This window comes from Python bivittatus, unplaced genomic scaffold, assembly GCF_059951505.1.
Source record: "Python bivittatus isolate LINGU-HERP-01145 unplaced genomic scaffold, Pbiv_v1 ctg000480_np1212, whole genome shotgun sequence".
NCBI classification, from domain to species: domain Eukaryota; kingdom Metazoa; phylum Chordata; class Lepidosauria; order Squamata; family Pythonidae; genus Python; species Python bivittatus.
The window spans coordinates 56,360,176-56,421,123 of record NW_028277075.1 but is presented as its reverse complement, the minus strand read 5'-3'; the positions used below and the strand labels follow the sequence as shown (position 1 = coordinate 56,421,123).

The following is a 60,948-nucleotide window of genomic DNA, read 5'->3' as shown; positions in this document are numbered from 1 at the left end:
CTAGATGGATAATTTAGGGTGGGCTGAGTGACTGGTATCTTTCCATATGAACAAAAAAAAGAGTTTAAGATGGCCAGGAAACATTCATAATTTTTAATTCACACCTGTAATAAAATTGCATTACATTTTTCATAAAATAAATGTTCCAGTTTATATACAGAAAAACAGACTGTACAGAGCTTTTCCCCAACTCCCCCCCCCCCAACTCACAAACATACAGGCAATGCAGTGCTCAGCTAAGCAGGCACAACTGTACATCTAAAATTGTAACTGCTTTGTGTTGTATATGTGTGTGTGTGTGTGAGGGTGTATGTGTGTGAAGAAATACTACAATGTAGACCGTCCTTTGGGGACCAAGGTTTAAAAAAATATTGCAGGCAAGCTGAGAGACGCCCTTCACTGCTAGTGTGGCTGAACGTCCATTCCAGTGTTTCAGCCAAGCAGGGTTTGCTATTGAACCTGGGGCTCAAAGCTTCCATTCAGTTGCCCCTCCTCATAGTCCATCTGACACAAGATCATGTTGTTCTTCAGGAAAAACTTGTCCCCCACGCAAAATCTAAAACACAATAAATAAACAAACCATTAGAAGCTACTTTTATTAATTCCAGAGCAAGGGAATGAAAGCATCCTTTGTATTTCCACAAAGACGTTTATTTCCCCTTCCTATTTGTGGAAAAAGAGAGAGGCATTTACATCATGTGCATTTTTCTTGCCAAATTTGTTGCTTAATGACAGATTCAGATGATTCTCCTTCACCTTCAACGAATCAATTATTTTTTCAATCATTTAAGAAGTCTGTGTAAAACATAACCACATTTGATCTACTATTAGGCTGAGTGAGGCAGTTTGGCTCCAGTGGGAAAAAGTGTCAGTTATTTAACTAATTGATATGTATTTATCTCCCTAGAAGTGTGTGCTTGTGTGCATTGCACTATTTAGAGTTTCTACCCTAGGCATCAAAGGATCCTGCTTCTTGATAAATAATGAGAGAGAGCACATTTACCCTGGAATTTTCAGATCTCAACATCAGGCTTGTTTAATTTATTTTCCCCTAAAATGTCAGTGTTTCAGATACTTCTGAAAAAATATCTTGAGCTTCCAATCTAATGAACGTTATCTCACATAATCTTGCTAGTTCCAGCTGAAATCTAATGAAGAGAATTCAGCACGAACTCTACAGAGTAACAGGACCATGGACAGCTCATCATGGAGCAGGAAAGATTCTCGCTACAAAGGACTCAGGCCAGAATAAGGAGCCATCTAGACCAGTGTTTCTCAACCTTGGCAACTTTAAGATATGTGGACTTCAACTTCCAGAATTTCCCAGCAAGCCATGCTGGCTGGGGAATTCTGGAAGTTGAAGTCCACATATCTTAAAGTTGCCAAGGTTGAGAAAACTGATCTAGATGTTCAAGGAGGAGTGTGATGTATCTGCCAAGTTCAGTTCTTATTTTCCCAATTATAACTTCATTTCTGGCCTGCTCTCACCTTAATTTGGGAGTTCAGGAGAGAGAAAACATCATGTAAAAATTGTATAAAACATCATGTGCATCTTCATGTGCAATTATCAAAATAAAATATTTCTGTATTTTTTTCCAGTTGCACTCATCTGTCACTAATTTCTCCTTAACATTATGGGTCATTGTGCATACTATTTATAAATACATTTGTGCAGTGTAGAAGTTGGTGTATTCCAGTATACAAAAAGATCAGAGAGATGCAGATTAGGTACATCCAGATAAGGTATTAAGTAGTCCTGCTGTCAGATTTAATGTACCTGGCTTTGTCCCATCTGAAAAACCTGCTGGTGCTTAAAATGGATGGACACCTCCTAGAAGGGCTATTTGCAATGCTGAGAGTTAAAAGTCAGGAAAGCAAAGCGGGCAGGGCAACTTTCTCAAATTATGCAAAGCAAAGGCTATACTGACATTTCTTTTCTCATGAAAGTCATTCACAGGGTGGTATCTTCTGCAATGATTTGTGAACCTGATTCCTGCCCCTTGCATTGTCTGAACAGTATTCTATAATCACACACTTGGAAGAGGAGACTTAGGGCATTGAATTCAAATCTTTGCTCATTGCAAGAATCCAAATTAACATTTGACATTTCTTCATAACACCCCTCAGACATCTTTTATCAAGACTAAGCAGAGTCAGGTTTTTTTTCAAATGCTCCTTGTAAATCTTATTTTCCAGTCCCATGATCAACCTTATTGCCTTGTATTGTTTATGTTCTAGGTTCTCTGAATCTTTCCTAAAGCATGATTTCCAGAACTGGGCACAGCTCTTGAGATATGGTCTGACAAATGCAGAATAAAATGCAGAATGTTGCTTCCTATTCTTCAGAAGCCACACTTCTACTGATGCGTGTGCTCTTTTTAGCAGCCATATTACACGGTTGCTCATATTCGGGCTTTTATTCTTTTCGCATGCATTAGTATCATGCCTGGTATTTCCTCATTCTATTCTTGTACATTTGATTTCTTTTTTCCTAAATCAAGAACTTTGGGTTTGTCTCTACTAAAATTCCATTCTGTTAGTTTCACCCCAGTTCACTAACCCATCAAGCACATTTTGAATTGTATTTGTTTTTCTATAGTATCATCTCTCCTATGCTATTGTCTGTCATCCGCAAATCTAATCGTGGTCTGATTAATAGACAATGACATGCTCTCTCAGTGGATAAAGAACAACCTGTGAATCCATCTTAAGTCTTCAAGTTCTTGTTAGTATTTAAACTCTTGTTTAAAACTATAATATCTTTACAATACCATCCAATATGACCTAAAAAGCATGATATAGTATTATCTGAGCAATGCAAGAGATTTTGTTCAAAGCTGTCTTCTGTCTTGGCTCACCCCTTCTTTAAATTTTAATCTATGTCTATATAAATTCTTATGAATAGAGGCTGTTTCACATTACATATTCATTGAATGCTGCACAAACATAAGCACCCTGTCTTGGTTGCCTTCTCTAATTACTTCCTCTGACATCCAGATGTCCATTTAAATGAATGATGGGTTGGAATTAGAGCCCTCTACACTGGCTTCCTCCACTCTGGCACTTCTAGATGTGTTGAAACTGCAACTCCTAAATCTGGAAGGCACCAGATGGGGGAAGAATGCTCGATATACAGTCTCTCATCACTTTAAATAAAGATACTGGGGGGGGGGGTTATTAGGAGGATCACCCTTGTTCATCCCATTCCCAAACTCAGTGCATCTCAATCCAATCACCGTATATTTGGGGTGACGTCTAGAAAGGGAATGGCTATGTGTGCATTCCATGGGACCAGTGCCATAAATGTTTAATATTTTAAATCTTTTCCGGTATTATACAAACCTGCGGCTATTTGGGGAACTACTGCTGAGATATGCAATGGCATTTAAGTATCCCTTCTAATATTAGGGTAACTTTCACAAGTCCAAAGAAAATTGTATTGAACTACATAGACCAAGTGAGCAACATAGCACTACTTCTACTTCGTATCTTGCTACTCATGATTTGAATGCCTAAGCTTGTCAGCACAAATGGAACCTCTGCCCTCAAACCACACAGTTCATTCAAACTAGACTCCCAGAGAATTACTGCCTACCCAATGATGGCCTGATCTTTCCACAGCTCTGTGACTCACTGGATTTATGCCTTTTGTCAGTTATGAAGCCCATTTTTGCAACTTTATTTGTAATATTGAAGGATACATAGACTTTTCTTTGGAATTGTGCCAGCCTTTGACAGAAGTGCAAAAAGTTTGATATATCATGTAAACCGAAGGGAAGATTATATTATTCAACTAATTTTATCTGAATTTCATTTAGGTCCAAGAATATTCCAAATATCATTTGAAAGAAAAAGTCAGAGACATCAAGGGGGTCCTCCCACATTGTCTTTTGAATTTAGGACAAATGATCTTTTGTGGAGAAATGTGTGTGTGCACAGAGAGGGAGTTGGGGATCCTAATTCCCTTCCAAAATAACTCATACTGTGCAAGAATACATAATACATGTCAGCTGTATGGATTGAATGCATCCATTTTTGTACTTTGATAGATAAGTAATATATTTCTTCTCAGCAAGAGATCAGGAACAGCCATATATGCCATGAGGCAACATGTTTGCTGGCAGCAGGAAACAGTAACCAAGGAGTTTGAGACCTAACAAAATGCTTTGGAAAATGCATTACATTTCACTAGCTTGCATACTGAAAGGGATTGTATGTTATTTCCATCTTAGAAATGTTGAGAAGGACTAAAATATTCCTATACTATCAAGGAAATGGACTATTCATAAAATAACTTCAGGAAATGCATTGTCTTTTCTCTCTTAATCCCAATTCATAACTGCTGCTGCTGCTGCTGCTGCTGCTAACTGGGAGCTACAGTCCCCACTACTTTGAGTTGATTGAAAAACCATTATTGAGGAAGTAGGAGATATGGTTCCTTCTCACCTGAATGTCCAGAAAGGCTAATGCTGTCATAAAGAATGTTTTCCAGATGGGGAGATGGGAAAAGTACTGACAGTAAACGTTTTGTTAAAAAAAAAAAAACTATGTTTGCCAATGCTACGACATTATTTAGAGCGAAGGACAGTAAAGATGCAACGAACGAGGTAGGAAGGGTAGAAAGGTTCATTCCAAGGTAATCAAGAGAATGGGTGAATATCTGTTGGCTTGGAAAGGCAAAAAGAAAAAGCATAGAATTTAAACTCTGGAATAGTGACTTCCTATAGAAACTTTGTGTACTGCAGTAAGAAAATCTTTCTTGTGATATGGTTTCATTCTTATGCATAATTATTTATTACTATTATTTTGTGCCTTTGGGTCAGTTTTTTTGAACCTGGCGACCACCTGGACAAGCCTCTGCAGTTTTCTTGGCAAGGTTTTTTGGGAGTGGTTTGTTATTGCCTCCTTCCTAGGGCTGAGAGAGAGTGACTGGCCCAAGGTCACCCGGCTGGCTTTGTGCCTAAGGCAGGACTAGAACTCACGGTCTGCCAGTTTCTAGCCTGGTGCCTTCACCACTACACTAAACTGGCTCTCTTTATGGACAATAAAAATATTAATTTAGCCAAGTTGTATCTGTGAGTTTCTGCAGGGTAAGCCAATACCTGAATAAGGGGTTAAGTGTCTGAGAACCAGAAAGTACAACTGTGTTTGATATGAAACTTGACAGAAGAGTTCCTAAAGCTGAGACAGTCTATCAACCTGCTCCTTCTCCATTGCTAAGAGCAGCGGGGAAACAGTGTGTTCTCTGCCAGTCAGCTAATGGCTCCTCAGCAGTAAAAGTGGATGGGCTCCCCAAAACTCCACAGGTACCAGCTGATCAACAGTGCTCTCAGGAACAGTTGAGAAGATTAAGAGCATCTTATGCTACTGTTCTGGTATATGTGCTTTTCTCTACACCAACATGCCGGAATATGCCTATTATGTAGCCTGTAAAGAACACACAATGCAATAGGAATCACGCAGAAAAAAGCATGGATGTCTTAGAATAAGCAAGGAAACCCCACCCCACTAACTTGTAAACTGAAGAATTATCAGAATATCTTGATTCTGCCATGTACCCTCTATCTAAGCTACTGATGACTGTGTCAGAAGTTCTTTCAGTTTTGATTTTACATTAGAGAGACCTCCACAACAGTGATGTCACTCTAGTTTGAATCTGCACCTTGAAATTTGATGTGCAAGGCCTGTCCAAGCATTTTGCTGAAACAGAAAGGTTTCCCTTGCTGATTGAAAAACAGACAGATGCTGACTCACTACTTATTTTTGCTTTAAACCAAGAAGGCAAGAAACCCTGAAGGATAGTAATGCAAAATGAAGATTGAAGTCTTGCTACTGACAGAAAGGCAGTGTGCATGACACCTGCCTCTAGCCAAATCAGCTGAGCTTTAGAGTAGCAGATTTGTCAAGTTTTGCAGTGCATTAGGAAGAAATATTTTAAATATTAGGAATGACATTTTGGACACTTTCAAGGTAAAGTTTTCAAGTGGGGTCACAATAGGCACCTCAAGGCCATTTCACACATTATTGAAAGCAAACCTAGGTTTGTCACCAAATCCATATAACCAGCCTAGGCCCTGATGAGCTTCCTGAACAATAGAAATATTGTAAAAAATCATTCCTATGCTAGGTTTCTAATGACGTTTTGGTTAAGTCATGAAGAACCAAGCAATTTCCTAGTTGAACAAAAGTAAATTCATATTAATTTATTCCCCCCCCCCAGCAAATTTGGGTTACACTGAGAAATGTTTTATAACTATAGCATGACAGTCCATCTTCATTATCATCTGATTAAGAGTAATAATCTCAACTTCAACCATTTTAAAAGTATTATCAGGCATTTTAAAATAGGAATTACTCCAAAACATTAATTTCTCATGAGAACTAAAATCACACTTTAACTCTTTTCCCAAAGAAGGGCCAAATAACCCTGACCACTTTCAATGCTGGAAAAGTAACCAAATTCCTACTGTAGTAAGAACTAAACACTTGTGAGGAACTCAAGGGTTTGTCGTTGTTCACAATAAAAAAGAATGAATGAAAGAATGAATTACCTTCTTTGAACTAACTATTATAGTATGGCTCTTTGAATCTTGCTCTTTGACTGATACCGCCAAAAATATTATATATTTGAGAATATGTAATAGGTTTTCATTTATCAAAGCTCATGATGCCATTCTGCACATTGTTAGAGCACGAGATCTTCATGAGTATCTGATGTGAACAGCAACACAGAAGATGACATAATGCCCAGTAGACCACATCTACCTCTTTGGTGCATCTCCTCCATCCTCACCATGCATTCATTCCTCTAGTGATATTGCACTGTGGCTGCCATCAACCTTAGCAAGTAGGGCCACGCTAGTAGCAGGGAATTTGGGCAATCACAACCTACCACATACAGGTGGGGGAGGCTGCTGAATAGAAGGAAAGTTAGTCACCTCTGCAGCATGAATATGTGATGAGAGGAGAGACTGGATGAGAGCATAGGAGATGAGTAAAAAGTAGAGCTTTCATTTCACAGAATAGTTCATTACTCAGTCTGAGCTTGGTTTGTGGAGACAACTCCACTGCTGGCATTCAGCAAGTCTGACCTACATCAGGTGCAGGGGAAGGAACATACAGTAGCTGAGAGGTAGAGCACATATAGTATTTTGTAAACAGAAGGTCTTGCATCTCCAACTACAGGACTGAATACCAGGGAAAAGAAAGGGCTCCCCTTGAGACCCAGAAGAGCTACCACCTCACAGTGCTAGGCTGGATGAACAATTAATCTGACCTGAAAGCTATCAGAAAGCCACTGTGAAGGGAGAACATTCATCATCACCATCATCATTATTATTATCATCATTATCCTCTACCCCTGGAATGGCTGCATCCTGTATTTCATAGCAAGAAGTTCCCTTTACTACCATTTTGAGATGCTTTACATGCTAGGTAACATGCTCATAATTCAAAGCCAGGTACCTTTAACAACTCTTAAAATAGGATTAAATTACAGCATGCAGAGTGCCATAATGAAACATACATTTACATGTCACCCACTAGCAGAGAAGGAATAAGGAAACTACCCCCAGTGTTCTAACCCTCTGGGACAGATGCTCAGGGAGACAGAACAGGCAAAAATTATATATTTTTCTTTCAACCAACAAGAGCATCTCGTGACTGGAGTTATGCTCATGGGGACTTACGATCCAAGCCCATATGTTTCAATGAGTAACATTTCATGTGCATTTTTTAAAAAAAAACAGCAGGTAAATTGCCTTTAAGATTCTTTTAAATGCTGCCTATAAATCTTGAAATGGTTGAGCATTTAAAAGAAAGAAAGGTGGTGGTGGGGGGAGAAGAACCCAAACCCAGTTCTCCTTTAACAAATTGCAAAAGAATTATTGCCAGGAAATATTTTAGAAGTAACAGTTAACGCTGACAGTAACACTAACAGCACACTGCAGCAGATAATTAATGGAAACAGAGTGCTGAAGTAGTTTTGAATTTGTGCATGCACATGTGTTTTTTAAAAAGCAGTGTGCTAACAGCTCAGACAAGTATCTGGAATGGGTTTAATTTCTGGCTGCACATCTGGGTGACATATTAGAGGAATATACAAACCATTCAAAGGAGCGCCTTTGGACAGGGGTGGGTGATGGTGAAATCTCAGTCTAAAGACTAAGTCTTAAAAGTTGGTAAGTTAAATTTAGCTCAGGGTAAAGAGTAATTGAGTTTGGTTTTTTAACCTTTCTCCTGTCAGGTATAAGAAACATATTTATAATGTGGTTGTAAACACATTTCAGGCTAATGCAATATAACATGTATATACTGGTACATACAGTTCATTCTTCTTCCATTTCTGGAAACCAAATTCTACAGATAAATCTAGATATTGTTCATTTAGTATATTGAAAGACTGAAAGATTCTCTGTGTGCTTGGGTTAAGGAGAGTTCTGTTCAAACCCATATGATGTGCAGGTGAAATGCAATGCAATTATAATCAGAAAAATGCTAAAAAAAATATATCTGGCTTTACTTTGTTTTGCTTGATATCTTCTCCACCCAATACACCCAGAGACAATTTTGTCTTTATTGTCAGATCTTAGAAACTTGAGATCTCATGGGCAAAGTGCAAGGACAAAGAGAAAAGAGAATCATTATTTTCTCTTTTATCCCCATCAACTATCTTTGATTCCTTTTTTCCACATGACCCTGTCAAAGGCACTACAGATATACAGGTAGTCCCCAGTTTAAGAATGATTTCCATTCCCAAGGTCTGTCCTTAAATCGAATTTGTATGTAAGCCAGGACAGTATTATTCCATAATACTGTATAAGTAGTATTGTGTAATTAACTCGAACCATTGTGTATTTAACTCGAATCACTGTACATTTAACTCACATTTTGCTACAATAGGCTCTGTTCCTAATTATGGGTTGTCCTTAAAGTGGGTGTTCTTAACCCAGGGACTACCTGTATTTAAAATCAAAGCTACTAATAAGCTCTTAAAATATTTCTAGTATTTTCCAAGAAAGGTACTTACCAAAAAAAAAAAAAAAACCCACTCTATTTGACCCACTAGATGTCACTATAGCCTCAATAGAATAGCCTATCAAATTGGACAACTTGATTGATTGTACCTGCCTCTTTCAAACAGAAAGGCAGCCTACTCTAAACAAATAATGCCAGCTTTGTGCTTGTTACAGTCCCTTCAATAAAAGCCACCCAAAATGACAGCATATCCTCGCTCATGCTCTAACTTCTGATGTATCTTTAGTCAGGAGAAATGAGTCTGATTACATCAAAAAGCTAAATCATTCCACAAGAGGTGGCCAGAAGAAAATAGACACAGAAGATCCATGACTTCTGAAGAGCAGATATCTAATCCTAATGCTCCTTGCAACCAAACTATTGTCTATGGATTTAGCAGTAAACATCCTTCCTGCAATGCTTGCATAATAGGGCTATCTAAACAAGAAGAAAAGAGTTCTTCATTGGCCCCAGACTTGATGTCTCGCACTGATATCAGGACTGTCCAGGCTTACAGATGAACAACTCGGTTTCCATGTGATCAGGAGTCCCAGTTGTGTGGAGGGATGGGTATAAGCAGTGACTTGGACACAACAGAGGTCTCTGCCAATATGTAGACAGGGAGGTATAGGATCAACAGTATGGACCTATTTCCAGTGATTACACAGAGACCCTTCAGCTGATTAGTGTGCAAAGTAGTCAATACATTGAATTATTTAGCCCAGTCATGACTTGTTTTAACTTACTAAATCCAACTTTTCCTACTTTAAGTAAGCAACAGCATTCCAAATCACCATCCATGTTTGAGATACTAGAAGCATATATTGTTTGTCTGGATTGAAACATAAATAAATAAATAACCCCTCAGAATTATGGTATTTCAACAGAAGACTTTGGGAATCCCCAAAGGATGACATGAATCTGAAATACTCCTGCTTGGATTCCCAGAAATGGCAGTCGAGAAGCTGACTGCATGTGGGACGTACAGTTAGTCCTTGGTTAACGATGGTAATTGGGAGTGGGAACTTTATTGCTAAGCAATGTGGTCATAAAGCATGATGTCATGTGACTGTGCTGACTTATGACAGCAGTTTCAGTTGTTCCAGTTGTGGTTGTTAGGTGAATCCTGCATGGTCATTAGGCGCAATGTCATGTGATCGCCATTTACAACCGGCTTCCCCATTGACTTTGCTTGTTGGAAGCCAGCAGGGAAGGTTGCAAATGGTGATCACATGATTACGGGACATTGTGACTGTTGTAATTGCAAGCCAGTTGAAAAATGCCTGAATCGCAATCATGGGACTGCAGGGACACTGCGATGGCTGCAACTTCGAGGACTGGCCATAAGTCTCCTTGTTCAGCGCTGTCGTAACTTCAAACAGTCACTGAACGAATGGTCATTTACCAAGGACTACCTGTAGTTTGTAACCATCCTAACAGCCATCATTATCCCACATGAGTTTATTTAGGTTGTCCAAGTTTGTGACCACCTCTGCATTGTTTGTTAATGAATTCCATAGTTTAACTATAGATGGTATTCTGATGTGTTTCCTTGTAGCTGTCCTGATTTTTCCAGCATTCAGCTTCACTAGAGGACCCTTATTCTACCATTATGAGACCGGGAGAACAAGCTCCCTCAATTATCTTTCTATACATTATGCATAGTCCCTTATTCACCTTGATTCTAGGCTGATAAGCCCCCAAAATTGTAACTTTTACTCTTTGGTGAGCTGTTTCAGATTGGTTGTCATTTTGTTTTTTTCCAGGGCTATAGTATCCTTTCCGAGGTGTGGTGACCAGAGCCATATTTAATATTTATGCATGATTCCACCATTATTTGTATAATGATATTACATTATTATTAGAAGTTTCCCCTTCTCTGCCCCCTTCTTGTTCTACCTATCCCACACATAGAATTTGCCTTTTTCCAGCTGTATAATTGTATAGTTGTTCAGTTGCTTCTACAGGGGGTTGAGATGGGAAACGGTCAAAAAAAGTCAAGATAGTGGTTGCAACCGCAGAATCAAAGCCCTTTTGAAAGGGCTTGCAATACCCACACACGTACAAAAGGGACAGGACTTCAATTGTGCTTTTGCAACCACTAGCGTCACTTCTTTTACTCTCCCCTGTGGACACCCCTGTAGATGTTCTTCATCTGGAATGCTCACACAGCATCAAATGCTGCAGATGCTCATTAATGTCCACAGTGAAGTCTTGCTGGCTTCCATATAAGCTAGAATCCTGCTGGTTCTGGGTCCTGCCTCCTATGGAAGGGGTCTGCTGCAGGATCTGGCATTTAATGCACAGGAGGATCCAACAGCTAATCTCCTTAAATGATATTGGTGAGAGGTGGGGGAATTATCCAGAGGGCTCACATGTTGAGGGCTCCAGATGAGAAATGCATGAAGGAGGGTTGTTGTCATAATTTAGGATTAACTCTAGGGTCACGACCCTTGTCTGTTCCAGAAAGATGCAGTATCTCTAAATTTTATTGATACGTTATGATTAGGACAGACTTTTAGCCAGTCTATGATTTTATCGTCCATTCCAGTGTCTCTCCAAACCTTTTGGCTAAATGGCCAATAGCATGTCACATGCATCAATTTCTTTTTGAAGGCTAGTATAGACACTCATAAAAATGCTAGAATCTGAATCAAGTAGTTCTTGTTGGCTTTTCCACATAGCTCAGTTTAAAAGCTGCTCTCCCATCTTTTTGTTCTTGAATGACTATGCTGATCCCTGAGGCATTGCCAAAAAAGAAGAAATGCATCAATTAAAAAAAGAGAGAAAATATGGTAGAAGGCAATGCAGAGTTCTAGGAAATTTGCATATACAATATATCGTTCCAAATTTAATTAATTCAGTTTATAGCTACTCCCCATAGACCATAAGTACATGTCCAGGTGACCCCTTAACTTCCTATAGCAGTGTATCTCAACCTTGGCAACTTTCAGATGTATGGACTTCAAATCCCAGAATTAATTTAATTAAAACCCAGCAAGGCTGGCTGGGGAATTCTGGGATTTGAAGTCCACACATCTGAAAACTGCCAAGGTTGAGAAACACTATTCTATAGTCTGTTGTCCAAGTGGTAAGTGTTGACAGACAATTCCAAGGCTCCTGAGATTTGGACTGCTTAGTTCTTTCAATACAGGACAACTTCTAAGAGAGGACTGTCCTCTGTTCAGTCTGAAGTATGCATTCCTTTGAAACAGGCCTGCTTCATCCACAACCTTCCCTACTGCATAACAAATTGCAACTTTTCTATCCCTGTGTCTGCATATTCAGATCCCTCAACTTTAACTTCCTCTACCCAAGAAAGAATGATCTTTAAAAACATCCTCTAAATTGGTTTGAAAACTATCGTATAATTAGGGTTATCATCTCTGAAGCGCCAAAATCCAGGTAATCCCTGTATGAGGACAAAGAGCTCTCTTTGCTATCATCTAGTAGTTATCTGGAGTTTTGAACTCCACTACAAGGAAAGAAACTCAGATGCTGGCACGTCTTGCATTTCTTCTCTCAGTTGCTTGAAAACTCAACAATATTTTTCTTGGTGTGATGTTGTAAATTAAGAACCCCCTGCCCCAAGTTAGTATTATTTGCAACTCTGGCTGCAAATCAAAGGTACAAAAGTTACCTTTGGTTTTATGTATACATAAAGATGAAGAAACATAAATTGATGGCACTTCTTTTTCTCCCCGCATTGTGTTAATCCTTCCAGTAGAGGGCTGCCATTCTGAGGGTACAATTTTGCATTTCTCTTCAAAGGTACTGAATGGGACTTCCTCCCAGATGATTGGATACAGGATCGTAGTCTTAATCTGGCTCTCAATCCTCAATGCATTTATACAAATTGGGTTTGGTCCTGATTCCAATCATTTTTTTGGATTGTGGCCCCTGGCATGACATTCAAAGGCCAACAGTCATGCTTGGCAGGAAGAAAGGTCATAACTTTGTTCTACAGAAACCATTTTTTCCTCCTCTTTGAATTGTGAGTGATAGGGAATTCTACCCAGGCTAAAGAAAAGTGAAACACAATTTTGATCTCAACTTGTACACAGGTTTAAGAACCTTTATTAGGGATTACCTTGTGGTGATAAGTGTGGTAAAATGCATTTATTTTTCTGTTCTTATTGCATCCACAGATAGCTGGCTGGTGACCATATTTTGGGTGACTTGGTCCCTCCTGGACAAGGAAGGACCAGGGGAAGCCCTGCAAGATTGTTGGTGTAAGAAGTATGAGGCATCTGTCAGATAAATTCACTTGGATTGTGGCTGGGGCATGATCTTGTTCAACCAGCTGGGGAAACTTTGAGTCTGTTAGTTCTGAGGAAGTGGACAGGTCCTTAGGCCTTTGTGTCTCTGTGACATTTGTGTTTCAAATGTCCCTTCTGGTTCATTAGGGGCTCCTGGGATGTAGTTGGATCCAGATGGTGGTCAATGCTTCTTTTTGGGAGGGGATGACTTTGCTTGTCCTCATGCTTTACACTGAAATCCTATATGAGTTCATAGTAGGCTTCCAGGTGCAATTCAAAGTCCTGGTTGTCACCTTTAAAGGCCTGCACAGCACAGGGTCAGGTTACTTGCAAGACCACCTGTCTTCAATAGTTTCTGCCCATCCCATCAAATCTGACAGAGTGGGCATGCTGTGGGTCTCTTCTGTGAAAAAATATCACCTGGTAGGACTCAGAGATATGCCTTATTTATCATGGCACCTGTCTATGGAACAGCCTTCTTGCTGAGATTCGGATGGCTCTGCTGGCCTTCCAGAAGTCCTTGAAGACCTGACTGAAGACCAGGAGCCTGGTATGTGAGTTCTGTTCTGTGAGATGATTTTGTGAAGAGCCTTGGTTATTGCTTTATTTATACATTTATATTGCCTTATGGCTTTCATCCACATGCTCTTTTTAGCCCAGAGTTACCTGTTTAAGATGCATGGGCATACAAATTTGTTATATAAATAAATATTAACAGCAATCCTTCAGAATTATGGAATTTCTTGAGTCTGAAAGCCAAGCAAAGGATTTTGATGTGGGTTGGGCTTTGGCAGCTAGATGTGGACATACTGCTGTTTGACATGTGATGTTCCATCATTCCTACACTTTATGTTTATATGCAGTGTTTTTGTAGATATGAGAGGTATAGAAGTCAAAATATCACAGTTTTTCAATCTACACATTAGGCCTTGAAAGCTTCTACTGGTATCTGTGCAAAACAGAGAAGCCAAGTAGATATATGAAAATTTGTGAGGCACCTACCTCAATGTTATGGTGATAGAAACATGTCAGAATACCTACTTCATTCTGCCTATGATATCTGCCTTTTAGACACATACTATATGTTCTACTTAAAGTTATGCTGTGAGCGGACATTACTGGGGGCAGTCAGCAGGTTGATGGGTGAAGGTTCCCTACTGAGGCTTTGTCAGAGCTTATTTAGAAAAGGGCATTTCCTTTGCTTCATCTTGATCTAACATCTGCGCCTGCCCAGTTGCGTGACTTAAGCAACTTTGATTTTAAAAGTATTTATGCCAATGATCTTTCTATCAATGGATGTTCAGTAGACCGACGAGAAGCTTGGCTTTGAAGCTGCTCATTCAGTTGCCTCGGCTCTACTTAACACCACCTGCTGGCCTATTTCACAGCAACCCCATTTTTGGTGGGGGGAGTCCCTTCAACAATCCAGCCTACCAGCAATTCCACACATTAGTCAGAGAGCTGCAGAGAAAAGGCTCCAGCATTCAATTAGCAGGTAAAATGATTTCGCCCAGCAGTAGCAATTTGAGAGCCTGGGAGAAGGTGATGGAGATCAAACGGTGAAACAGACTTGACTGTTTCATAGAAGTGAAAATAACTTGCATTTTAAAAAACAATCCATGTAAACCCCTGTGTCCTCACCTCTGGTTGCAAAGCTGGCAGGCAAAGCAGTCCAAATGGTAAACGTTATCTCGGGCCCTCATCACCATCTCAAAGGCAGGGATCAGCTTACTGCAGGCAGCACAATTCCCAGTGGTCCCGAAGAGCCTGCCAAGGAAGCAGAATCATTAGAAGCCAGTTTAATTAAATGGTGGAAGGACTAATTAAGTGTAATTAGTAGTATCAAATACTATATTGCACCAATAAAGAGAAGTTGCCATCCCCATTTCTCTGACCAGCCAGCATGTGGGAATGGAGGCTGATCCTGCATGGAGAGAGAAGTTCTGAGTCCTTTGAAGTTTCGGAGCTGCCAGCTAATTGACTGTCTAATGAAGAAATCCATTCCACATGCAGACAAAGTGCTATTTTGAGGCTCACAACGCTTCCATCAAAAACAATACCATCTTTTCAACGCAAATTAACAGTGTCTTAGCAGTACATTTTTACAGGATTCTAGCAGCCCCTCTATTTTCTAATTTGCTATTCCTTCATTTCCTACTGATTAGTTCGCTCTCTGGAGAAAATATGCAAGGTTCATTTTTGGGTTTACACATGACTCCTGCAGACGACTTTCCATACATGCTGCTTAGTTATGCTGTAGTTCTTGGATTTGTACTACAACAAATCAAAATAGAAATGGTATCAGAATTTTATTTTTCAGAGACATCTTAAATCATTTCCAACAGTAGTAGACTGTAAGACGATCCTATGTGGCAGAACTACTATGTGTGCGGATTTGGCCATAATATGAATTAACTCCTGATTCAGTGACACAATATTAGCCTGGAAATGCAACCTTTTTTAAAAAAATGCTAACAAACCACTTTCTCCCATCTTATTTTCATACAGTGTTTTAAAGATTTACCAGGGCATGGCTGAACTGCAATCTTGAAATATTTTGAGAAATATCCCAAAGCTACTTAACGCAACATACGCTGAAGAAATCCATCTGTGCTGACTTCATGTAAACCACGTGCCACATAAACAGGCACAAATATTTCATTGGCAATTCATAATCCAATCTATAATTGCTAAAATATTATGAATTTCAATTTGGAACTGCCTTTTGGTAAAAAGAAATGCAAAGGAAACATCTCCTCTCTTTCCTCTAGATGAATCTAGATGAAGAGGTAGGTGTCTAAAGCGTACACGATTTTTCAAATTGCGTTCCATAAAGCCTAGGGTTCCATGAGAATTTGATGGCGTTCCACAAGGAACTAAGGACAAAAGAAAAAACAAGAAAAGTTCATTCAAATGCAGACTATCTTCTCCCATGATAGCTTTTTTCTCTTGATCAAGCATTCTGGGATTTTAAAAAAAAAACTTTTGATTGCAGGGCCTTATAAAGTTTGAAAACTCCTGCTCTACTACATCTTTATGCAGTATGTGGGTTGTAGGCATATATGCCTTATCTCCAGTTAAAAGAACCACAAATAATTAGGCCGGCCAAGATTACTGCAGTTGCCAATCAAGGTAGCCGATATTGGCCATGAAGATTAATTTTAATTTTATATCAACAGTACAGTACATCCATATGATTCATTACTTTACTGAAAAGACAATGGATGAGATGGATCCAAGATAATTATTTGAACTTAGTTTCTAGTGCAGTCAATGAAATTTCACTTAGTAACATTTGCATTTCACAGTATATCAATGGGATCTAAGTATAACTAACTTAGTTCTAATCCAGTATGAAGCAATGCATTATTTTCACAGCTGTGTGAAGGCAATAGTTTGCTACTGTGGGCCACACACATGTAGTCTCTTACCTTTACTCATTATGCAGATTAACATCACAACTTCAAACTTTTTGAGATCTTGCTGCTACTTTTAAAGCAAGGTATGGAGTCAGAATTATGGTAAACACAATTTTATGATACAGCAAATATTATAAACTTCAATAATTACCCTGAGATAAGATTATGCTAAGTTGTTTGTTCAGAGTACCCAGCAAACAAAGTTAGCTGGGCATTAGAAGTAGGATGCCCACACCATGCTTTTTTTTTTAAAGAACCTGCCATTCTTCATCAGAAAGGCTGCTCAGTTTGAATCTTGTTCAGAAAAATAGAGCTCTAGGAAGGAGGAGCAAGATCTTGAAGGTGCCTTTGGATGGACACAGTCTTCTCCATTACACAGAGATATATTGGACTTCTATCTAAACTACAGTAATTAAATAAAATCACAAATATGATACAATCGCAGACCTGAAGTCATGACATGGGATTTTCCCTTCTTCTCTCAGGCAAGCCCTCAGGTCTGCTCATCTTCAGCCTGGATAGGAAGTTACCAAGCAGAGGGGGAATCCATTCCATTGTGAGAAGTATTATCCACATAAATGTGCACAAGGATATGCAAATCTGTCCCCCACTCCTTTTATCATTTTATTTCATGATGCATTTTCTCTTTTGCAGTGCCTTTGCTTTTGAGGTGATGCTTATGTGACCCTTTTAGGAGACCAAGATACTTGTAAGAACTTTTGCTTCTAAAATTGTCAAGTTGTCGCCAGGTGCACTTAAGTTGCCATCTTCTAATTGGTAAGGTGTCTCTGAGATACTTGGCATCTCTTTCTGCTCTTGTGAAAATGAATGCAACTGGCTGTGAAAAAAAGCAGAGGGATCTGAAGGCTGGGATCTTAAACCTTCTTAACTGGAAAAGAAGTCTCCTCACCAGCATCAATTAAACATCCCTGACTCTAGATTGGATCAACAGATACCTAGGTATTCTTGGACTGAAAGAGAATTAGATCTAAAGACATATAGTCTCCCTTGAGTTAATTCCTGGTGACATCAGAGATATTGGCTGTCAAATGGAAATGGTTTGCCATTACCTGCTTCCAGGACTTCCCAATCCAGCCTAGAGCCCTGGCATTCTGTTTTCCATCCAAGGACTAACCAGGCCTGATCCTACTTAGCTTCCAAGCCCAGACCAGACTGTTCTGCTGAAGCCACCCATTGAGAACTGAATTTGATAGAAACTTCTATTTGCATATATTGGTTGCAATTGTTTTACATAATCTTATATGTTAACTTAGCATTTTTATTACTCAGCTACATCCAAAACTATATTTTCCTGACACGGGAAAACTGTGTGCAAAGCATGCAAGAACCATTTCATACCATACCTTCTCATTGTATGGTCTGATATCCCCACAGTTGGATTTCTCAGAAGGCACCCTGCGCCAGACTATAGAAATAAAAAGTACCTATGGGAATGTCAGTGATTTGCCACTACAGCAGCAAAAAAGACTATCTTCTCAGAATATCAGAATTAAAACTAACGTATCAGGAGGAGACAAAACCAGAGCTAACTGCAAAATGCTTTGGAAAAGAACAGAACGTTGCTCTGCATTTGGAAAATAAATATTATAAAATAGGGATTTCTCAGTTATGTCCTGTCTCCCCCCACCTTCTGCAACTTGCACAGCTGCTTCCCTAAAAATGTTTGGCTGTTTTCTCTCCCTTATGGATTTCAGGTACATGATGATATTACAACAACCCCCCCCTCAAACTTTGAAGTTGGTTTGTCTTGAACTTCTCAGTTTTATCAGCTCCCAGATTGATTTTATTTTCTCTTTAATCATAATTAAATACAGGCTTGGGCACTTCTGTCAGGATCAAACTGGAGCATATAAATAGTTTTAGGAATGTGAATATAACATTAATTTTAGAGTTACTATTAGTCAGTTTAATCTTGCAAAACAAACCTGCTATTTTAATTGCCTTTGCCCTTTCAACAACTAGGTGAGGTGGCTTAGTACTGTTTTCAGTTTATGGTTGGGGAGCTGAAGAAAGCTCTGAAAGCGTGCAATTTGAATAGAAAGATGTTCACCTTCTGTGAGGCATCCTTCGTTTCTTTGGGAGTTCAGCTTGTGGTGCAGAGAACCTCAAAAGCCAGGTGTCATTAACTCCTCTACACAAGGCTGAAAACCTAGGTCAGACTCTTCCACTGACCCACTTCCATTAGACTTTCTTTACAAAGTAATTGTAAACATTACCATGAAGTTTGGGGAAAAAACATTTTTCCTGGATGGGTTTTTTTTTTTTTTAACTTTCTATCTAGCTTACAGCCCTGGGTTTTTTGGTGCCCCCCCAAGTAATAAGCAGTCACAACCTTGCTTTCAAGGTCAACCAGGTGCTACCACCTGCCAGGCTGTGAGAGAGAAGTCAAATTTGGTTTGTACTTATCTCCCCCTATGCAGGGACAATTTATCTTTGGAGGAAAATGTCACATTTCCAAATATCACTCTAAATCATGAAAAACAAAACCTAGAACATTTTGAAATAAGCTAATCTCACATGAATGTGTACAAATAGTTTTACCCAAAACTGTTTACCTTCCAATTACAAGTCAGCCATAATCTCCCTAGTGGTTTTATTAATATAGACGGTATAACATTATTATTGGGATAATCTTATAATTTTTGGAGTTTTATAAAAATCTCCTCTTTTCCTCTATCTCTTAAGTGTCGTTCGCTCCTTTATCTTAAAATGGAAACATTTTTTGCATGGTATAAATTACATTATTGATACACTACTGTGGAAACAAGAGAAGGGAGGATGCCTGGCATTTATCTTGTCAGCTGCAAAATTTGTACTTTTTCATGCAGTTGTCTGGCTGTATAACATACTGTTGAGGGATAAAGCCTCTTAAAATGTATAAAAAAAGTTTGTCAATGTGCCATTGCTCTATTTCTTGGCAAACCTGACAAAGGGGTTTCATGTTTAAAATCAAAATTTTACCCTTTTGATCTTTAGAGCATCCATGTCGGTTAGATTACCATTAAAAACTGCTGCCCTATATCCAAATGGGAAAATTAGAAGCCAGCTAATCCCAGATTTGTTCAGACTGCAGTGCCATTCCGTGTGTGAACATTAAAAAAAAAAAATCCATTATTCATTAGCATCACAGTTGTGTGGAGCTCAATCTAGATTAAACAAAATAAAGGGACCCCAGACAGCACCATCTGCATTGTTAAACAGGCATTTTTTGTCACCCTGTGAATTAGCGGCTTTTCTAAATGGAAATGAGAAGTTTGGACAGATGTTCACTTAACTATTTAAACAGTCATCTTAAGAAACATGAAAATGTATTTGATCCTGGATTCACCTGCCTCCTTCCAGGGGCTTTGGGGGTGGGGAGAGAGAGAGAGAGAGAGACAGAGAGCATTAAACAGTTTGAATGTTTGTATAAGATTTAAGGCTTCTGTTCTGTCCAGATGCAATCATGTTGCTTTTTTTCCCCTTGTCTGTAACAAATAGAGCCCCCAGCTAGTCTGGGTGCTAATCTTGGCCTTAGGTTTGAACACTGCTTTCCATTATTTGGTATATGAACGTTTCAAGCTCGTTCTTGCACTACCAAGTTCAACGCCTCTTTTCAGAGGAAGCCATAGAATGGTGCAGTTCCTGGTATTTAAGGAAGCAGCAACAATATGCAAAGAGAAATGGAGCTGTCAGCTACAGGACGTTTGACTTTTTTGTCCCCCTCTGCCCCCGGACAACCCTGGTCAGCTATATGCCTAGTAACTAAGGCTAGAATAAGTCCTCTGGAATGAGCAGGTTGTGTTCTTTGTTAATTGTTCCTGATCCCTCCTTCTGTATGGATAGTAAATTAAGGACAGCAAGTACCTTCTCCTCACACAGCCTGGGTTCACACATTGCATTCAACCACATTATATTTCACCACAATGGGTGGGATTTACACAATGTGCTAAGCCATACATCATGGTTTCTAATCCCAACTGGCTGTGCTCAGACAAAACAACATTATAATGGTTGTATAGTGAGATGGGCGGCATATAAATTTGATAAATAAAGTAAATAAATAAAATAGCGTGACTTGGATCTTCAGATATGTTAGCTAAAGGAAGTTCACAGAAGAAAATGTCCCCCCCTTTTTTCTTTTCCTGTTAGCTATTGCAACTGAAGAAAAGCCATTCTGGAAATTTGGGAGAATCTCCTGGCTACCGTAGGGCTACTAAAAGGAAGAAAAGTCAGGAGCTTTCTTTCGACGTGTTTCCATGAACGGCTTTCTCTTGGGATCATCTGAACCATGATTATTTATCCTAGAAAATGTGATGAGATGGTGACCAGCATTGATGACATTAGCAAGCAACTTTTTGTGGTTGTGGGAGCAGGAAGGGGGCAGAGGTTGCCCAACTGCATACAGCCGGCTGGAAACCAGTTCCAAATGGGCACTGATCACACCGCTCATCTGGCCTTAAGGAAAAGTGAACTGAACTCTCTATGGCCGCAGGGCACTTCGAAAAATTCTGAGATAGCCCATTCTTCATTCTCAGACTAATATGTGGCTTGGAAGGTAATCATCTTTTAGATTTCGTGCTCTGAATTTCTGTGATGCAGTTCTTGGATCAAAAAAATCCATACATTTGTCATTTTGGCTAAGATATTTTAGTAATATGTACATTATAAATAACATGGGAGAAAAAGGGGTTAAATAGGCATTTAAAGGCATGCGTAATGAATTTTCATGTTTTAAAAAACCCATTAATGAGTAAAGAGAGCAGAAAAGATTAATGAATGTGTTGTGCACAATGGACTTGGACTGAAAACAAACTTAGTTCTGCCAATCCTTATGATTACTAGCTGACTGGAACTCCATTTAATAGAAGTGTTCTTTCCACAGAATTCTAGTATGCTTTCAGAACAAGGCTGTCTGCAGGTGGAGGGTCAAAAAAGTCAAGATGGTGTCCATGACAGTGCAACCAAAGCTCTGCTTGATTTTTAACTGCATATAAACAGAGCTTTGATTGCACCATTGTGGCTAGCATCCTGACTCTTTTGCCCATACTCTGTGGACACCACTATTTCAGAGTATATGCAAAAAGGAATGACCATCACTGTCATATACACTGTGACTCCATATAGAGAATTAGCTGGCCACATCTGGAACCAGAGCGTTGTAGAAGTTTCATCTTGATACGATGAAAAGAGTGACAGACGCTTGTTAGCCTTCCATCCCTCCTAAGTTTTGATTATGCTTTTTAGATTTCTGTGCTATTTTAAAACTTTGACTATGGAACTGTCTAGAACAGCGGTTCTCAAACATTTTGGTTTCCGGACCTCTTTATATTCTTAAATATGATTGAGGACCCAAAAGAGTTTTGGTTTATGTGAGTTATATCTCTTGATATTTACTGTATTAGAAATTAAAACTAATATATATATATATATATTTGAAGGTGCAGATGCCCTGAAAGGGTCTTGGGGACACCCAGGGGTCCTCAGACCACCTTTTGAGACCCACTGGTCTGGAATATTGCCATCTCCTTCCAACGTTATGGTGTGAAAAAATTCATACAAGTAACTCCTAACACGAATCAGAAAAATTCATTCCGTGTCAAGGTACAGCTTCTAGCACTAAGTACTCTGCTTCTGATAACACAGCCAGCTGTGTCCCTTCCTGGAAAGATTTCTAATGGAATATTGGAGGAAAAAGGCTTGGATTTTAAAAAATAATAAAATATTACTAAATTTATGCCATTCCCAAATCAAACAAAAGGAGGGAGGGGAGGGAAGAAATCCTTCTTAATCTCCATAACTCACGTTTCATAGGAAATTCATCTTGTCATTCATAAGGCCAAGACATTTTACTGCAATCTATCATGAAATCCTCAATTCTTAGTGAGATCCCAATAGGAAGGAAGTGAGCCAGATATACGGGTGGCTTTTATCAGCATTTTAAAAAGTTTTTTGTTTTGTAAAATAAAAGTTGGCAAGCAGCAAATTTTTAAGTACAGATTTATTTTCCCTTATGTAACACGAAGGCCTAGCCAGCTTGTAAATAAGCTTAGGCTATGCAGATTTAAAATTTAACACAATTAAACTTTTACCCTGTGGTAGTAATTACGCTTAATGGCTCTTACCCTGAACTTAACCATGTCTATTGTCGTCAGCCAATCTGAAAGTAGGAGTTTAGCCAAGGACAATTTTCTGTAGTTTATAGGCACACTAAAATCCTGCAAGACCAGAATCTCATTGGCTGCTGATGTCATTGTGTATAGTAGAAATTAAAGCTAATTGGCACAAGGACTGGCAGTGAATACGAATGAATTGATGGGAGAAAATGGAATAAAAGCAAGCACACTTAGTGGCGTGTGACTGTCGAAGGCAGCTTCTCATTTAAACACTTCTTTGTTGATAATTATAGCCGCCATCTTCTGTTCAGCACTTCGTCTTTTTCAGGCCGGGGGTACTTTCCAATAGCGGCTGTGCATCTTTGTTCAAGGTTTTATACTTCGCCTACAATGAGGGGCCTGTCAGAGCATTTGATTGCTGCTCCTTTATTCCAAGGAAGACAGGCTTCTTACTGAGGACAAGCAACTTTTCAAATTCCCATCAACAGGAAAACAGCCTTGCCTTTCTTCTCACTCTCTTACTTCTATGCAAGCTTCCCCCCAGGCTGTTCGAGGGCCAAAAAGTCAAGATGGTGTCGCAACCACCAAATTGAAGCCCCAACCCGACAGTCCGTGTGTTGCATGTAGAATGCATGTGAAGAAGGGTCAGGGCTTCAAATACATGGTTGCATCTTGATTTTTCTGACCCCCTCTGTGGATGCCTATCTCCCCTTTTCTATTTTCTTTAACTGAGCACTTTCTTTAATTGAATACATACATACACATATATACTAACTCAATTCTCACATACACACACAAATAAGTACAAGAAAGAACATAAAAGAATAAAAGAATACCAAATAAATAAATAAATAAACCAGGGTATTAAACTTCTCATGGATGTAATAGCTTTGTAATATACTGTTAATTAGTTGTAAATAGTTAAATATACTGTAGATATTATATCACATGAAAGATTAAGAACCACTATTAAACCTGAACTAAACATGAATCTCAAGAATGTTTACATGTTAACTTTGTATAAATCACTGAATAAACACAGTATGTCCAATTCATATTATTAAGAATTGGTTGGAGTTGGAGTTGGAGAGCATCCAAATTGAATGAATGAATGAATGAATGAATGAATGAATGAATGAATGAATGAAAATGACTGAAGTATCTTATTAAATTGAAGTATACATTCTATGCATTGATAAACCCACATTTGGTAGGTGGTTCCAATCCATGTATTAGATTATGGTTGAAGAATGGTTTGAGCTGAAATCTGTGTCAGATTTACTTTTAAGTTATGTAGCTTTAAGTTATGTAACATCAAAGCATATTTCCACAAGTTGGTTAGCCACTTTTCTACTAAAGGGATCAGGCAACCTTTCTGATCAGAACCCCGGGCTCCCAGTGGTAAATAATTTCTGATGTGGCTGTTATGTGTAGGTACATACTTAGTGTAAGTGGGATAGCTGTCATTAGCTTATGAGTCTCTAAACTTCTTCCAGTGACTGCCATAAGAATCATGGGAGTTGATGTTGGGATCTACGTGAAGATGATCCTTGCCCAAACAAGGCAGGGATAATGGATCACAAGAAACGTGGGTACCCCAAAGAAGGGCTAGGGGGACAAATGAGGACGTGTACCTCACGATGCAGATGATGTAACTTATGTACTTGTATTAGATCCAATCCAAGTACTAAGTGGCATACTTCGCATGATGATTTCATGACACATGCCATTTGGACATCATCATGGCTTGTTACAAATGCCATTTGCGGGAAGCAATTTTTGGAATAACACCTGTCCCAGTTTTCTTAATGCTTCTTCCCTCTCCTTTTCATTTCTACCAAAAATCCAAAGCCACCTCCTAAGAAGAGACCACGTGCTCGGCTTTATTCCTTGGCATCCTTCCACTTGAAAGTTCTCAGCAGAGCTAAGAACCACAGTAGAGAAATCCTGACCCTGGAAAATTGCTGCCAGTTGTACTACTGGATACCCGATTCAATTCAAATATTCATTATCATGGTCACTGAGCAGTATTACAAAGATTAATAATTATAAACAGAGACATATTAACACAACAGGCAAGGTAACAGGAGATAAGCGACAAGTCAGTTTGCCTTTTCAAACTTCTAATAACCTGCTCAGCCAAATATAGAACTGCCAGCTAAACAGTATGTGGAAGAGAGTGAGAAAAGAAAAGAAAGGGCGGGGGAGAATCATTCAACTGCATGTTAGTTGTTGGCAAATTCTGCTTGCTGTCATGGAGAATTTGGCTACACTGACAATCTTAGAGACTCTGTTGGACAAAAGATGCTGTACATAAAATTCATCCAAGCAAAAATTTTTTATAAGAGGCGTTATTAAACTGTTGCATAAGCTTCTATATAAAACACCACGTAATAAAACATTTGACTGTCTGTCCCCACAAGGGCATAATAGCAGTCTTCTTAAACCCGCTTTTGAGATTTGCCGAGAGGAAAATAATAAAGCGAAGGGCATAAAAGTTCTGTGGTGTTTAGGTTATCAACTAGTTGGTTCCCTAATTCAGCACAGGGGAGTATTTTGCTGTATTCCGTTGGGGATTTCATATCCACCAATCTTAATCTGAGCACTTTGAGAACTATCTTATCCAGTTTATAGCTGAGAATCAGCAGCATAACCATTCATCCTCAACTCTCCATATGCAAGAGGTCTGACAGTTTCTCATCAGGGTTAGCAGGATGGACTCTTATGGGTGAAAAATTAACTTTCATCCAAAATTAGATAGGCTATACCTTTGTCTCAACTGTGATTTGCACACATCAATAGAAGAGTCCCATTCGGTACACGATGGGCCACCCGCAACAATTTCTTCAGACATGTATACTAAATATCCTCTTACACAGTAACATTGGTGCAGGGGCTTAGCTGTATTCCATGCAGATGTTGCACCAGCACCTTGACCTCAAATAGTTTTATGGTGATCAGGATGTTTTTTTTTACTTTTCTGAAATGAATAGCCTTACTTCTTTGAGAATTCTGAAAAGTGTAAGATACATGGATGCTACATCTCCCTGTGGCACAAAGGCAACCCCAAATATTTGAAACATGTCAAATGCTCAGTAGTATGGTCATTTATACAAAATACACTGGGTTAAAAAAAATATAATAGTCATATAACACTATTAGAAATATATATGTACTTGAATAATATTTGTATCAGATAAGCATCTATAGAATTGTAACTGTTTACTGTTATAATGATATATTCATGCTTTCTTTTTGTTGTATTTTTTCACTTTTATGTTAAAGCACTTTCATGTATTTTTCTTCTTTTTTAATCAAAAAAATTTAAAAATATATATATATTTTTAAAAGTAGCTTGAATGATTCCTTTCAAAAAATTCTTTTTGTAGAATTTAAAATTTTCTTTTTGTAGCTGTACTCCCTTTTGTTCATGGATCATCCACTAAAGAAAATGTATTGGTTCAGCATGTGGCAGTCAACGCCTTCATTGTGTTGGTACATTTGTGATCAATCCATCATTTTGGTCCATGGAAACAGAATTACTTGGTTTCTTTATTTGTTGATGTTAATAATTGCTGCCATAATCTAAATCAGTCCTTCATGTCATATAAGAGTCTTTTTGTCTGGCTGCTAGTGACAATAGAAGGCTGAATCTGTGACAGTTGTTCAGGAATATATGCACTCTCACAGACCACCTTATGTATGAGGGCATGTTTTTTATGTTAAAAAATGTGACCAAGTAAAGGCTGTGTAGTTTCTACGAAATCCATCTTAGACTCAGAACCAATGGCAGGTGGCCACTAATCGGACAGCTCTCAATTATGAGAAACCCATTTGTAAATTTAACAGATTATGGGAGGTTTATATGCAGTCAATATTACTTACCTTAGTTCCAGTCCAATCCCATCTACCAGCCATTAAGAAACAAAACAAAACTACATTGCTAATTGTTTCCACCAAATAAAGATGTACATAGTTACATTTCATATTGTTTGACTGATGGCCCACCCCTGGCATTAAAAACTTTATTCAGAATCATCCTGCCAGTACAAGCATCTTGAGTTGTTACTCAAAATGTGAAGTCTGGTGAAGATAATCTTTCCAAGGGGCCTGTTTTGTTAGTCCCTCCCTAAACTTAAAACTGTTGCAAGGGAAGAAGAAATAATAACCATTTCATCCAGCATCCAAATGTTGTGTAAAAGCAGAGACTCAAATTTGGTTATAAGTTGATGAAGACTGAACTCTATACTTAGTCTCCCAGCTTGCAATGTTCCATGAGATCAAAATGAGGGCTGCCTGGGACTGAATGTCAGTCAGACAGTAACCACAGTTCCTGCATCTCATTGTGCTGTACACATTTTATAGTCTCTTTGCCAGAAACTGTGGACCCTTATAGAGGGATTTGAATGTCTTCTCGGCCAAATTCTTCTAGTAACACCAGTGAGTGGCACTACTGGAAACTTATATGAAGCAAAATCAACCTTATTATTATTGGACCCATTTGCATCTATTCTGTTTGCAGTCAATATTTGCCATGCATTTTGCCTATATGATTTTTGCAAAATGTTTGAAACCATCCAAGGTTTTTTTTAAAAAAAATAAAGACATTACTGCTGTCTTTCTGTTATAGGTTTAGTTCAGTTATGTCAGCATATAAAGGACACGGCTCTTATTCTGTAATACAATCAGAAATTATAAACCACTCAATATTTTCAGATCCTCCTCCCCCCTTTTTTTTCATGTGCCACTAGCCCCCACTGAGGTTCTCCGAGACTGTGAGCTATGTGGTAGAACCTTATATGCAGCTCTTCCAAATGGCAGCTTCAGCCCTCCCAGACAGCAGGAAAGGGAGAGTATGGTAGAGAACCACAAAAATGAAAAATTTTCCCTTGGAAAAGGAATGTGGCGACAGTTAGCAAAACATGATTTAAGCCCAGGACAGAAAGAGAACATTAGAAAGAAGCTTTATTTGGCTTTGCCTTAACTCTCTTTGGTACAAGAGGAAGAAAAATGCTGTCAGGCTTTCAAGACTCCGTTGCAATAGCCAATATTAAAAAAATAGAGTTCCAGTCATTCTTGCGGAGTCTGTTTCCTGGCTAGCCTGCCTTGGACGGCTGACAGGTATCCATACCACGTTTCCCAAATTGGCTCTTTCCAGTCATGGCTGACTGGGTGGGATTAGTTTAATCCCATGCAGGATTGAGTCTATGAGCTACATCCAAACCTGAGGGATAATGGATGGGTCAAGTGAACCCTTTTAAATGTTCCCAACCCTATAACAGCTCCTAACCAATTCCTAGCTAATACTGAAAAAGCTAAACAGAGTTGGGCTTCATAGGTACTTGGATAGGGGACCATCAGGAAATCCCAGAAAAAGGAAATACACTCCACTACATATTGTTATCAAGAAATCTGTATTTCCATATAATTACCAGCAGCCAATCTTAATTCAAGGAAGACTTTACCCTTTTTAAAAAAAAATATAACACACTATGACCTCTGGCACACACCCACACCCCATTGACCCAGTTAAACATGTGGTGGGAATATGGCCTAAACAGAGGAAAACACCCAATCAGCTGAAACCTTGCACACCTATCCTGAAATAAAGGAGTACAGGATGATACATGCACTGTCTGTATAATGTAACGCTGTTTGCTTCAAAATGCAGATGGTGAGGAGCATATTTTGGAACGTGTAACGTAGTTTTAAAGGTGTATGTAGAACTCCCTCCACAAAAGCAAATAAAATCAAAAACCTCATCTAGCTGAACTACAGGGACATTTTAATGTAGGAATAATTTTAAAACTTCTCCCTTCTCTGGTGTGTTCCAGGCATGGTACTTGGGACATAGTAAACAATCCTGGTTACATCCATATCTTTTTTTTTAATGGACAGAATGGGAAAAGACCAAAATGCAAAATGAAAGAAGTATATTCATAATTTTAGACAAAAGCCTTAACATATCAAGACAACAGAGATTTGGATCAATGGGGATCATCATAAGGCATCTAATTATGGAGCATGGAAGAGAATGTTACTCTGGGCACAGTCTTCCCTATGTGCTCCTGAGTTTTATTTCTATTTCTTTTGAAGAACTGAAGAATATATGTCTTTCTAAGAGGGATCAAATAAATTTGTATAAAATATGAATGTTTCATTTCAATCAGAAAATTTGATTTTCTCACCACAATATTTTTAGTGCCAGATTCCAGACATCTGGGATGCAACTGCTCCAACTAGCATTAAAACACAACTTGAGTTTTGCAGATGCTATGCGAACACACATGAACAGAGCAGAGGTCTCTTTGGAGAGTTTCAAAATTATCAGTAGCAAAACAGCCAATCTGAAAATGCCAGAGGCAGGTTAGAACATCAAACGACTGAAAGATATAATCCACACAAGCTTTTCACTTAAACAGAAGGCTTTAGGAAATAATAAAAAAGTCAACTAACAAGCCAAGCGCAATCTATTTTTGCCTTTAGATCTTAGAAATTCTCTGAATAGTTAGCCTCAGTTAAGGTATCATATTTTAGGAAGATTGTTGCTTTGTACAAAATGTAGTACAGCTTTTCTATCTGAAGCGTTATGCAAAAGCCAATGTATTCTAACAAGATGACTATTATACTTGGCTACCACAGAATGGGCCCTTGACTTCTGCTCAGCTTGTTCAAGCAAAGTGAAGGACAAATCAGGAAGGAAGACATCTGTGTGGACATCAGACCATGCTAGCAGCATCTTGCTCAAGCTCTTATCCTACTGCTTTCGTATCAGTGCCATTCTGACATGGCAAAGCTACAAGCCTTGCTTACATTGCATGATTCTAGTACCACTGATAGTGTCAGAAACCCAGCAGGGCTGGGTAGGAGAAGAAATTTATTCAGCCCAGATTTTAGGAGTAGCCTCAGCTGCAACTTTGTGGTTGTGAAAAGTAAAAACTGAGATTAAACTATATGGCATTCTAGAAAGTATTCAACAAAACACGGGCCCTCAAGATCTCATCAAGTCCTGGAAACATAACAGAGGAAAGACAATATCCATGTCTCAAAGTCTGGTGAAGATGTTTTGTGGAAATACATCTGGTCGTTTGAAACTGTGATTAAGGAATTGGGCTCTCTGTGTAATGAATGGCATGTGCAGGGAAGTTTCTGGAATGGGAGTTCAAGGTTGTCAGGAGGAGGGAGACACATTCCAGGGCAAGTGCCTCCTCAGCCCGCAACAGGAATGTGGGAAGATGAAGAGGATGAGGCCGGCCCCTCCCTAGAGTCTCATGGGGTATATATACTAGTTGCTTTAGTATAGGTTTAGTCTAGCGAGATTCTGTCTGCAGTGGAGGCGAATATGTGTAGCTCAGGGTTGAGTTGTGGAGTCCTTGGGGTTCTCTGAGCTTGGTTCTGTTCTTGCAAACGTTTCATTACCTGGCTAGGTAACATCTTCAGTGCTAAAATGGGATGAGGTTTGCTCTCTATTTATCTGCTGTGGCCTGCTTTGCCAGTGCTGGTGCGGGTGGGGGTTATGTTTTGCTCTTCTGGCATTTCATTGATTAGCATATGTTGACTGCTTGATTGTGTGCCTGGTGGTAACCTTTGCTTATCTGGGTGATGATTGCTGGAGATGATTGCTGGTGTTTGAATGCTGGTGAGGCGATCTTCTGGTCTTTTGTCTCATGTAGATGCTGTTTATCTCTATGTGTCTGTTAATTGCTGCCTTGTCTGAATACCAAGCTTCCAAGAATTCTCTTGCATTTTTGGATTTAGTTTGGTCTAAAATGCTGACAGTTTCCCAGTTAAAACTGTGGTTGAGTCTGTCCATGTGTTGTGCAATTAAGGAATTTTCATCATGTCTTCTGACTGCTAGTTGGTGCTCATGGATGCGTTCTGCTAGTCTTCTGGCTGTTTGTCCTACGTAGTGTTTGTTACAGTCCTTACACTGTATGTTGTAGATGACTCCAGTTTTTTCTTCTTGGGCAACTGGGTCTTTTGGTTTACTTAGGATGTTTTGGAGTGATTTTGTTGGTTTGTGTGCTACAGAGATGCCATATGGTTGTAATAATCTGTGGGTGGTTTCTGAGACATTTCTGATGTATGGCAGTGTGATCCTTTTCATGGCTTGTGTGGGTTGTGTTGTAGTAGGTTGAGTGGTCAGGCACTTTTTGATAAAATTACATGGGTATCCATTTTGTTGGAAGATGTTGTATAGGTGGTCTTTTTCCTTTTTCTGCTGTTCTGGGTTGCTGCAATGAGTTTGTGCTCGCTTGAATAATGTTCTTACACAGCTCCTCTTGTGGGAGGTTGGGTTGTTGCTTTGGTAGTGGAGTACTTGTTTGGTGTGGGTTGTCTTCCGATAAACTTGGGTTTCTAATTTCCTGTTGTTTCCTCTGCTGATGAGGATATTTAGGAAGGGTAGTGTGTTGTTGTTTTCTTCTTCTCTGGTAAATTTTATTCCTTTGAAGATGTTGTTAATGGTTTCATGTGTCTTCTCTATTTGTTTCTTTTTTATTATAACAAATGTGTTATCTACATACCGGATCCATATTTTAGGTTGTATGTGAGGAAGTGCTATAGCTTCTAGGCGTTGCATTACAATCTCTGCTATGAGTCCTGACAGTGGTGATCCCATGGGCGTGCCTCTGATTTGTTGGTATATTTGTCCATCGAATTGAAAATAGGTGGTGAGGCAGAGGTTGATGAGGTCCATGATTCTGGGTATTTCGATCTGGGTGTATTTGGTTAAGTCGAGTGTGTTGTGTACTACAGCTGATATGGATTCTTTCGCTAGTTCTGGGTTTATGGATGTGAAGAGTGCTGTAACATCAAATGAGGCCATAATTTCATCTTCATCTATGTGCACATCTTTGATTTTCTGGAGGCACTGCAGTGAGGAGTTGATAGAATATTCACTGTTCTCTGTGAGGTGTCCAAGCTTTTTTGTCAGTTCTTTCGCTATGTTTTAAGTTGGAGTCCCTGGTAAAGATGCAATTGGTTGGAGTGGTATGTCAGGCTTGTGTATTTTTGGTCATCCATAGAAACGTGGGAGGATGGGTCCACTGCTTTTCATCCACCACTGTTCTTCCTTTGTGATCTGGCCTTTCTTAGTTAGTTTCTGTATTGGGTTGGTATTAACAGGGATGCCAGTTTCTTTGTCTTCTAATAACTTGTTGGCTTTTTGCAGGTATTGAGATTTATCCATAACTGTGGTACGGCCTTTGTCTGCTGGGAGGATGGTGATGGTTTGGTCCTTCCTTAGGCTGTTGAGGGCTGCTCTGTCTTCTGCTTTGAGTTGGTGTTGATGCCATGTTCTTCTGATCTGTGGTATGATTGTCTGCCTTATGTTTTCTTGGGTCTCTGAGATGAGTCCTGTTGTTTTGAATGCTGCTTCTAGGGCTGCGCAGAAATCTAGTTGATTAGCATTGTCCATGTTGTAGCTGAGGCCTTTCTTGAGGATGTTGTGTTCTGCAGTGGATAGTGGCCAGCTAGACATGTTGATTACCCAGTCTGGTTTGGGTATCTCTTTGTTTCCTGGGTTTAATTTGAGTAGTTTAGTTTGAAGTTTAGTTTTTCTTTTCTCTGCTTGTCTTCTGGCTGTGTTCTTGATGGTGGTAGTCAGTATCTTAGTACGCACTGGGGTCATGGACAGTTCTAGTTGTTCCTTGAGGTTGTCTATTGTTTGCTGGTACTTGTTCAGTCTGTGATGCACATCCATGATCATTAGTCTTACCATTTTGCGTCCCTTTTGATGATCTCCCTTTAGAGATTCTGTCTATTAGTGCAAGTTAATAAAGGAACTGAACTGTATTGGATTGCTTCATTGTTGTTCTTGGGCTGAACCTTGACACTCTGCTTCATTCATCTCCGAACACTCTGCATTTGGGCCAAGTTTGCTTCCTTAGGAGATCTAAGGACTTCAACTAGCCATACCTCCAGTTTGTGTGTGAAAGATGGAAACGGTGGTGGCATGGGGAGAAAGAACAAGCTTCATGCCTCACTGCCGACTTAGGCCTTTTCTCTATCCAGTAAGTAACCTGGACTGGTATAACTCCTGTCAGCAGTTAAGTACTGATAATTAAGTATTTGATTCCTGATTCTTGCAATACCAATTCTGATCAAGTTGTGTCCTTATATTCATCCAACTCCAAATGTGATCAAGCTGTGTCCCAGGTCTGCATTGTTCTTAAAAATGCCTTCTTAATCTTCACTGGAACTACCAGTGAATGTATACAACAAAATTCTATTCCATTTTCTGTGTATTCATCAGCACAACATTTTTTTAAAAAAGTGAATTTTGAACTAATGTCATAATGCACTGATCACTTTGTGGATTTCTATTTTATTCTACTTTTAGCCATAATTCTTAATTCTTTTATTATTATGTATTGTTAGAGTTACAGATCTTGAGAAGTGTTAATAAATTACTGATTAAAAAAAAAATCTTAGGCCAGCCTTCTCCTGTCTGCTGCCTCTTTCCAGGTGTGTAGTTTACAATACTCATCTTTCTCTGCCATCATGGCCCACATTATGGATTAAGGCAGCACTTTTCAAATCAGAAGGTGTATAGCCTGAGGATAGTGATGAGGAAGGCAAAAGGAAAGAGATATTTTGCAATCATTTTTGGATGACTGGACCAATAAATATTAATTGACACAGACTGCAAACTCTATAGGAGTCTGGATGATGGAGAAGATTTGCCAAGGGGGGAACAATGAAAGGTATAGCTAAAAAGATTCTTAGCCAAGAGACACATGGATGCTGTAGAAGGTTTCAAATGTTGAGCATCATTCCAAACTTGAAAAATGTTAAACCTATTTAAATATTATTCAGTCACATTATTTGCAAACAGTTTGAGGCAGGAACATAACCATGGTCCTCATTTTGACACGTTTCTAGACTAGCCCTGCTCTCTGTTTATTTGATAAGGTAGCATGTAAGGTCTGCAGCCTTTTCAAGTGCTAAGTTTCACAGTATCAGCTTTTTGAGGTAGGCCAGGTCAAGAAACAGGAATGACCTTTATTGCTGTAGGGTAGAATAACCACATATTGAAAGCCTGTCAGTTTCTCTCTGCCCCATCTTATACCATACAAGTCAAGGCAGGGTTCTTTTAAACTTCTTTCTCATGTTCTCCTCTTTCTCAGGACTGAGTAATCTTTTCCAAAAGTCCTCCCTTAATGGATTACTCATTCCTTCCCCATTCCTGAGGCCAGGTCTACATTTCCTCACACCCTGGGAAATCCTGAACAATATCTCAGGTGCTGGGGCCATTATCCAGGGGTGTATTGTATGTAATCCCTCAGTGTATTGCAGTACTTTGGCACCTGTGAGCACCACAGCACGACCACGGCTGAAAGGAACCTCTATAGGTCAGGAGATTCATTGAGAAAACCTTAGTCATCCTATGGACATTAAGGGTTTGAAGGGAGTGGTAGAACTAGCAGCATTGTCCCATTCCTGCTTCAAGCCACAAATTATCTACAAAGAAGCAGTACATGAATAAGGCTAATGGAATAAGAAAAAGTAGCAACTATTTTGCACATTATACAGCAATGCATTTGCCACTGACATGCAAAGTTCTGCAGTCGCATGTTCCTGACACGTTCATACTGTGCATTTCTTCCTTAAAACATCACAAGTGTAACTTAAAACACTGTGAAAAGCAGTCATATTGGCAATTTGTTTGGGAAATGTTAATTTCGCTACTGTTTCAATCAACATTAATGTGTGTTTTTTATTAAGAGACTGATTCTCTTTAGAAGTTCCTTATACTTGCCTAGTGCTCTTTTCTGCAGCAGTTACATACACAATATCCCCTCCCCATCATCTGCCCTAAGAAATCTCTCAGCTGTACTGAACACAGACACGACAGTCACTTGTATGAATTACTCTGACAGATTAGCCCAAGTTTTACAAATGTTGGCACCTACTTTTGATGATACAGAGTCTACATACAGGGCTGTGGTTGGTGACCATTTAATTTCATTCACCAAGATTCCTTAGAAATGGTAGTCGAAAGAAGAGCTATTACTGAATGTACCTCCTTTGCAGATTGAAATGATACACTTCGAGAATCAAGGTCTTACTTTGAACAGACAGTAATCAAAGTAGGCACAGGGGCTACAGTAAACACTTTTCACCCATGGGGATCGTGAAGCTCACTACAAATTGAAATGGAATGTTGACAGAACTATTAAGGCCAGACTAAGAAAGAAGACACTATGCAACTGTTGAGGGTAGACTAGATAGAATGCAGTTATTCAGCTGAATCAAGACAGAGCCATGGTGGTTGGGCAATGACATATTTTCCTCAGGGTATCCAACCAACAACTACGATTGCTCTCCCCATGAAAGACAAATTCTATGAAAATGAATGTTAATATGTAGCAGTTGACTTATCTAGCACTGTCCAAGGGTGACCTATGCTGTTGGATTGACAGTGCAACACAACCCCTGAGATATCATGCCAGTTTAGAAGTTGTAAATTATGCCATTTGGCACAAAGAGGAGTTTTGTCTACCAAGAGAGCTATTGGGGAGCTATCTAGGTGATCACTAAGAGTTGAAAATGACTTGATGGCACATAATCAATCTGTCAGTTGGGAGCTATACCTTGACATCAGGCATGTTGACCCTGTCAGGTGGAAGGGAAATGACCACCTGAAATCATCTTCACTGAAAACCACTGTGGTGTAGTGGTTAACGTATTGGTCTAGGAGCAGGGACAGCACATTTCTAATCCATCTGCAGCCCTGGAAGCTCCCTAGGTGATTTTGGGCCAATCACTCTCTCCCAGCCAACCTACCTTCTACAGCTGTTGTGAAGAAAAAATATGTCTGTTGACTTGAGCTCTTATATGAAAGATGGGATATAAATCTAACAAATAATAACCTAAATCCAATGAATAAACAAACTCATCAGCTTAATAATAAGATAGGAGAAAAGTTGCCTCCCCAGGGATGCCAGAGAGAGAGGCTGCGAAGATCCTATCTCAAGATCTCAACTCCCTTCACCTGTCAGACTTGTGACAAAATGCAGATCTAGAGAGGAATACTGTGGGAAACTATAGATGGAAAATTCCTGAGGGATTCCTAACTGACACAAAAGATTCTGAGGTGGCACATACACTTAGCAGGGGCATTTCCTCTAGTTTATCTTGGCTACATTGATTATCTTGCACTTTTATTAAACCTTGATCCAGCCTCATCATAAATATAGCATGCAACAGTATTTTCACCAGCATCAACAACTGTCACATAAAATATTTTCTTAGTGTGCTGAAAGTTAGCATCCCTGAGTACCAATGACCTTGACCACTACCACTACCACCACCACCACCACCACCTATCATCCTCTATGACAAAGGGTTCACAAAATTCTGTCTCAAGCTGCCTGATATTTTCTAAATGTTAACCCACATTTGCAGGTCTTCACATCAATAGTAGTTTTATGCTAACAGTCTGGAACTTAAGAACAGTTAGTATATATGCCTGCTTATGTGAATCTTTCACACTTCGAAAAAACAGTCTTGAATTTCTTAGGGGAGTCTTCTATTCGTATACTGAGTGGGACAAAGCAAATGATGTTCCAGTAAAACATTAAAGCAGGAGTGCACTTTGACCTTTAAGTGGCACAGTAAAGGGCTTATTCCAATATGGATGGGGGCAGGGGTATCCATGGGAGGGCAAAAAAGTCAAGATAGTGGCTACAACTGTTTGCTCAACCCATGCATCAAAAAGAGGTGGGTCTTCAGTTGAGCAGTTGCTGTCATCCTGCCTTTTTTTGATCCTCCTGAGAATGCCCCTGAGTGTGGAAAAAGAAAAATTAAGTTTAGTTTACTTTCAATTTGCTTTAAATTAATTTAAATCATTCAACAGTTATCATGTATTTAATAATATCACCTTCTGCATTATTCAAAATATCCTTTGGGGACAACTGCTGGAGTTTGTGGTGGCCACTTCCTATTCTAAGGGGAGGATGCATGGAGCTCTGAAACCAAAAATGTACAGGTCATCTGCATCCTTCAAAATGCAGAGTTTTTCCTCTGGTTTTCCTGACTGCCCTTTTATTGCTGTAAGCCCCAAAAACAAGTAATGCGAAACATAAAATCACGGTGAAGTGGCCAAAATCTGAGGGGGGTGGAGTGGGGGAAGAGAGGATGAGGGGGGGGGGAGTATATTTTACTTCCTGAAAAAGCAACAAAGTCCCTGAACAAAAACTTTGCTGACATTCATGATAACTGTCTACATGCCTAAGTTCAAGAAGAATTTCAGAAGTATTTTTTTGGAAAAAATGTCTGTGCAAATCTGTGCTTATGTAGTAGACTTGAAAGGCTGATTTTTGATGGCCCCTATAAGAAACAGCAAAAAATTATTCATAACATTCATAAAGGCACTAGACAGAGTCCAGAAAACGTTACTTGTGACTAGTGGAATGGGACTAGGTTGTGATTAATGTTTGATGTCAGAGAGTCTCAACTGTGACAAACTTAGCTGGATTATGCAACCATAGCTAATAATCAACTAACCATAATTCCATTTAATATTTAAGAAGCTTTGCAAATGATGCACCAATGGAGGGAGAGGAATTGTGAATATTCTGGATAACCATGGAGTCGGAGCTTGCATATCTCATCCAAGGATGACTTGGGGTGTCCTCCTCATACAGAAAGCACCAAGGAAGGGAAGACGCAAGACAGCTGGCTTGCTCTCCCTTGTTACTCCTTCGTAATATGCAAAGCTATCCCAAGATGAGAACCAGCGTAATTTAAGAGGGCTGTGTGACACCTTGAAGAAATGCTTTGCTTTGCACCGGCATCTAATGAAACAGTGCAATCCGTGACATTTGTGTGCAAGAAGTCAGGCCTGGGGGGCATAGAATTGCCATCTAAAAGATCAAGCAGTAGACCAGGAAGTGGGCACGTGTGTCTCTTGAGAAAAAGCGGATAGTGGAAGGATGGGATTTTTTTTTCCAGCCCAAGGTGGAGGGTCAGAAGTGGTGGCAGTGGGATTCTCTACAATGCTGTGATACAGAAGATAAGGCTCAGGGACTTTTTTGATATTGGATTTAAGATGAAATGAAAAACAGTTTTAATATGTCAAAGCTGTGCTGCCTTCCAATACCCATGATAATGATTTCACCCTGGAAACAGACAAGACTATTAACAGCCTCATCCTATACTGACAGCTAAACTGGTAAAGCCAACATTCCAAGGAAAGAATGTCCAAGGAAAGGAACATGGTGCTTCTATAATCTTGCCTCCTCCCAGGACCCCATGCTGATAAAAAGCTAATAAGAGGGTGGCATCCTTGTTCACCATCCAAAAAGAGAGGGAGGTTCCAAATCCCCACAATTTGATATAAAACGATGCTGGCATTTTATAACTATATGGGAAACCAAGGGAAGTGTGCGACTCTGTCTTAATGAATTACAAATGGGGAGAAAACCTGAACGGAATTTCCAGCGTGCATCTTTAGTTGCAGGACTGCCAGCTGACCAGTTACAGCAGCACCCCTTGCAGCAAGCTGGTAGTTTGAAATGACTTTCAGAAGATGCTCAAATGTTTTCCCTCTGTTAGATTTTTCTCAGTTGCTTGTATTTATGCAGCATCGTATGTTTCATGTATTTTACTGCTACAAATTCACAGGAGAGTGGAAAAGGTCATTTAAGTACCTCTATTCTACAGCGTGACACTGTGTATAAGGTGTGACATGGGACCTGTTCCTGGCAAATATTCACCCAGCTGCTATAGATGCTGGAGTCGCATGATCTCTCAGAAGGGAAACAAAGCCCTAGCTGGCCATCACTCTGCCACTAATGGAAGGAGGGGTCTGCAGCTCAGGACAGAGAAGGAGAGGGCGAAAGAGCACTGACCTGATTGAAATGAATTTGTCTCCAGCGCCAGATGAATGCTCGAATTCTAAAGGAACAAGGGACCACTAACTGTAATCTTTGAGCACCCCTGGAGAACTGGCAAGGTCCCAGAAGATTGGAGTTTGAATAAATACCCCAAATTTCCAAAAAAGAGGAGGAGGACCTGGACCTGGACCTGGGAAATTACAGATCTGTCAGCTTGATGCCTATACCTTTGGCACTAGCCTTCTGGAAATAAGTGAAAATGGAGCTCTTCCAGAGGGTGTTTGGTGGGATCTCACCATGGTTTTTTGTTTTCTTTTCTGCTGTGTTCTGTTGTTTTTCCTGTTGTGGTTCTTTTCCTTTTTTTTTATTCATTAGCTTTAGTTTTGTACCATGGTCATTTTAGTCTTCTTGCTGTTACGTTTATTATATGGATGACCAAAGAGGTCCTTTGTAGATTATGGCAGGGTACAAATTTAATAAATGAATAGGTAAATACTGGACAAGTTGCTCAAGCAATATGTTTGTGAGCACCTAAATAGGAGTGCAATAATTAACAAGAGCCAGCATAGATTTGTCATCTTCAAGTCATGCCAGAGGAATCTCTCTCTTTTGGACAGATTTGTTGTTTAAGTCAGCATTTGGGTTAGGTGTTAGTTTTAGGTAATTACTGTGTTAGCTGTTAGTTGTGAGTGCAGGATTTTACTTTGGGGTATAGCATTTTTAAGTGGTTGTGGTGGAGAAGAATGTGTTGGTGAAAGTTAGAAGCTTGATAAAAGGGAAAATGAGCATTTGATTTAACTGTGAAGGGTACAAATCAGAGAATGGATTGAGAATGTTGAGTGGGAGAGCAAAGTCAGAGAAGATTTGGATTGGCAGAACCAGAGAATATCACACTGAAGTGAGCTCCAGACCAGCTGGAAAGCTGATGCAAAAGAGTTTCTGTCCTCAGATGGTGATAAACTTGGCAGCCGACACCATGGATGACTGCAAGAGCATGAAGAAAAGTATCAAGGTTGCCATCAATACCAAAGGCATGACATGGAAGGCAATGGTTGGGACAGGGTATTGGAATACCAGACACTGCTTCTGGACCACTGGTCATTGCTTTAGATGGTGAGAGGAACAGTGCACACTCTGTAAACCACAGACACCAGCTACGGTGGCTGCTAGTTTACTGTCTGCCTAGCTGCCCCTGAACCCCTGGCTCATTTCAAGGCTGGTACTTGAGTTTCCAAACTTCTGGTTTTATGTGACTTCAAACTCCATGTCCTGGAGGAGGGTCCACTGTAGTTAATAAGTTCATGGCCTCCATGGCAACCATGGGTTTGTCACAAGTCATATAGCTCCAACACAGGTGGGCAGATACATGCCTGAACTGGTTTTACTGTAATATTGACATCCCTCCTTTGCCATGGTCAGATCACTTTCTGGTCAAATTGAGGATCACAGATACCACAGAACTCCACAAGGGCAGGAGTCTAACTGAGTTGGTATCCTACTGAAGAGTCAAAGAAAATTAAGTGAAAGACTAAAAGTGGACATGACTGAGAGCTTCTAAAAGAACATGTTCAAGCCTACACATGATAAATGAGTAGCACGGTTTCAATTCCTCTCCACACTTATTGTGTCCCATTGGTTGGCCCTGTTCAGAGTGGCCCACGCCCTTCTAAGGAAGGATGGGTGGGACAAAATGTCTAGTCCACCTGCCTTGAAAAAAGCAATGGTGTGCCTTGTCTTGAAAAAGCCTTCTCTTGATGTGGCTGCAGTTGACAACTTTTGTTCAGTCTCCCAACTTCTCATCTTAGGAAATTATCATTCTGGCAGACAACTTTCACCAGGACAAAGATGAAGGAAGTGTGCTCCTCTTGGTCCTATTAGACTTCTTAACAGTATTTGATATCATCATTAAGAGACAGCATGGATTTGTCATTGGTGCAAGTCATGCAGATGGTATAGTATGTGGCAGATAAACTACTGATAGGTCAGATCCACTACTGGATAATAACACTAGCATTAAAATCATTGCATTGGTTATCGGTAGGCTTCCGGGCCCAATTCAAAGTGCTGGTTATAACCTGATGTAATGGTATGTGGGAATGACCTTGGGAGACAGTGGGAAGAGCCACAGCCAGGGCAACAGTCAGAAAAAAGGCAGCTTAGCCTGCAACAGGAATGTGGGCATGGCAAATGTCTCAGAAGGGATATTCCCTAGTTTCTTGGGCTGGAAAGGTGACAGGGAAGAAATGTAATGGGGGGAAGGGAGAGAAATGCAACAGACTTGCAAGAGTCTGTTAATGTAACCTTAGAATAAAGTATAATTAGTTCATCTGGGCATACTTCATGTCTGGACTACCTCGCAAGGCTGACACCTATTAAGCCCTACTCAGAGGAGTCAGAGGCTGAGGGCCTGATCCAGCAGATTGATTACTTACAGAATCTAGAGGATGACAATCACCTGAGGCTGCTCAGCAAGCAATCAACAGGAGAAGGTGAGGGGAGTCAGCTCATGAGGGATCTGATCATCCTGGAAGAGGATGCAGCCCAAGGATATATTGGGAAGTCTGGAGAGCCAAGCAGAGCAGCCACCAGCAGCCGGTCACTTATTGGGAATAATTGCATCGACCTTAGATTCACGCTCCTGTGCTTTGATTTCTGCTTGCATCCTCAACCTTGGCTCTTCAACCAACTTCCTTGGTGACTAGACTACTGTATGCTTCCATCTCTGAAGCCGGGTTCTATTCTGGCTCTGTACTGACGTTTCTACCCATTTTGTTCTCAGGCAAGGCCTCGTTTCTGCAGCGTGTGTGCATTCCCTCATGGCAGCTCTCTGCCTGCCTTGTGTGTGACTGCTTGCTACTCATTAGTAAACTATTTGGAAATCAAGTTGGTATCTGCATGCTCAGCCTGAAACAAGATATATATTGCAAGAACTATCTGTCCACCAATATGAAAATCTAGAGAGGGCTCCTGAGGGTCCCACCTACTCAAGAGGTCATGGGGTGTTGACCAGGTAGTAGGACTTTTCAGTTAAACCCTCACACTCTGGGGCATGCTTCCTCTGAAGGTATGTTATATTTGCTCTGTGTGTCGGGGGGGGGGCACGCATCTGTATGTGTGTATTCCTTGCTCTCTTTCCCTGCTTGTCGTACCACCCACAATTTCAAGTGATTGGGGCAGTTAATACATATTGTAATAAATAAATAATGGTAGAACGTGTGTACATTGACCACAGTGAAATATCCAATGATACCTCCCTGATATCTTCATTCATTAATTAGTAAAATATGGACTAAATGAAACAATTTTTAGATGGATACATGACTGGCAAAATGCCTGCACCCAAAGACTACGCATAAATGGCTTCACATGAGATTTGAGAGTAGCATTGTGTGGAGTGACACAGGCCTCTGTCCTGATCAATATTCTGTTCAACATTTTTATTAATGATCTGGATGAGGGGGTTGAGGGGACAATTATGGAATTTGCAGATTGCACAAAACTAGGAGTACTATACCTATCATTTTAGAAGAGAAAAAGACAATTCAAAAACCTTTAGCTAGGTTTGAACAGTGGTCCAAAGCAATCAGGATAAGCTTTTATAGGGAGAAATGTAAAGTTCTGTATCTAGAGAAGAAAAATGAAAGGGACAAGTATGGGGTGAGAAGGACCTGGCTTGGCAATAGTAATGTAAAAATGATCTGTGTGTCCCACTAAATCACAAGGTGAACATGAGTAGCTGCTAAAAAGGCAAATATGACTTTGAGATGTATTAGTGGGACACAGAGTTCAAATCACAGGAAATAATTATCCTACTCTACTCTCTCAGGGTCCATCTAAAATACTGGTTACAGTTCTGGGTCCAGTCTAAAAAGGACATTGACAAACTAAAGTAAGTTCAGAGGAGTGCCATCAAGATGATGAGGAGACTAGAACCTAAGTCCTATGAGAAATGGTTAAAGAACTGAGTATGGTTAGCTTGCAGAAGAGAAGACAAGAAGAGATATGATGAAGTCTCAAATATCTAAAGGTTGTCAAAAAGAAGAGCAAGTAGACATAGTTTCTGATGCCCCAAGAGGAGGACCAGAACCAATGGACTGAAAATATAGGGAAGTAGATTCATGTTAAATATCAGGAGGAATTTCCTGATGGTAAGAGTTGTCAAGTGGAAAGGTTGTCTCATGAAGTGGTATGCTCCCCTTCACTGGATGTCTTCAGAGTCTGAGTAGCCAGCTGTAGAAAATGCTCTGGCAGATCCTACACTGAGCAAGGATTAGTTTAGATTAGAAGATCTTTGAGGTCACTTCCAACTATGTAGTGGTGAAATGGATTTGATAGTGCTATTTTAAAAGGTCATTTTATTATCTGGCAAATCTCTGTTCTCCTAATGCATGCTGGCTGGGGAATTCTGGGAGTTGAAGTCCACATGTCTTAAAGTTGCCAAGGTTGAGAAACACTGCCCTAATGCCTTCACAATTTAATTTTCTGTAATTCTAATCAGCAGGGCTGAAAAGAATTCCATTATAAATTCCACTGGTAGCCAGCAGATCCATCTGTCCATCCACATTACTGTCAGCAGATCCATGGCAGGAAAAACTGACAGGAAAAAGAGTGTCTACTCTTCAAAGCATCTGTGGCCATCAGAAGTGCACAGATCTTTTTGAAAAGTTAAAGGAAAACTGAAAAGACCTTTATCCACTTTCTACTTTTTAGAAAGTATTACAAATCTCAGCGGATCCTGGGTTGATCTAATATTTTTTTCTATGGATTTAAAACAATAAATAGGTATAAAACTCCTGGATATCTGCCACCCAAAGCAGGTGGTTAAATTTTTCCTGATCTGCTATTCTCCTGCTGAGTTCAGTGAGTCTTACTCCTGAGTAAATATGTTTAGGAATGCAATCATAGTATAGACCATCAAACATTATGGATATTTTATGCATGGTTTTTAACTTATTATTTGTATTATTGTTTGTATATTATCTATCCTGTTTGTCCTAACAATAGAAAGGAAACTAAATAGTATTTCATGGCTGAATTATGGCATTTCCACTGGGCGTACCTTGATGTACTTTTTTCATTGTAATGTTTATATATTTGTTTACTGAACTGGTTGAGTTATTTTTGGTGAAATAGAATAGAATTTCTACTAATGAATCAAAGAAAGGGCAATTGCTGCTTTCTATTGGCATCCACCAAATTCACATATAGATATTCTGAGTAAATGGAGATATTTTCAGAAGCTCCATTAACAAAGCCAGTTTCACTGATTTCAGCAATATTAATTTAAATAAGAGCTTCGGGAAGCCATTGAAGATAGCATTTCTAGGAAAATACAAGCTACAGTTTAATTAAGAAAGGGGTAAATTGATTGCTATATAAAAGGGACATTTCTGCACAGAACATGTGCATAATTCAATTTTGCTTCAAGATCTTGAGTTTTGTATTATTCTGAAAATAACTTTGTTAACAAACCAATTATTGCAGGAAGACTGCTTCAAGAGTTAATGGTAGTTCTGTTTTGCAGGAAAATCTGTTTTGATTATCTCCTATAAAGAAATAACAAAACTTGACTCTCGCCCACATAGGGACACATTAATTACATATTGGTTGAGTCTGCACAACATGTACATTAGGTTAAATTGTGGCTAGGTGGTTTCAATTGGGGCTACAGTATTGTGGAAATCTGGCTGTGGTCTTACCATATTGTTGAACCAGGCCATCACATTAAGCCATAATATGGTGGATTTTTTGGGAGGTAGAGATACAGCATATTAGGTCAATAAAGGAACTGTGTTTTATTAAACCAGCTTTAGGCTTTAGCAGTTGGGCAAACAGCTTCTTGTCCACTCATGACACGAGGGTCTGAATAGAGTTTCTCCCCATGGCCCTAGCTGTCCCACTGATCCCCACCTCCCCTTGTTGCAGGTACTACATAGCTTGCCAAAAACTAACATGCTAAATACCTTCTGTCATTTAAAGTACCTTCCTTTGAGAAGACCAAAAACCCACCCTGGACTTGAGCACCCTTTTGGTCACATCCAACCAGAAGTCTTATCCATACAGCTAAATCTACTTTATATAGTCAGAGCAAGGCAGCTAAGCTGAGCAAGATAATCAAAGGCCAAACATACGTATAGATATACATTTACCTCAGGTAATCTCTGCGGCAGAGAATGAGATTTGCTTTTGTGTAAAGTGTTGATCCAACCTCTCCCAGGCGGCAGTCGCAGCAGGCACACTTTAAGCAATCCTCGTGCCAGTATTTATCCAAGGCCTTCAGAAGGTAGCGGTCCTTGATCTTACGATTGCAGCCCGCACAACCCTTCTGCTTTCCTTTTGGTTGCACCGATAACATTGGCACACCTAGGAATCAGAAAAGGAGAGAGAGCATATCAACGAGGACATTGCTGGGAAATTCTCTGAGCTGAAATGGTGGCCTAAGCAGCCTTTCTCGATAGTTTTGTCTGGCTTTGTTTGCAGAGTGAGCAGGGAACCTGACACTGGCAGCATGATTAATTAATTGTAGTTATAAGAAAATTCATATTTTTCCATCATAAAACTGGCTTCTTACTTCCAGATATTACGGAATCTCTCTGCTCTGACAAATAAAGGAATTCTTATAGGACTTCCTGTGAAACATTGCTGTCTTACTTTGTAACTTGGTATTGATTCCAACTGTTCCCACTTATCAAAAACCTATAGATATATATATAAATATAATTTATTAGCAGGCTTTGAACATACTAGATCCTGGTGTATGCTGATTGGACTGATCAGTTTATGGCAACTTTGGAGAAAGGAGGAATACCAGTGAAGGAAGGCATAAAGAAACAGAGGTAAACTCACTCGGGATCTGCCAATGAGAAAAGGGGCCACACTGGAGGTTCCCCTCTCCACTCATGCAGAAAGAAACCAGTAAGCCCTATCTACCAGTCAGAAAAGGAGACACCATTCTTCCTACCCCTTGCAAAGCAGAATCATCTCAAAAGATTTCACTCATAGTTGCCCCATGACTGCAGAAATTAGGGAAAGTACACAAGTTCCCAATCAAATGGAATGCTAGCATATGTGTTTATGTATCGCTCCAAATGCAGGGATGTTGGGAGGCAAAGCTAGCAAGTGTGAATTGTCAAAGCACATCTGGAAGCTGAATTGTGCTTTTCATTCATACACAGATGAAACATTAGGATCTTCGGGCATGTCCTTTCTCTTCCAGAAGCTACCATCCTTTTGCTGGAAGGAGTAGGGTCTCATAAGCAATGGTCTTAAATTGTTGGAAAATTCTTCAGAAAATGGCTAATAGCCTTTCAGGAAAAAAAATGTATTACATACTTGTCTGCTCTGAATTTGGCAAGTGGGCAAGAAAGCAGAGGCTGCTGCCTTCTTTGGTATTTTTAATGTTTTGAATGGATATACTGGTTTTACAGTAAAGCTATAATCTCCTTTAAGATGAGCTGAACTCCTGATTTAATGGAGATTTTCCTTTAAGGCTTTTTGGCAACAATATGGAAGTGGTTTGCCACTGCATTATTCATGGATGCTTGTTTTGACTTCCTAATTTGAGCTATAGAATGGTTATATGTTTAACTGCATTTCAAATGACAGTATTCAATTTTGAATTTATAAATTTGGTGGGATGGATAACATATAAATATGGAGTGAGACTGAAGACAATGGCCTTTAGACATTTAGGAATGTCTTTGAAGATTTATGCTGAAGCACATGCATGCTCAAAGAAGAAATACAACAGATATGTTCATAGCAGAAAATATGAAAATGTGTTTTAAAAGGCATAAACAGCATTCTAAATGCTCCAAATTAACTTTTAAAAAATAACAATTTTCAGAAGTTTTGGTGCTGATTGCAAGTGGTGTGTCCTGAGAGTTGCTGATGGTCCAGTGTGGATGACTGAATGGCTACTGCCTGTTGAGTAAGTAGAGATTGTGAGACAGGGCCCACTGCATGAGAGAACAAGGACCAGTAAGAATTTGCCAGGGAATACAGCAGGTGCATTTAAGGGGAAGTTCCTAACAAAATTTCTCCCTAGCTCAAGAGTTATACTTAGGGAATATGAGACCTTGAGAAGGGAACAAAAGGAAACAGAAGTCTTTCTATGGTGGTGACCTAAGAAGTCAAGTGTACATGAATGTCCAATAGAAGAGAATATTTGCAGCTCAGGGTTGAACTGTGGAGTCCTTGGTACTCTCTGAGCTTGGTTGTTTGCTTGCAGATGTTTCATTACCCATGTTACCTAGTCAGGTAAGAAACATCTGCAAGCAAACAACCAAGCTCAGAGAGCACCAAGGACTCCACTGTAGATGAATGGACAGGAGTCTGTGAACTGTGGCCGGCAATTTGTCTTTCTGCTTGAAAACAATGGAAGTGCAAGTTCATAGTTGTCAAGAAAAAGTTAAAGTACTGGAGCAGCAAATGGCTACACTTCAGCTGATGAGAAAGGATGAGGATTTATTAGTTCAAAGAAAGAAGTTCAACAACAGAAACTGAAAGTGAAAGCAACTCTCCATAAGACAGACAATAAAACTCCAGTGGAGCAAGCCCAGTGGATAAGAGTGACAGGCAGAAGCACCAGACAGAAGATATTCTGGAGCGCTGGAATTCAGAAACAATTTTCAGAATTTCAACTTGCAGATGAAAAAAGCTCTGAGTGTTCAGAGAAGAAAAAGAGACACTAAAGAATGGAAGATACAAGAATGGTTCCCTAAAGGGCAGAGAGGATGCAAATTTTCCCTATAAGATGATAAAGAGAGTAGTTGATGATTCACCATTGTGCAGAATTGAAGCAAATATATGCCAACCATACTCAGTGGCCTGTGAAGTGTCTTTCCAAGACTTATCAAGTCCATGGACAATTGTCCCTTTCTGCTAATACCTATGGTGATCAATTATACTGCAAAATAACAGCTACAACTGTTCTATCACTTTGAAAAAATTAGAAAGAAGCTTGATCCTGGGGCTCAGGTAGTAATTCTCATCCATCCTTCCAATCTGTGGAAGAGAATTGGAAAGAGAAAAAATAATGCTAGTCAGCAACTCCCTACACAAATGATATTGATGTGACAGATTTGGTTTCTGAGACCATGGGTTAACTTATCTAGATGATGGATTGCTGGTATGAGATAGATTGCACCTCATAAGAACTGGTAGAAATGTGTTTGGCCAAAGCATAGCAAGCTTGAGTAGGAAGTCCTGCAGAAGGCGGAAACAAAAACTTAAACCCTGAGATAAGGACCTAAGACAAAAACTACTACACTGTAGAAATTGGGAGCATTGCTGAAATTAGGCCTCTTTAAACCACTCAGTGAAACATGAGAAAGAACTTTGGTTCATAAAGCTCAGCCTCCATTTTTTATACACTAATACTCTGAGCATGGGAAATAAGATTAGACTGACCTCTTAATACAGGAAGGGACATATGATTTAATGATATAATGGAGACCTGGTGGGATGACTCCCATGGCTGGAAATGAAGGATACAATGTGTTTAAAAGGAGTAAAAGCAATAGATAAGGAGAAGGAATGGTACTGTATACAAAAGTTTCTACTCGAAAACCCAAATGAATGAACTCAGCAGTGCCGTAGAGGGGGTTAAAATATGTGGAGGAACAAATAAAATACTGTTCTTGGTCTCTACGATCGCTCACCCAACCAAGGAGAAGAAGTGGATGATGCCTTTCAAAAGCAAATTGCAGATCTGCCAAAGAGGCATGAAATCATAATGATGAGAGACTTTAATTACCCTGGCATCTGTTGGGAGACAAACTCTGCCAAGCATGGTCCTTCCAGAAAATTCCTGACAACTTTCTTCTCCAAAGGATGGAGGATGGCACAAGAGGATCAGCTGCCCTTGATTTAATCTTAATCTATAGAGAGGACTTCAAGCACACCCACACTGCACCCTTAAGCTGTTCCTCTCCTCTGCTCAGGCTGACCTGACTCTATGCCAGTTTAGGACAAGCCTGTCTGGATCAAGATGCTTTGGCAACAGCTTACAAGGCATTCAGTCTGGAGAGGAGGTTACCTTATCCTCCCACTGGACAACTCCCCTGCTTCTGTGCCCTCACACCTTTCCGCTCCAAGAAATTATTGCCAATCACTTGTCTTCCTGTGGGTAGGTCCTACTAAACATGTGTGTGTGATGCACACACACATTATATATTTACACACAAAGTTAAACTGAATTTACATATGCAAAGTTAAAGCATCAAAACACACATACATGCAGGTACAGCAACCAACTTTAATATAAAAATTCATTCCTTTCCTGTCCTGCTGTTCTCTAAATCTAAAAAAAAAAAAAGTACAATAGTGCAGTTGTTATAACATTGCAAGCTTCCCAGAGTTATGCTACATAAGATGGGCGGCTATATAAATCAAATAAACAAACAAACAAACAAACAAATAAATAAATAAATAGCCTTGCAAATATAAAGTTGCTGCATTGAAACCCAACAGTTCTTTTAATTAATAATTTCCTTTCCCTGAGCTACCTACTTTTTCTGTTTTTTTCCTCTTTTTTTTAAGTCAGTTCAGCAGTGCACCATTTCATGGGAGCTGGAGATGAAACCATTCTACCTCAAGTAACTGGAAAAATGATGAAACAGTCCACTACTGGATTTACTGATAGATCAATTCACGAAGAGGGTGGACCAAGAATGAACTTACATGCACATCAAGAGATTGCTCTGTCTCTCTCTCATGCACAGAGACACAAATACACACTTTATTTTTTTATTTTTTATTAATGAAATTTATATGCCACACAGCTCCCAACGACTCTGCTTGCTACTCTTATAATGAATTTAAACTTTTAAGCAGATTTATTAGCCTGTTTTTTGTTATGTGTTCAGAGCCAAATCAGCAATGACTTTGGTTTGCCTAGAGTGTAAATTGAAGTCTGCACTATAAAAGCACCTAGGTGATGGCAGGGCAAAATTGGAAAGTTATTTTCCAATGAGCAAGCCCAGAAGCCAGATCATTTTTCCCTTTCCTTCCTCTAGTCAACCAACAGCCTCTTCCTAGGAAATCTCTTTCCCAGGGCCTCCTTTTTTTTTTTTTTCTGTGTGTTTTTGGGCTAAGAGATATAGAAAAATCTTTAAAAGACTTTAGAAGTCTAAAGTTTAACATGTAGGAGATCCTGAACTAGTGGAGTGCCCAGAAGGACAGTTGAGGAGATACAGGCAATCTTCTGGTCTCTTCTAAAGTAAGACACTGGATCCCCCAAAATCTCAATTTTCATTCTGTGTTGTGCAAATTTGTGAATAAGTTGAAATGCTGGATCTAAAGTCCACAGAATCTTAACTTGGAGTGCCATCAATGATCTGAATGGAATTTCTACAGCTGCATTAAAAGGATGTCAAAACATTTCTCACAAAGCCCATTGCTGGTGCTCATTTGCCATTAACTACAAGGGCTTTGAGTAAATAGCTTCATATTCTTCAAGACTTATTTGAGGAAACCTATTCAGCATCGTGCAGCCAGCTCCGAAAGACAAATCAGTAAGATTGCTGCTGGGAATCAAGGAAGGAATAGAAACTTGACTGCAATCCCCCTCAATTATCATTGGTTTTCCTTCTGCACTTTTAAAAAAAGAGAGAAAGATTCTATGGGCACTGTCTCCGGGAGGAACATCAGTCTATTCATGGTCCAAATCTTCCAAAGGATTCCCATGACAATAACTTAATGAGAAAACATAAGGCTCAAACTTTCATTAAATGATCACGCTACAGACACTGCATTTAGCGTTTCTGAGTGAACATCCAGAGTAGGAATGATTTGTTTTGTATTTGCATGGCTCATGATGGGAGCTGTGATGAATTTGTACAGACTGGTTTATAATCCCCCAGTGATTTTCTTCCAGTTTCACTTTTACCTACAGTTAAAAGACTAGGCACAAGATATTGAGAGGACTGAACTAAAGATCATCCTAGACTTTGGGATAGTTATGTTTCTACTGAAAAGCTGGGTAATAAATGTCAGAAACACAGGTAAGTTGCGATTCGTGTGAGTTTGAATAATGCTATATTCAATTTAGTGTAAATTGTAAATTAATACCAGGTCGTATTTAATGTGACCGAACATTCAGTTAGTGTGAGGCTTGTGCGTGCACAGTTGAGGCTAGTACGTGTGCCTTTGTGGTTGTGGTTTTAAATGCTGCTAATCTTCGTGTGTGCAAACTGGAGAAAAGGAAGATTCTGTCAGAGGAAAACAGTACAAGTTTAAAAAAGAAGAGGCTCATTATTACATTAGAGCAAAAATGTAATGTAATTGAAGGACATGAATGTGGTCATAGCAACACTGAAATAGGACGAGATGTTGCAATGTGTGAATCTATGGTAAATGTTTTTTGTTTTTATTTTGCTTTCCATTACTACTCTGTGACTTTGTTAACCACAAATTTAAATTATAATTACATTTTTGTTATCCTTTATATAATATTTCATTTATATACATATAAAAATTATGATTAAAAATTTTCATTGCCTATTTCCATTGAGCTGAAACCAATTACCATATCTTCCATAGAAATATCACTTTGAATAGTGTGAATTCCAACAATGCGATCGTTTTGTGGGATTCATTAACTGCAGTAATCAAGGCCTACCTGTACATAAAAAGTCCAGTTAAGATTACATTATGATCATTTTGTATGGTGGGAGCAGGCTGTGCAATCTGACCTGATGAACATTTACTTAAAAAGAACCCTACTGAATATGCATGGATAGCAACTTCGTTAGAAGTAGAAACATAACTAACCCAAAGTCTAGGATGATAGTGTGCATTGTAAAGTTGCATGCCCAGCTTAGGGGGAAGTGAAATCTTAGCAAGAGTATCAGCTGTATATGGTTCACAACTGGCTTCTTAAGCATGTTTGGTTGGAACCAGTCCAGTTAACTTTAAAGGAATTTTAGAGGAACAGTAATGCTAAACTGTTGACATTTTGGCCTCAATCCACACCTCCATAACTTGGAGATGTCTAAGAAAGTGTGTTAAAGATCAGGGTGTTGACATATTCTCCTTTGCAAGAAAGCTGGTTAGTCTAAGGGTATAAAGCTTATGGACCACAATAGTACTAAATTGACTTGACAAAACCTGGGATTTTCAAACTTTCAATGGAGGCAGCAATACATGCTATCTAATTTTGCCTACATGTTGCAAACAGATTGCCCAGCATAAATGCCAATAATTCCAGATATATTTTTGCCTGAGAATACCCGCCTCTTGATCTTTCATATCTTCCAGGAGATTGATGTTCCCATGGCTTGAACTTTAAAAAATTGTTACTTTGAAAGGTTGCATATTCATATGTGATTACTGCACTTTGGAAAGGTCTTAACAGGGCTGTTCAGGGAATTTTGCTTTTTGAGGCAGGATGGGGATTGATATGGCAATATCAATCTCCAAGGAGATCAGTACACCTTTAAAAAAAACACAATGAAGTGGGAAGGAGCATCTTGAGTCCCCCAATCCTGCAGAGCCATACTTTTTGGCAATTGTTTTTCCTATGAATAGGTGGAAGGTAGATGGGAGGAAAGCACATTAAAGTTGCTGTAAGATATGACTTAGACTTCAAAAATGGATTTTAATAAAGGAATGATGAGCATAATCTCTTGGCAGGAGAAGCTAATGGAAAAAAGTGTGGGAGTTTCCAAAGAAGGAAATATTAAAACAAAATTTCAAATAATTCCATTCAGAAAAAAAAATGGGAGACTGCAAAATAAGCCATTGTGGCTATGCAAAAAATTAGTAAATATCTGAAAACAAAAAAGAAGGTAAATGGGAAATAGAAAAAGAACCAGGTTACAAAGAAAGAGTATGGAAAGCTAGCCTGGGATAGTGGAGCTGGTATCAGGCAAGCAAAAATTCAGAATGAGCTATGGTTAGGGAACAATTGTGAGAATAACAGCAAGTGCTTTTTAAAGTACATTCAGAACAAAAAGAAAAGAGAAAAAACAGTATACTATCTGCCCATGAAGAAAGCAAAATGTTAACAGCTAAGGCAGAGCTACTCAACTTCTATGAGTTCCACCAGGAAACTGTAAAGGGGCAGGACGGAAGCTTGAGATTGAGAGAAAACGGTCAGCAGATACTTCTTTACCTTGAATGAGTTTAAATCTTCACAACTAAATGAATTAAATCCTAAGGCACTGGAGAAACTAACTAATAGTCTGACCAGATCCTTATGAATTATTCTTGAGAAATCCTGGAGACCAGATGAAATGCCAGATACTGAAGAAAAGCAAATGTTGCCCCATCTTCAACAAGAGAAGGGAAGAAGATCCAGCCACAAGGCTAACAGGTCTGACACTGATACCCTGGAAGATTCTAGAGCAGATAATAAAGAGATCTGTCTGTAAGCCCTTGGAAAATAATGCAGTAATCATCAGAGGTCAGCATGTATTTATCAAGAACAAATCTTGCCAGACTAACCTTATCTCATTTTTGGATTGGGTAACTTCCTTAACAGATTTCAAAATTGCCTTCTTTCAAGACAGTTGCCTTGGCATTTTAGTTCTTAGTTACACTTCTCTCAGTTGAAATATACATGTTTCTACATAGTTGCATGATTAAGATCTGGTAAGTGTCTAAATATGCTGAATGTTAAATAATTTGGATAAGAAAACCACACTGGCACAGTAAGGTACCCCTAAAAGTTCTGTGAGCGTGTAGGGAATTTGGAAAATCACAAGTCTCTGATGTTCAAAGCTTAAAGATTTTAGTAGAAACATCTTGACTCAGCTTTTGAGTTTAACGAAATTATTTCTATTTTTTTCTAAAGTTGAATTCTTACTGTTTAAAATGTAGACATGAAAATAAATACTTCCATGGACTGCATACATAGGAATAAATATATTTTCCACACACACTCTTTTCTTCAAGAACTTCCCATATATATTAAATATATCAGTATTTTCATATATTATGTCACTTGGCACCAATCAATAAGGAAGACTTAATTAAGGAAGAAGAAGAGGCAGAAATATTTTATTTATGTATTTATTTATATGATGTATAGAGCCATTGAGAGAAAGTGATCATATGATCCTGGAGTTCTGGACTGTAAGGAAACTAGAAGAAACTGTCAACTGTGTATTTTAGATTTCAAAAAACTCAGAACAATAACCAGTAGGATACCATGACAGGAGCAACTAATGGGAAAGGAATGGGCAAGAGCTCCTAAAGAAGGGGATATTGAAAGCACCACTGCAAGTAATTCTGATGAGGCGGAAAAAAAATGGAGGAAATCAAAAGAAGCCAATCTGACTACATTAAAGTTTAAGAAGAATGTGGGAATGCTGTAGACACACAGTAATATATCTTGCATTTAGAAGAGCATTTGACCAAGTACCCAATTACATACTGATTAGCAAGCTACTTAATTTGCACTATGGCATGACAATTACATGGATATATAGCTGGTTTGAAAATCATATTCTTTGTGCTCATTAAAGGTACCTCATCAAATTGGGAAGAGATATCGAATGGGGCATCATAAGGATCACCACTGGTTCCTTTTACCCCTTATTATTTTTATTAACGATTTTCATGAAGAGATGGAGAGAATACATATCAAATCCCCAAATAACACAACATTGGGTGGGATAGCTAACAACCTGAAAGATGCAGATAATGTTCAAAATTATCTTGATAGGTTAGAGAAATGGGCTGAAAGCAACAAATGAATTTTAACCGTGACAAATAAGCCGTCTTCTGTTAGAAAGCAAAAATTCAATGGAAAACTCTTTTGCAAGTTAAAGTACATTACTTTTGGACTAAAGTAGATATTACACACATGCGTGCCCACACACACACACACACACACACACACACAATTATTAACAGACCTTTAACCACAGTGGCTTTACTTAATGTTGCTATAGCAAGTGACATTTTCTGCTTTCCTTAAAAGCAACAGTGACCTGAGGGTAGCAAATGTTCAACACATAAAACCCACCACTCTTACATTAATAATTGCTTTGTCAGAACTGCAAGGGAACAACAACAGCACTTAAGACACTTCAAGACAAACAGGGAAGTATTGATCTATTCGTTATCAAAATAGTCTTTGTACTACAGAGACAGGTTAAACAACATTCAAAAACCTGGAGGCTTAAACAACACTCCTCATGGAATCTGCCAGAGACACAAGAACTACCTTCAGTGTTAATGCCAGCTACTTTGGGGTATCTTGAAGAGGGGGAAAAAAGCAAACTAAACCCAAACTCACACTAGCAACTAAACATGCAATCCTGTCCTCAAAAGAATGGACACCATCAATGGTGCCACTCCAAATATGTCAGTGATTCAAAATGTCCAGATGCAGGGACAGACATAACTCTCCATCCAATGGGTGATCAGTACAATGTGTGTAAAGTACAGCGGCATTAATAATAAAGCAACTCCCCCCACTTAAACAAAAAAAAAAGAAAGAAAGAAAACAAAAAGAAAAAAGAAAAAAAACCACAGCTCTTATCTCCAAAACAGTCAAACAGAAGGGTGGAAATTTTTCTTAAAACTGAAAAAGAAAGCAAAGTTAAAATAGATTAAATACTTGAAACAGCAAAGTACCCACAGTCTGACTAAAAGAAAATTAAAAGGTGGGGGTAATCTGGACTTCATGAAGAATGAGTTGTATAACTGAGGTGCTGCTATAGAAAAAGAACCTGTCTTATGTACTCAACCATCTAACCTCTAGATGACTGGCATAGTTTTTGATCTAGAAAGCGAACTTTGAAGTATCTTTATTTATATTCTAACACATTCACAACTCTGCATACAGCAGTTTTGGTTGTTGTGTTGTAACCAATACAGGTAGTCCTCATTTAGCAACTGCCTTGTTTAACGACGATTTACAATAGTATGAAAAAGTAACTTTGTGACCAATCCTCACATTTACGACCTGTGCAGGTCTGTAAAGCAAAGGAAAGATGAAGTAAGACTGTAAGCATAGTTACGGTTTCACTTAGCAACCACTTCACTTAATGACTGAGTTGCCGGTCCCAACTGTGGTTGCTAAATGAGGAAAATTTTCTTTATCTAACCTCTTATTCTCTATTGTCACTTTGCATTTCACTGCTGAACTTCCCATTTTATTGATGGCCTCATGCAAAGATGCTTTGAGTTGGAACACACCCAGTTGGACATCTAAGTATCATGCTGATTGTGATGCTTATAAATTCCAGCAGGTTCAAGTAAACAGAGATAGTCTTTCAGATTTCCAAGCAAATAATGTAGGACTTTTATAGACAAGAACGACCAGCAACTTGATTTTGGCTCTGAAATAAATTGTAAGCCAGTGGACATAATTTAGGATAGATATTATATGGCCTAGCTAACATTTTTGCATTAGCTCTGATTTCTGAACACTTTTAGAAGACATATCCATGTATAGTACATAATAACAATAATACAAATGAGATATGAAAGCATGGATTACAGAGGCCAAATCTCCCACAGTGATTCATTTCACTTGTATATTTCTTTTTCTCTAAGACTATCTGTATTTGATCCTGTGAAGCTAATCAGACTGAATTACATTTGATTTGTCCCAAGACCATCAACTTCACAACTAAACCCAACTCCACCACAACTGAATTCATTATCCTGTTCTCTTCATTCTATTGTCATTGTCTGCTTATGGATGACTTTGTACGTGTATATTTAGGTGTTATCCCAAATAAATTAGTTGAAAAGTCCCACTGAAATCAATAGGAGCTATTTTCAATTAAAATTACTTGGAAAGGACTCAGAAGTCCATTTGCATTGTGGCATTTACTCTGATATTGAATCATTTTAGTTGGCCTAATAGAACAAGAGCCTGTTTTCTATAGAGGATGGTCTTCAATTAGACATTCTGTTGGGTGTCTTCCAACTCTACAATGTTCGCTTGATAACAACTGTGAAGTAGAAAGTGCTGATAGAATGTGTGGGATTTGATAAAAAACATCCATTGTTAGATGAGAGATGGGAGTGAGAGAGTTCAAACTCTGCCTGTTACCAGAAGTGTCCATATAAAGGGTTAAGTACCATCTTCCTCTTCAGAGATGAACCCAGGGTCACTGAAAGATTTAGATCTGTGCCATTTAAATTCAGTCCAGAAATTATCCTCAGTTGGCCCAGAACTGAATATTCACTAGCTTTATTTCTGGATTAGGGTGAGATTATCCAAAATGAAAAGGAGAGCCATTCATTGATGCTCCAGTTATATTCTGATTTTATGATCTAGAACTGCTATAGTAAGAAATCATTGTTTCCTCCAGTGACATCTAAAGTCCTAGAATAGGGGCAAGAAAATGTTCAGGATGTCTCTGCAACATGAGTTTGTTTTTGAGTTACTTTTACCCCATCCTTCTTCCAAGCAACTCAATGCAATGTATAGTGGGATGGTGCGTGCTTTGATCATTCAGAAGAAATGCTTCAGGCTGTGTGCTAGAGTGAGCACAGAGCTTCCCTGCTATTCCTTAAAGCACCCTGACATTTTCAGGCTGGCATGCAAACCTCCCCACTTCCCCCCTGCAAAGTAAATGCAACTCTTCAAGCCTCTGCAACTGCACAGGAATATGAAAATACCTGAGCAGCTAATAAACTGGGGACGTCTTCTACTCACATGTCTAAAGCACATCTTCCAAAACATTTTGGAAGTGCAGCCAGTCCCCAAGTACATGGGTCTTTCTATATCAATTTTCATCATCATTCACCTTTCATTTAGGGAGCTGGAGGAAGAGAAAATTGGTTGGGGACTGGAACCCTGTTCAGCCCATTATAACATTGCCCTGGCAAAACTGGTGCCATGTGAAGAAAGACTCATCAGTTCTTGGCCTTTTGGCTAAGATTCACATATGGAGCAGATTAGATTTCATTTTCTGAGTTGATTTGCCATTCATTGCTTTCCCCAAAACAGAGGCTCTTTGGAGGAATGAATATTTTGACCAATTTTCTACCTGGGGAAGGAAAAATAAAGTTAGAACTTATATGACAAAGTCTTCAATTTTTATATCACTGAATTACTCTCCTTTAGAAACGATTCCCCCTTCCTATCTGAGAATACCTTTATAGGATTTTTTCCATTCCTATGAAATCAGCATTTTGGCCGTTTATTCCAATCTCAGTTGAAACCTCATTTCAAAACAGCCACAGATTTGTTGTAAGAGAACCCCCCCCCCCCTTTTTTTTTTTAAAGTAGCTCCTGTAGTGGAAATGCTTCCTACAATTAGCTAGGTCTGGAAAGGAAAAGAGAAAACAGTTACCACAATGGCAGTTCTCCACCCACTTACATATACCCTAATAGAAGTTACAAATTCTGTCTTAAGTGGCTTGATGGAGTACTTAAGACAGAATGATCCCAAATGAACCTTGGAAGATGTCCTCTCCTCCAAAGATAAAATGACGCTTTCCTGGCATGGTTATACCAGAGAGGAAGACAGATAGTGAGAGATAGGAACTGATAGGAAGAGGAATCAGAATGGTTCCACCAGGACTCAGAAGTAAAAAAAAAAAAGGTCTCCTCCAACTACATTTCCACCTTTTCTGAGACATGGAAGAAAATATTTGTCTTGGGCACTGTGGATGAACATTTTATATACTTTCCTATTAAAACCTACTTAATGAAGACTAGAAGAACATAAGCAATCAAAACCAACACAGCATCAAAACTAAACTTGAAGAAGATCATCTGCAAAAATTAGAAGTTGCCATGGAAAATTCTTGGCAAGTTGAGGAAGGGAATTCCAACTCTGCCAGCTTTCTCTTTAGGAAGCCTGGCTATCGATGTCAGCAATCTGCCTCCTGTAAGTAATGGAATACAGAAGTGTCATCACCTCCAGATCTTAGGGGCAATGGCAGGATATATGAGCAAAAGACATGAGAAACAGGGTAATTTCCCCAAAATTGTGGATTGAACTATCTGAATCCTTACCAAAAGCAATGCTACCTGGGGAATTCTGGGAAGTGAAGCCCAGATAGCTAGAAGCCACCCAGGCACAGGAGTCTAGTACAAACTGTGATGATGAAAAATTTGAAACCTACATTGCAGCTTTATGATGCAAACGTTGGACTTCTGTATATGAGTCTTGACATCTGTATGTAAATCACATGGTCATCTACTTCCCCCTTTGGTTGCCTGTGTTACGCAGGTTGAAGTAGGCTGATCCAAAAACATAGACACATAGGAATGGGGAAGAAAAGTGTTTTTGATCCATTTCTCCTTCTTCTTCCTCTTCCTCCAATAATAACATACATCTGCCTTCATATTAGATGGGCCATTCCCAACTAGAGCCACATTGGCTAGAGATGATGGAGGTTTGGGGGGCAAAGGTTGTAAAGGCCTGTAGTAGACAACAGACAATTTTCAATAGCACAAATCTGAGCAAAGGCAGTAACAGATTTTCCCTTTGGGTGGCATCATAGTTTAATCGTGACTTTTAGATGAAGTGCAATTGCCACAAAGTTAAGGCATTACTTTTGTGTTCTTCTTTTCCCACTCAAAAGTAATAAAGGCATTAATCTATAAAGAAGACCATTTTCTTTGGATACGAAACAATTATGAATTTGAACAATCTAAAGAAAAGCTTTAAGAATCCGAGAACGGGCCGTAGCCAAGTTTCCTGTCTCAGCTATACCAGCAGACAAAAACAATTTGGATTCTTTATCATTTATTTTAGAGGCACAATAGACTTCAGAGAGGCTTATGAGACAGGTAAAAGAGGAACGTTTTCTGTTTCTTCTAGTTATTCGTAGAAAAGGATCTTTTTGCAGTTATCTTTGCAAGATTAAAAAAAACCACACACACACACTTTTGGTCAGTTTTCAGCAGGGGGTTTTCTAATGAAAAAACGCTCCTGTTTCAGACATCATACAATGTTCAAAGCTGCTATTCCCACTCAGATAATAACGAGCAGGGTCAACCTGTGGCAGTCGGGTTCAGTTTTTTGAAATTACATTTTGGTCTGGAAGACTTTCCTTCCTGGCACCCTAACCAATCTGGATACGGTATACATAGAAGCGCAGAAAAGTTGAGGCTGTAATTAGCCGGCAAGTTGATATGGGAAGGGAGGTGTGGAGCAAATTTCAGCACTGCCAGAATTCAATCAATCACCATGGATTTGTGCTGCAAATAATGAGAACAGGGCTGTGGTGGCACTGTAACGTCACAGTCCCAGCATTTTGGTGAGATGACTAAAACAAAAAACCCAGAGCTGGTAAAACCAGTACTTACTCTTTTCCAGGGCTGTTTTTAGTGCCATAAAATTTTAACAGGGAAAGCACTTTGGTGTTGGAAATGTGAGCGCAAACTGCCAGCCATACGCGACAAAAGGCGGTCATTACTACATCTAAGTATACGTGGGATGTGCCGGGCTCGCTCCTACATGAAATGGCTTTTAAATTAAGATGCTTTTAACATTGAAAGTGCCCTGAGCAGGAAGCAAGAGAAAGTATTCTGCATGGAAATACAAAGGTCCTAATCACCTTCTATTTTCAGCAATATCGGGGCTTGACCGTTTTCCGTGTAAGGTAGATACAGTGGGGATGGACAGACGTGTGGATCTGCCTTGTTTCCTACTAGAATCTGGCGGTCAACCAACTGCAGACAGTGAAAATGGGAGAATATCCACTGAGAAAAAAAGGGCAATAATGTTGCTTCCCTGCTTTTGCCCTTCGCCTCCCTCCATTGCTGACAATCTAGTGTACCTTTCACAGAAAAAGTTTTTCTATTTTTGGTTTCCATTGAGTTTCTAAACAGGCTGTTATTGTATTGGATAAGCTACCATGCAAAGACGACAAACTGGAGCTTTTTAGTTCTGGTCCTTCCACAACAGTTTTTTTTTTTTAGTTATTGGTGAAGAACCACTAGTGCTAATCTAATTTCTGCTGTCTTGAATGCCTTGCAAACGTTTTGATGGCTATCAATGATGTAACCTTAAAATGATAGGTCATTTGCAAACCCTTTCCCTTTCAAGGGGCCCAAAGCTTTCAAAATTGGGCAGATGTGGGCCGGATGTTGTCTGTACTGCAGAGTCAGGCAGATGAGATCCCTCCCTAGTCATCAACTGCGTTGGAAGAGGGTTACAGATTGTATCTGAAAACACGGAAATTTGCTGTCTAATTTCTTTAATGAAACTCCAAAGGTTAATTGGTCCAAAGAGTAATGCAGGAATACTAGCTAATAAAATGCAGTGCAAGATTTCTGTGCCTTTTCCTCTGCTTTTGTAAAAGTAACAACAGAGCTGAGCTCACTGTTAAAACAGTTGCACATCTCCTTGTTCTCCAGAACATCACCCAG

At 39.3% G+C, this 60,948-nt stretch overlaps 1 protein-coding gene across 1 annotated transcript; it reads right to left on the bottom strand.

Annotated features, from left to right (window-relative positions):
- Positions 1-215: 215 nt before the first annotated feature.
- Positions 216-45,006, bottom strand: LMO1 (LIM domain only 1). The gene is made up of 3 exons (XM_007426260.3): positions 44,801-45,006; positions 14,916-15,041; positions 216-556 (listed from the first exon to the last, which is right to left on the bottom strand). The coding sequence occupies exons 1-3, from the start codon at positions 45,004-45,006 to the stop codon at positions 451-453; spliced, it is 438 nt and encodes a 145-aa protein (XP_007426322.2). The 3' UTR covers positions 216-450.
- Between the last annotated feature and the right edge of the window lie 15,942 nt (positions 45,007-60,948).

Coding starts and splice junctions, on each gene's coding strand:
- LMO1 (XM_007426260.3), bottom strand. CDS start 45,006: ATGTTATCGGTGCAACCAAAAGGAAAGCAGAAGGGTTGTGCGGGCTGC. Junction 15,042..44,800: donor TGCCGCAGAGATTACCTGAG/GTAAATGTATAT, acceptor CTTCCTTGGCAG/GCTCTTCGGGACCACTGGGA. Junction 557..14,915: donor TGCCAGCTTTGCAACCAGAG/GTGAGGACACAG, acceptor ATTGTGTTTTAG/ATTTTGCGTGGGGGACAAGT.